General features: G+C 42.0%; 3 protein-coding genes across 4 annotated transcripts; 2 read left to right on the top strand and 1 right to left on the bottom strand.

Moving 5' to 3' along the window:
- The first annotated feature begins 12,339 nt into the window (after nt 1–12,339).
- sp5l (Sp5 transcription factor-like) lies at nt 12,340–14,891 on the top strand. The gene is made up of 2 exons (XM_031844845.1): nt 12,340–12,728; nt 13,095–14,891. Exons 1-2 carry the CDS (start codon nt 12,675–12,677, stop codon nt 14,130–14,132), a joined length of 1,092 nt encoding a protein of 363 aa, XP_031700705.1. The 5' UTR covers nt 12,340–12,674; the 3' UTR covers nt 14,133–14,891.
- A 996-nt stretch (nt 14,892–15,887) lies between these two features.
- On the bottom strand, nt 15,888–46,940 carry arhgef25a (Rho guanine nucleotide exchange factor (GEF) 25a). Of its 2 annotated transcripts, none has more exons than XM_031844842.1 (16): nt 46,443–46,940; nt 28,986–29,293; nt 28,322–28,432; nt 24,650–24,774; nt 24,124–24,190; nt 23,309–23,412; nt 23,032–23,101; nt 21,519–21,608; nt 20,817–20,909; nt 20,416–20,466; nt 20,227–20,304; nt 19,910–20,101; nt 19,503–19,683; nt 18,971–19,200; nt 18,608–18,742; nt 15,888–17,858 (listed from the first exon to the last, which is right to left on the bottom strand). In XM_031844842.1, the coding sequence occupies exons 1-16, from the start codon at nt 46,546–46,548 to the stop codon at nt 17,733–17,735; spliced, it is 2,067 nt and encodes a 688-aa protein (XP_031700702.1). In that variant the 5' UTR covers nt 46,549–46,940; the 3' UTR covers nt 15,888–17,732. The 2 variants fall into 2 exon arrangements, with proteins under 2 accessions (XP_031700702.1, XP_031700703.1); XM_031844843.1 differs by having other exon boundaries at nt 15,888–17,855.
- A 19,644-nt stretch (nt 46,941–66,584) lies between these two features.
- On the top strand, nt 66,585–71,933 carry ankrd33aa (ankyrin repeat domain 33Aa). The gene is made up of 5 exons (XM_031845343.1): nt 66,585–66,656; nt 68,125–68,442; nt 68,570–68,699; nt 68,792–68,932; nt 69,690–71,933. Exons 2-5 carry the CDS (start codon nt 68,185–68,187, stop codon nt 70,511–70,513), a joined length of 1,353 nt encoding a protein of 450 aa, XP_031701203.1. The 5' UTR covers nt 66,585–66,656; nt 68,125–68,184; the 3' UTR covers nt 70,514–71,933.
- Nucleotides 71,934–72,089: the final 156 nt, after the last annotated feature.

Below are 72,089 nucleotides of genomic sequence, written 5' to 3'. Positions count from 1 at the left end.
TCATACCATCATTGATGACAGTGAACATGAATGCTGCTCAGATATTATTGCAAAGTACAGTAACGCCTTGTACACCAATGAGATCAGCCTCTATAATGTATTATGCCACTATTCTTCATTTTCCTCTCCATCACCTTAACCTTGCACCCATCCATACTTATTCAGCATCAAAGGGCCCCCGTGGCACCAGCTGGGTGGCCACTAGCTTCTCATTTCCTCTCATGGTCTCCAGCCATTCAGCGGTGGCGTGCTCCGTCAGGGCTGAGCGGACCCCAGGGAGTCCACCAGAAGCCTGCGCTCGGCACTCACCGCCACTTCCTGCTCATTTTGAGAGAGCCCTCAGAATGGAGCACCATTGTCCTGGCTGTTATCTGATGGCCCCACTCAACAGGCAGACAAAGCCAAGAGCCTGCCCCCGCCCCATGCACCTCACTGTTAAGGATCTACTGATTTTTTTTATTTTTTTTTTATTTAAACATGTCAATAGCTCAAGAAAGAATCTCTGCAAACACTGATAGATGCATAAAAGCACAACACATTTTCTGGCCATTTAAACAAAATTCATAGCCTGCTAGATCACACCGATATGATCGGAGTAGTGATGTGGATGAACATGATCAAGGCAAGCCAAGGTAGACTTCAATTTCTCTTAAAAAGAAGTAAATCCACGAACATTAATAAATGAAGATTTTTTTTTCTGCTTGGAGTCTTGTCAAATGTATTATGATTACACATCTCTGATCTGAACCATCCCGACCTCTTAGGTCGTCTGGGACTGGTCTACTTTCTGTTCCCAGAGTCAGAACTAAACATGGAGAAGCAGCGTTCAGTTTCTCTGCTCCACATATCTGGAACAAAGTCCCAGAAAGCTGCAGGTCTGCTGAGACCCTCAGCTCTTCAAATCAAGATTGAAGACGTTTCTGTTTGCTGCGGCCTTTACTTGAACCAGATTCAAGGATATTAATCAATTTCCTGCATTTCTGTATTTTATTTCTTACACATGCTTTTTTAGTGTTTTAATGACTGTTCTTAATTGCTTTTGAATCTCCTTTTCTTTTGCCTTATGTTTTGATGCTTTCAATGGTTTTATGTGAAGCACTTTGAATTGCCTTGTTGTTGAATTGTGCTATACAAATAAACTTGCCTCGCCTTACAGGGCAAACAAAAATACATTAAATTAAGAAAAGCTTAAACAGCTGGATGTCAAGTTTAGATGTAGAGATGTTGTACGATGACGTGCAGGTTCATCTTAATTGTTGAGAAAACAGAAGAGACTTTATACGTTTTTGTAGAAGTCCTTCTGCAGCGGGTTGACAGGACGCAAGACAGTCCAACATGACACATGACACAGGCTTGTCAGCTCACTGGCCAGATGTTCCCAAAACAGGCCTCAAAAGCTTTGTTGTGTACTTTTAGAAATAAATTTCACATTTGGTTGGAAGCATACATTGATGTCAAGCACTGTATCCAGATGCATATCATTTACACAAGATTAATTTGGGTCCTAGTTTAAGGTTGTGGTTTTGTAACATTTGCTTTGACAGATGCTTTGTGTAAATAATATATGAGAGGAAACACATTGCCAGGGTGAACTAGTTGATGAGTGAAGCTTAAAAGACACTGTCCTCCAATCTCACAAATCTGACAATAAAGCTTAAATCCATTCCGGGACATAAATGTGGTCGGTAAATATGCAAGGTTTTTTTCAAGCAAACTTTTTGACATTGTATTAAAAGCACATTAAATCTCAATAACTTGAGCCTTGTGTGATCGTTGTGCTCATTTAGTTCAGCAAGGTCAAGTTTCATCCTCTGCAAACAAACTGCAAGGAGTCAAATGTGAACACTGGAAACGCCAGAGCTGCCAGTTGTATGATTTTTCAAACACCTGGATAACAAAAACTCTTACTGTGACAGGCCTTACAGTATAGATAGGAGCAATAATGTTTTGTGGGAGCTTTATTACTCAAGAGATTTCCTTAAAAATATACAGGAAATGCTGCTGAGCAGTTTTGTATCAGTGTGAGGTACTCTGATTTCATCAAGACCTGTAAAATTTCTGTTGAGTCAATTATATTTCCAGAGCCAAAAATCACAAATTCAACTCAAAGGGTTTACTCTCTACCATCGAATCAAAGAGAAAAATAAATGAAAAAAAAGGAAGAAACCTCAGGAAGAGAAAAGGTCAAATGTATTTTGTCAACCAAAGAGTTACTACAGTTCAGTTACATATGGCTCTTTTCATGTATAAAAAAATACCATAATATAATCCTAATAATCAATTATTGCTTTCTTGATTTCCATTGTTTATTTTCCTTTACATAAAAGAAACAAACCTGCAGACTTATCCAGTGTGATGCTTTGATATCATGCATGTCATTTGTAGTTAAGTGTGACCTTGACCTGCTTATTTCAACAAAGTTTTATACAAATGTATTATTTAGACTAAATACAGATCAGGCAAGTGCACCTGGTCTACTTATCGACCAATACATGTGTACATTTTGCAACCATGCAGAAGACAAGAAATAAAGAAACAGGAGCGACTGAAATGGTTACAGCATGTAGTAGATCCAATATGGAAGCAGTGTCCTCTTGTGGGGGGACACGGTAAAAGAAAATGCACCACATTATTTCCCTCTAAATCCAGGACCAGCTTTGTCTCGTTCAGCCGTTTTTTGTTGTTTTTTTTGCTCTGCCATTTTCTTTTCTGTGTGAGACTCTGCCTCCCACACACACAGAGGCAAAGGAGTTCCTATAGAGACACCATTGTGTGTGCTGTATCAAAGGGAGATTTGTTAAAGGAGCTTTGGTGTGCTGTGATATCACCCACATCAGTCAGGGCTGCCCGTGCAGATGCCTGTGACCGGGGGGGGGGATGAGGGAGGGCTGGACTCACCTGCTCCGATTTCATAGACCCCTGACCCGACCTGAAAGACTGTAATATCAGAGGGGAAGATATCACAACTAGCAGAAGTCACATTTCAGCTGACTTTAAGCAAATAATAGAGCAATCACATCCTTCCTTAAAATTCACATGGAAATTGTAAATATTTACCTTCTGTAGGGACGTGATCCTGAATGATCCCGTAACAGAAAGTAGTCGGTATCTTTCAGTTACTTGTGTTGCTTCGTCAACAGCCCTCTCTAGTGGGGAGGCATCAAACTGTATTCTAACACAGCACGTGAATCAGATTTAGTTATAATGTGGGTGACACATGGAGAGAGGAGTGGATCAAATCTGTAGAAGTGATTGATTAAATTCACATTCAAGTTACACATTGGCAAAGTGAAGCAATAATATTCTCCTTGAGTTACATTGCACTTTATTTTACAGCAGAGAGGTGACAAAAACTATTGGTCACAAATTTATTGCAGCAATATCTAAGAGAGGAGGTGAAAAAAAGTGAAAAGTGTAAAGACATTTCACTTTACAATATTAACAGAGTCCAGAATCTAACAGTCGTTGGGTGCATTTAATACAAGTGCTACTGTATTAAAGGTGAATAGTGACTGGCACGTTGTTAAAGTCATCAATACACAAATGCCTGGTCAAAATGATGATGCACAAAGTTATTTTGATGCATTCACACTGTTGGTTGCTTTTCTTAATGTGTTTTTTTTTTTCAGAGAAATATCAGTGGCAGGAGAACTTAAATACTGATAAATAACGTAGTAAAATGAATTGAGAGAGAGAGAGGGGAGGGAATTCAATGTTTTCAAGAAATGCTTTGGAGAGTAGTTAACGCAACACATAAGCACATGCCTGTTTTACCTGCACAATGAAACAGCACAGCACAGGACAGGAGGATGTACAAGTAAACACACCACATGAGAAAAGGAAAGCTCATAAAACAACTGATGAACACGAACTCAAACTGATTCATCCATCTAGATCTCCCCTACTTTTTCCTCTCTTCTTTTTTGAAGATCAAGCAATGGCAAAAAGTTGAATAATTCTGCCTCTTTGATCTGCACACACAAGTGAGAGTTCATTTCCATTTTTGATTTTTTCTTTTTTTTCCTCCTTTCTGTAAGAGTGCCAGCATCAAGATTTACCTTGGTGTGCAAATGTGCTGGAATAGGTTAAAAGGAAATCTCGCTGCTCTCTCAAAGCACAAGTGCAGATGTTATGAAGTTAATTAAAAATTTAGCAATTCGTTTCTCCCGTCCCAATTTAGGCAGCATCAAATAGAAGAAAACAGACGGAAAAATGACTTATGAGAGAAGTCCGTGCTGTCTGTCTTTTTACAAGCATGGCAGCGTCAACAAGGAGGAACACTTCTCTAATGTAAAATTCAGGATGATATACCAATCCTCTACGCCTTCTTTTTGCCATTCTTTACACAGGATGTATCATTAATGACTATATTCAATCTTGTAAATGTATATTTTACACACAGAAATCAATTCATCAAATGTTAAATTATGATTATAATCCATCATTTCTACTCTTTGAATTATCTCATTTATATTTCTCCAAATCAGTAACTTTGGCCTATGATGTTACTGAAAGATCAGAGGTGAGTCCAGTCAGTCAGGATCTGGTTTCCAAAAGACATTTCACACAGCCTGCCTCATTTGGAAGACAACAGGGATAAGCACATTTTAATAAACCCCCTTTCACCAATCTTCCCAACGAGTAACCCGGATTTATCCATGTTTACTAAAATTGCATCAGTATGTTGACATAGGCCCCGTATCTTCCACCAACTCTGCAATCTCCTCCCAAATAATAGTGCCATGCACAGAAAGGATGTCAAGTCTCAAGGTGCTGCCCACCCCTCTCCACTCCCCCTGTGTGGATGATGCTCCAGGAGGGTAGAGGGAGGGGGGGGGAGTAGTTTCTGCGCAGGTGTTGCAACTGCATTCGTACATAATTCCTCTCTGTGTGAGCAGTGCTCAGTGTTAGCCTCTCTGTGCTGCTTCCCCCCAGTGGGACCCCTCCTCCACTGAGTGATATTACAAGCGGCAGCCGTGCGCCTCTGATCTACATGCGCTGGGCTCCCTCCTGGTCCTGGGTGAATAGCGCTTGACTTGTTCAATTTGTTTAGAAGCCGCGTTCGACGCTTTGAAGCCACGCATTTTAGCATAAATCATAACCTGTCTCCTTGCTCACAACTGCTTTGAAATGCAACATCTGCTTTTGAATCCCCTGCTTTACAATTAGTTAGGCAACATCAATAGATTGACTCCCTATCATTTTTCTTGATAATGAACTGCTTTGTACATGTGCAAGGGCATTAGTGGTGGGCCCATTTGATTTTTCAAGGCCAAGGTCCTGAGACGGATCAATCTTCATCATCCTCACCGTGCGTGATGCGTGAGGCGGTGTGAACTTCCTGAAGTGCTCAGCATGTTCTGACTACAATCAGACACACGTGTTAAATTGGGTTACCCTCCATGGTAACCTACTTAGGAAGTGTCATGGTTGTGGGGCATGTTACCGGGCCGTGTTGTTTACTCTTTCATCACACTCTTCAGGTTCCCTGTTTGTTGGTTTGTTTTGCAAAGCACAGCCTTCTGTTCAGCTGTGGGAAAAGTGCGGAATCAAAGTCCCGGAGAGCAGCCTGACGTTGACACTGATAAGCTTGGCCTGTCACTATCCATTTGTCTGAATGACATTGATGCTCAGGTTGGATCTCTGGAGGAAGCCATACACACACAGAACCTAGGTGCATATGCTACCGTTGCGTGCCGTAGAAAGAAAAGTCTATGCAAGTTTGCTTGATGAAGTTTGTACAGTTCTAAAGTTAATGTATTGAATGAAAGGAAGTATACACAATATTGGCAGAAGTTGTGGTTAGTTGCTCAATATACTGTACCGAAGTTCAAACTCTCAAGAACTGATCCATCAGTTAGAAACCTCTCATCAAGTGCATTAAGAATTCTTTTTGCAGGTTGAAGGGGAAAATAACAATCCCAAAGATTTTATTTTCAAAGGCAAGCATTTGATCAGTAGTCATCAATTAAATTTACTGAGGTGCAAATTACACCACACGGATTAGATGAAAGAGCCTCTGTGTCATTTTCTCCCCTCCTTCTCAAAGCTTGGCTTGGCTCACAGTACACACAAACAGCAGGCTGATCCCTGGCACAGCGGTGACAGGGTGACACTTCCCCTCACATTACGCAGGCTGAGCTGACGGAGGGGCTTAACAGATAGTGGCATCACAAGCGTACGTTTACAAATAAATCTACTGCTCTGGCTGTGCGGCACTCCTCTGCACATGTAGCCCTTGTATCTCTGCTCCTGCTTTGAATTTCCGATTTCAGCAGGAGCCTTGCCATAAGATCCAGTTACCGTACTGATGTGAGTCCCTCTTCCCAGATGGCATGTTGGGGCTTCATGGGTAATATTTATGAAATGGGATCCACAGCGTTTTATCTTTGGTTTCTTGTCTTAATGCCACTAGGCCTTGTGCACACACAACAATAATATTCTGCACAGTAATTTTCTCCTGTGATGTTAAACATGAGCATACAGAACATTAGCGAATCCATTCTTTTGATAACTCGTGTGATTTTATTCCTATTTCCTTCTGGAGTCAGTCCCATCTGACTACAGTAGTTTAGATCAGACGTTAGTATCACTGTGACAGGTGCTCCCATCTCCCACAGCCGCTGAACAAGGCTATAAGATCAATTGGCAGGGGTCCCTGCATGCTACAATACCCACATTGAATTGATGGCTCTAAATGATATTGTCAAGTGTTCCAGCTAATTATTTACCTCTGTTCATCTTTGTCTTAATGCGTATGGAGACGCTTCATGATTGATAATCCCATTGTTTCTTTTTTTTTCCTTTTGTCTCTGCGTTTGCTTTTATATTATTCATTTTATGTGGCATTGTACAGACAGGCAATTGTAGGGAATTCATCTTTTAAAGGGAGTTTACAAAGCAAACCCTATGAATAAACAATCCTTTTCTTTCCTGGTAAATTAGTTATCATTAATTTTAAATGTTGTGTTGGGGATATGTATTAACATAAACGTATCGGGCTCAGCAAGGGTGTGACAGTGGATACTTTAGTACCAACAGGAAATTCAGATAGGATGTGAGACAACTGACAGACACACTGTCAGTGTGTTTTATTAAACAGCAATCAACATTATTATAGCCAAGTATGTTAAAGAGTGTAAGGACTTTGAATCTGTCTAGATACAAATATAGACATAAAACCAAACAAAGACAACAAAGCTAAGCAGTCACACAAATAAGTATTATGTACAGGTATAATAAAATACAGACACATACATACACAACAAATATGGAGATAACATTGTTGAAAAATGTATAAACATATAATATATATAACATAGACTGGAATAGGGGTATGAATCCCCTCATGTCACTGTCGGCAAGAAAAGCAAAATAGTATATCTCCCAAAAATGTTGAACTACTCCTTTAGCAGTAAGTGACTCCATTTAGTTCTCTGTAACAGTGTGCTGTAAACCATACTTGAGGCTTTACTAGTGTCACGTATTATCTCTTGATTGACTACACATCTTTTTATGCCACAAGTCTCTTTTTCAGATCAAACGCCATATTTGATAGGATGAAACCTTCAAAGCTTGTCATTTCCTGTCGAGATGATGAAATGATTATGAAGCGCTGTGAAAGTGACATTTGGCAGATGGACTGTATCCATCTTTATCACTACAGAGTTCCTGCACGACTTCACTTTGATAAAACATGAAACACAGCCTATGCTCAGATTTCCAGTCTGTGACAAGTGTTTCAGCTTCAGCACTGATATATAGATATAAGTGAGTTTATTGTGAGTCTATTAAACACAAATTCATGCTAGTTTTGTGGTTTCTTTTTGTGACACGGGCAACACGACATTTTGTTGGCTAAAATCTGTTTCATGATCAAACTTATTGACTTAACTGCCATACTCAAGATTTAAGTAGATTAGGCGACATGATATATAGTGTAAAGGGCATCTCAGTTAATTTGATGTAGCATTGCCACTAAAGGTGAAGAAGGCAGCGATTTCTTCAACCCATTTCTTTTATGTGCTTCCCCTCCATCTTCCCTGGATTCCTCTCTCTCTCCCCTTCCGTCTTTCGTCTCTGGGAGTATGGGTGCATGTCAAGTGATTGTTGAATTGAAATATTGATGTGGAGTATCAAAGCGTGGCGTAGCACTCCTGTGTTTCCAGAACTAACCACGAAGCGCTTTGATCAGATACTCCTGTGATCTGACTTCTGAAGTTGTTAAGAGTGCTGGAAAACAAAATGCAAACAAACTTCAAGTGCTCTTGGTATTGATAAAAGTTTTCTTTGACAAGTGGAGATGCGTGCTGTCTGCCCAAGACTGGAGATTTTGGGGTTTTCGTACATGCTAATGGACAAGAGATGAGGGAATTATTGTAGATTTCTACGTCTCACACACCTAGCAATGTAAACTGTAGTACAGGGGTGGGAATCATCACGGAATCCTGCTGCGATATCAAGATGCTCCTGTAGTAACACAAAAACATTGCAATTCTGGGATTTGTTGCTTAATTTTTGTTAGATTCGGATTAAGCGTGTTAAAATGTACCAGTTTATTTAGCTTGCAAATAAAAAAAGCTAAAAAAAACATGAAACCTTAAATGGAATAATTTAAAGCAACTAGAAAAGCTACTATGCTTACAATCCAAAATGTATCAATTAATTATTGATTTATGTTCAAAGTTTTTTGGGGAGATTTTGTTTTTTTCCAAGAAAAAATAAATATGTTTTGAATAACTGACTGATTTTAATTGAGGTAGTCTTACAGGACTCATTTATAATTGCATTATACCTGTGTGATTAGTAGCAAAATAAGTTTATTTTATCCATCACCCTCTTAGAAACAAACAATGTTAACCAAATAATATTTGTTGAAAGATACTAGAAGTCATTTTTAGGTCAGTTGAGTTTTAGTTAAAATTTCTGAATGGGCTGACATGAAGCAAGGCGGGTGCAAGTGGGCTTTTACAGTTTTCCGTCTCCACAATGTTCACTGATGGAGGAGGACATATATCTGCACAGATGACGAGGCACAACTGAAAAAATGTGACTGAAGTGAAAAGTTTCAACATCGCGTCATGATCCATGTGATTTGCAAATTCTCCGATGCACCACCGAGCTAGACGCATAAGATGAGGTAAACCTTATCAATATGCCTGATTCTAAACAGCAACCCCTCTGCCACTCCCTCTCAAACACTCATAAACAGACCCGTACACTTCGAACTCAATAGGAAACAGGAAAGAGACTCCTGAATGAGGTATCAGATTGTAGCACTGTAAAGTCCAGCTGTTGGTGTTGCTCCTCATCCCAATGAAGCTAAGTGTCATGGTAATCACACCCCATCTTGTCCTGTCTTGGATTTGAATGGTTAAAGAGGGAAGCACTACAGTTAGCAGCAGTGTTTTACATGCTGTCTGTCTCGTCCATTAGGCCACATTTGTCACATGAGAGCCATTGAGTCAGCACCATGCTGTAAAATTGCCTTTTTGACATGGCCACCAGTACAAAAGCCGCTCTCCTCTGTGGCTGCCCTATTCGAGTGCAGATGGTCAAGACAGCTGGGACAATTCAGTGATCTGAGACTTTTAAACTGCCCCGCAGGCATGATAAAAACAGCTTGAGTAGCCACTTGCATATTCTACGTTCTGAGTTTAAGAGTAAGATTTTGTCTGCAACAAAAACAGCACCATTTGTCTTTTACAATGAGCAAAAGGACTAAAAACTCTCCAGGATCAAGAGATTTCAGGTCATTACACGATGACTAAAAGCCCTGTTGAGTTTTAACGTGTGTTCTGTTTTTCTTGGATGTATTTTCTGTTTAGAAATCGGTGCTGGAGAGCGTCTGCATCGCCTTGTTGGGATTTAGCCTGCGTTCGTTTTGAAGTTGAATCCGCTGGTATAGCCACCCAGTCGGAGCAGCCATGCAATGTATGACGGAGCGGACCTGATTACCAGCAATCTCACCAGCTGTTTAATGAACACAGGGACCTCTTTCTCTGGAATGAGTTTTCCCTTGAAAACTGTGGAAGCCGTATCCAGGTCTATTTAAATGAGGTAACATGGGGAAGGTAAGCACCACCACATGAGCATTGTTTTCACAGTTCAAAGTGAGGAGAGGGTACTTTGCACTTCAAAGCCACTCATCTGGGAGGCAGTACAGTGGGGGTGGGGTGGTGTGGGGGAGAGGGGACAGGAAATAAGAATCAGGGTAATTAACAACTTCTGCTCCGTAATAAACCAGAGACATAACAGTATACCTCTGCCTCCAAGACACACTCCTATTTCCAAGTCCTCCACTCTCTTTTCCTTTACTACTGCTTTCTTTCATCCTAAATGTTCACTTTAATTATTAATTAGACTATTTAGCTCAATGCTGTTGGAGTTACATCGCACATATTAATCCTACAAAAGCAATGCATTTTATATATTTCAACTTATTTTCACTGCAGTATGGGCCTGCATATGTTCAACCTTTCTGAAATGATTTTTGTTACATTTGTATATCAAGTCAGAAGCATTAGAACATTTGGACAATTATAATTTACCAAGAGGCATCTCTTGCTTTTGCTTAATCTAATGGGCTAATTATTTTAGTTGAACATCCTGCAGTTATTTGTATGGATAAATGTTATTGTCATGTTTTAATTCCAACACATTTACTCTGCTTTGCCCTCACCTAAAATAAACACAATCTGTGGGATCTATTAGTACGCTGCAGCTGAAGTCTGCACGTCATTGTGAGTCTGGAGAAATCTTTTGTTTCAAGCTGAGGTGTCTCTGTCAAGGACACAATGAAGTTGCACTCTGTCTGCTCTGCTTTCATACCAATAACTTCAGAAAGGTCTAAACCCAATGCTACAGTTTAGTGATTATCTTTACTGCCTTGATATGTTGTTTTTTTTTAAAGCTGTAAATTCTAACAATTACAACCAAGTGGAATACAGGAACTGTTTCATTTCTGTTCAAATTTTATTATAAAGTATTCGTTAATTTATTTCTAATTTTAGCTGGCTCCTGCTTGAGGTATGTTTGTTTAAGGATCACAGAGGAATCCAGAAAGTGGGAGCAGTAGATAAGTGAGGAACTAGGCATTTACATGAGAAACAGGTTCCCAGCCTGGATTTAAACTCTTAACATTGTAATGGTGAGCAGACTTACAGAATGAGATTAAGCCTCAATCTGCATTTAATGGAGCAGATCTGAAGCGGCCTCTACTTGAACTCTGAAATGTGAGAATGTCACACAGGGCAGCCTATTTGACATGTCACCCACTGGTGAGAACTCCGAGGCTTTGATTGAGATTTATCAATTAGCTTTGTGAGGGAAAATACTGTTACTGTCTTCATAGTGTGAGTGAGCCTCACGCCATGCCGGGACGGAGAGCTGCCTGCTGCAGCATTAAGAAACAAAGGATTTGTGTCATCTGGAGGAAACGAACAATCAAACAATGAAATAAATTCCCTCCAAACTACAGTCTAGAGTATTTATTCACCACTGTACAAAAAAGGTTTTATGCTCATCTACTAAAACATCACTTAAGAAGAATTATGCACATTAACTTTATAGCTTCACATTGTAAAATTTGACTTGAAGTGCATGTGTGATGGATTTTTAGCAGAAATTTCATTTAAAAAAAAATCAATCTCTCTGACCTAAAGTGTCCATACTTTGTTGCATTAAATCATGCAAAATGTATGACAACAAGGAAATCTACTTTTCTGTAAGTATAAATTCATTATTTGTTGACTTGATATCATATAGTTTGGCCACCTTTTGTAATTCAAAACTGCATCACTGATTTGCCAAAAATATAAAATCCCTGTATTTACTGTCTTCACTTGAAATCCCACAGCAGAGTTGAAGCAGTATGCAAATACCCCCAGAGTGAAAAATATTTTTGACTAAGCTGGCTATATTAATCTTAGATCTTTTAACAGACTAAGCATTTTGTTCTTGTGCAAAATGCGGCCCTAAATGTAGAAGTTGAAATTTGCTGAAACACTAATTGTGAACACTTTGAAATGTTTCTCAAATCATAAAGTTGTGTGGGTTTATTTGAAACTTAAAGAAGTCGGATGAAATGGCACGAGATGTCCAAAGAGGTAGATACTCTCAAATGTAGATATTACAGGAAACATCTTTTTTTTTTTCAGAACAATTGGAGGAGGAGTCAGCTCTTGGGGTCAGCATTTGGTTGAAATTGAGTGAAATTATGAGAAGCCCACCCCTTCACCTAACAACCATCCGAGACCCGAATGTTTCCTCCCACACGTCGCCTCTCTATTGACTCGCTCTCCTGCATCATATTGGAGACCCCGTTGAGAGGATCTTTTCTCTCTATAAAGAGAAGATGCAGCTCAGGCGCCTTTGAGATGATCGCAAGGATTTACTGCGCGCCACTCTGCTTCTAACTTCGGACGGTCATCCTCGGCTGCTTCAACACTAAATGATCTGGACCGCTACCACACTAGAAGTATTGACGTAGTGGACTGAGGGACATTTGAATGACGCGGGATTTCCCAGTGTACTCTGCCAAAGTGTCTCAGTCATCCGAGACCCGAATGTGAGCATCTCTTTTCTTCTGCGCTCCGAGCTGCAGTTGAGACTTTGTACGTCTTCGCCTCTCGGCGCAGTTCGTGTTGCAGGTGCGTGGAGGAGCGCGAGGACAGATGGCTGCGCTGGCGATACAAAGGACTGACAACTTTTTACACACCTTTTTACAGGTTTGTTGTATATTTATCTTTCTGACGCATTGCACGTGGAGTGTATTTATCTGCTTTTCTGGCAGTGAAAACTCCGCAACTTGTGCGTAATGAATGAATATGCTTTACGTGCTTAAAACTGTGTGAACATAATCATACTTGTTTAAGTCTTTTAAAAAAACATAACAGATAATAGAAAAAGAGGCAAGTTAGAATAAACAATATCAAGACAAAGGTACATTTTAAACTCTTTGGGTTACATATATTTTACATTATATTTTTATATAATGTCATTTTTTAAAATTATTATTAAAAGGAATGTAGATTTAAAACTTTTAGTTGTCCAATAAGTGACTTATGATGTATGTTTTGTGTATCACCACTCAGGACCGGACGCCCAGCTCGTCTCCAGAGGGAGCACCCAACGCCCTCTCCTTCCTGGCCACCACCTGTAGCCAGGCCTGGCAGGTTGGAGGCGCTATGGGCTCCGAAGGCTCCCAGTTCCCCTACGAAAGCACCGTCAGCTCCACATCAGGAATGTTCCAGCTCTGGAGCAACGACATTGCGCCCAGCACAGCCCTCAGCACACACCAGATGACCTTCACAGTGCCTAAGGTGCAGTTCCCGGGACACATGCAGCCTGGTCTGGGTCACCATCATCATCATCACCCCCATCATCACCACCACCATGAGCTGCCTCTCACCCCTCCAGCTGAACCTCCCTCTTACTCCTTCGAACTCTCCCCTGTCAAAGTGCTGTCTTCGCAGTCGCAGGCCACCGGCCCCTATTATCCTCAGCACAACAGTATGGGACAAAACTTCCCCAGCTTCATCCAGAACTCCTCAGCCAGGCACCACCTGGCTGGAGGCCATGTGGACGAAGGACAGCAGTGGTGGAGCCTACCCCAAACCAACGCCCCCACCACCAACCATCCCTTCTCCCTAGGCAGACAGCTGGTTTTGGGCCACCAGCCCCAGATAGCTGCTCTTCTCCAAGGCACCTCCAAGGGTCTGCTGAGCTCCACACGCCGCTGCCGCCGCTGCAAATGCCCCAACTGTCAGGCGAATGGTGGGGGGTTAGAGTTCGGAAAGAAGAGACTGCACATCTGCCACATTCCAGAGTGTGGCAAAGTGTACAAGAAGACCTCTCACCTCAAGGCACATCTGCGCTGGCATGCCGGGGAGAGGCCCTTCATCTGCAACTGGCTCTTTTGTGGTAAAAGCTTCACCCGTTCAGACGAGCTACAGCGGCACCTCCGCACACACACCGGAGAGAAGCGCTTTGGGTGCCAGCAATGCGGCAAGAGGTTCATGAGGAGTGACCACCTCTCCAAACACGTCAAGACCCACCAGACCAGGAAGAGCCGGTCTGGGCAGCCTTCACAGAGCACGGACCCTCTGCTCACCAATATTAAGAGAGAGTAATCTCTGCGATCCATCATTCAAAAATAATAATCAACAATGAACAGACTGTGTGACTTACACTTACTGCCATAGGTTTGCACTCAAGGGTGAGCATCAAGCTGCCCAGAAATCTCCTCTTCTCAAAGCCCTACTTTTGACTTCAAGTAGTACAATAAAAAATACATTTGAAGACCAGTTTTAATCCAAGTAATTGTGTGCTGGTTGAGGCACCTTTCAAGAATACTTGAAGCCCTTTTCAGTGATATTGTGAGAGTTTTGCTGAATTCCGTGTAATGCCACACAACCAGATTCCCCCTGAAACAAAACAAATGTTATGCCTTTAACAATTTAAGATTCAAATGAATTTTAAAGTCATACAATTTCAACTGATGTGAAAAATCAAAACATTTTCAGCATTCATTTTGTAAATATTTTGAGAAGGATGTAACAGAATTGAGAGAAATCCCGCAAGGTTTATCTTAATATGTTGTCCATATTATGTTCAAAATAAATGTATGCCTTAGTACATACAGCTAAGGGTTGCTGTTAATTAGATTTATTCCAAAACACCCTCATTTGTCAGCTTTAAGGATCTTTTTTGAAATGTAAGTCTTTGATCTACAGATTTATCTTGTCTAAGCAGTCATGTGAAGCACCGTTGCTCCAGATCAGCAAACATTTTAAATGTTTCAATTCTTTGTAAATTATGTACAAATATCATTAACAATTTTATTGAGGTTATGGCCGCATGTAAATTTGAATAAACATTGTCCTTGCTGAAACAATTTCCCTGCTTCTAATAATGTTATTTTCTTACATCTTGGCAACTGATTGTGAAGTAAATATCTAGGATCGACTGTGAGAGACAATGGTTTTAACCCTCTTAGCTCATTCAGTGTGAATGTCTAATGCCCCGGAGCTCCTTAAGATCCAACATTTTATTGAAATGATAATTTGATTGCTTTCAGAATACAAATGCTGCTCATTGTGTTGTTGGCGCGAAGGAAGACGCTCATAAAGAAGCCCTAACATGGAGGGCTGTTCAAAGATTTTTCACACCTCAAAGTAAATACTCAATCTATTGATGGGGCTGTTTGTCTCGCCTGCTGCAATCAAGTTCACAGTCATGTGGCTTTTAATTAGTGTTTTCTTTCTCTCAATGGGGAAGATTGAGTCAACAGATGCAACAGAGGGCACTGGAGAGGAATTCCCTGTGAATGGGACCCCTGTTGCTGAGACCCCCTCAGTGGTGACAGGAACTCCCTTTGATTTTGCACCCTTGTGAAAGTTTATACCCCTCCCCCCACCCCCTCCGTCCCCAGCCTCCATATATCACAGCCGTGTTACGATCGGCCCTGCTTTACTGCCCAGAATGGGGCTTTATTCAAAGGCCAGCCAACCAGATGTCTGCTCATCCAGGGGTTTCTTCTCTTTGTTTTTAATCCTGTTTGAACTTTCGGCGAGGGGGGATGCCACAGCAAGCAAAGGGCTTTGCCTTTGTCTTCTTCAGAGGCTCCCGAAAAGTGGAGTCTGAGGACTTCCATTGGGTCTACAGCAAAAAATAATGCTGAAGTTGCATTATTAATTAAATTCATAAGAAATGAGCACACTGTGATAATGTAAAAGGATGACAGCATTAGTCGTCATGAGGGGTTACATAGAACTTACAGTATTAAAAAAAAATCCTCTATACAGCAGAGATAAGTCTCTGTAGACATTAAATGTACATCTATTTTAATCAACAGATTAAGTAGAGAAAAACAAAACACTGCACAGTTTCAAAAAGACACTTTTTATTTGATATTATACAACAGTTTCTAGTCAGTCGTACATGGCATTAACCAACCCTCTCCTGGTTTTATGTCCTTGCTTTTGGTTCTCTGTAGTGGTATTATTTTGTATTAAAGAAACACTGTCTGATCAGTCGTTCCCATGAAAACACACCAGTTCACATCAACTGCAGATGGATTCTGTGAGATGGCTCCACTCACATCTCAGTTTATTTCGTGTAATTAATGGTGTTTCGGACAGATTATTGAGCAGCTTTAGCTTCATTGTGAGCACTGAAATATGAGGCCTATAGATCTTTGGTGCAGCTGTATGATCTAACTAAACTGAAAGTGAAAGCATGTGGGGACCTCTACTGACCACAGAGCAGAACTGACCTGATATTGACAGGACAGCCGTCTCCATCTACTCCTCTCTCCTCTTTTTGTCACTTAGATATTAAACATCAAGATAGTAACACAAATATCTATGATTGTTTTGTAAGTTGTGGCAAACTGAAATTAGTAAGAGCGTGAAACGTTTGAGTGGTGAGCTGCTTTTTTGGCACTGTTGTCTGAGGAAGAGGGAGCATGCAGATTCATCAGCATCACTCTGTTGATCAAGCAACATATCACCCTTCATTTTAACCAACTGAAACGGTAACACTGCTTGGCATATCTGGGCCGTTACTTCATCTTACAAGTGGAAATGTATGATTGCCTTTATGGTATGCACTGTACAGTATTTAGTCCATGAGGGCAAAAGCTAAAAGCTATTATAGAAATGGTGCACAGCCATGACATGACAACAGTGGACTAATAAAATGATTCGTATTATTTTAAACCAATGCACATTTAAGGACATGTGCCCCCAAACCACAAGCACTCTTCGGCCTGTAAAGAAAGTCAACCACCAAGGAGATGTTGCATGCAACACTTTGGGGTCAGCACAGCAGTCCCTTTGAACGCGCCTACTGTATCTCGCAACTCCTCTGGAGTTGCCCAAAGAGCTGAAGTATTCAGAAGTGACGTCATACTTGCAGAGAACCTCCAGGGGGCTCCCTCACACCTTTTTTTTGTCCAGATCAAACAAGGGCCGGTCAAACAGAATGAGAGAGCGCACAGGGGCTCCCAACACTGTGGCAAGAAAGAAAGTTCTTCACTTTCATTTGAAATTCAAGTGAGCAAAGTCCTCGCGGCTTTTTCACATCAAGTGTTCTGCCTTTTCCATTCTTGTCGACACAAACAGCAAACTCAGTTGTCAGCAGGGGAATGACAAATTGTACTAGTCTTCACAACGGGGAATCAGGAAAACAAAACTTGATCAAGGAAATTTACCAGAGGACACAAGAGGTGCCACGGCCACTACTTGCACACTCTCATGCACTCAAACACATTCACCCATCTTTGCATAAAGATACATTCAGGCACACGCGTAACTCCAGTGACCGCCCCAATTAGGAATGGATATGTCTTAAAACATATTCCCCTTGCCCTTTGAAAAAGAGAAGAGTATGGTGTACAAACTCTCAAAAAGCGCTGAGTGTCCTTTAAGTTTTTTTACTCTGAACCCAGAAACATCTCACTGGGTGCTGTTCATGTACGTTCGAGGTGGCCAAGGTTAGTCACCTCCCACTGAATGGCCCTCTAAAAACAGGTGCAAAGTCATGTTATAGTTGCAGCCCATAATTCCTTCATATGTTCCTTCAGGTTCCTTAAGTATCCTCCAGAAATCATCACTGAACCAGGTGAGGGTTCAGCCTGGCATTAACAGACAGTAGACAAGTCTTCTTGTCTCCACAGCTGCGGCGTTAGCTGCTGTCCTCTTGACCGAGGAGACAGATGGCAACAGAGTTCAAAGATCATCCTCTGCTAGCTGAGCCAGATTGCTCGGGCGTCGTCCAGCTAAGGGGCCCGACAGTGAAGCCTGGTTTCCAGCATCGGCAGCCTGACCCCTTCGGCAGCCCTCTCCTGCTCTCTGCTGGGGATGGAGGGAACATTCATCACACAGATATAAAGTACTTCCATGTACTGCACTCACATATCTACTAATAAATAATATATATATATTCTTTTTAAATTTAACACCAAACAGTAACAGTATTAATAAAACCTTGGAATTATTTTAAAGCCACAGTCTAAAAAGAACTGGCCAAGGTTCCATCTATTCATCCCATCACAAGTATGGGGAACGATTATCTGGCTTTGATCTGGCATCTCCCTCTGACTTCCTCGTCAGCCTGAGGGGAGCAAGGGCAGAAAGGCCTGAAATGGTAAATGGCATATTTTGTGCAATACACTGAGCTGTGAGAATTTCCCTTCTTTGTATGCAACTAACTGAAACAAGTACATTGTTATCCATTTCCTTCAGAAAAGAAAATATTTTATTGATTCCTTTTTCATCCAATAGGGGGAGAAATAACTCTTTTAATGACTCGACAAATCCCTTCACTGTATGTGTCTAAATAAATGGTTACCATTTACTGAAGTCTTTCATCTTTTAATTACCCTTAATGAGCACATTGTAATAATTGTTAGACATTGTACAATGGCCCATTATTTCCCGGGGGTGATCTTCCTGTGGCTTGTTTTGTCATTCATTTTCCCAACGCTGTGATGAATAATTACTTGTCACCACGTCCAGCTATGTGCAAAATAATGACATTTTAAATGTAACATTGAGGCTGCTACATAGACGGCTTAGTCTCTAAATGCATGCATATACTCTACCTGTGCGCTTTGCGTGGTAGGTGTGTACAGCCCGTTTGACACAGCTTGACAGTTTTGTTGATCAGTGAAGCCCAGTTGGACATGTGACGGAGAAACAGTGTGGGAGTCAGCAGGGCATGGCTGGACCACAGTGGGCTGCAGATGCAAACAACAGGTAGGTCACTCACCAACACCGTAGTGCATGCACACAATACCATTTGCGGTTTTTGTTATCCCATTTGTGCAACAGACCAGTACCGTGGCCAAAAAAGATAAGCAGGCCTGCCAATGTCTTATAAATAGAAATACTGTGTTTGAGTGGATTGTTATTGCAGAACAATGTCCCATTATAGGGCAGAGAAAGAGACAGTTAAAGAAACCTACGTCCCGCAGTGAGTATGCCTCGCTGGCTCCTCTGCCCTGGCCTTGGCTGGGCAGGTAGAGCGAGGGCAGGGAGGTGTTGTGAGAGTGAAGGGAGGGCAGCTTATGACGGTCAATAGAGGCAGAAGAGTGTGGCCGCAGGGCACTGGCAGCAGACAAAGGGGGCCTCATGCTGCGGCCCAGGCTATTAGACTTGCTCTCTCGTCGCTGGTACTCAATAGGTGACTGTAAGGCTGAAAGACAAAGGAACAAAGACAGTTCTAATAAAACTCTGTACCTGGTTCTTGAATGAACTTCTCCTATGAAGACACATTTTGCATATTACAACTGTGTTATACTATAATGTTGTTCATTATCTATTTATACATCAGCCTCCACTTCTGGATACCGTTAGTTTTGTCCGTGTTGAACAAATAATTCAGTAAAGGATGCCTGTCAGAAAGGCCAAGACTGCATGGTCAAACAAACAAATCATCTCATCAAAAAAATGTTTTGTAGATCAGGGGTGATGTGGCATAGTTCAGCCGGGACTGACCATTGAGGAAGTTGCGCTGGCCGTCCAAGATCTGAACCACATCATTGACCCAGGCCCTGCAGATCTCAGAGGAGGAGGCCAGCAACTGGAAGCGTACCACACTTCCATCAGGGTTGCGTGCTGTCACCACAAAGCGGGCGTCATCACCGTCCAAACTGGGCTCCACCCCTAGGCAGCTCAGCTGGAACATATCGCATCTGATTAGCATTTGTAGGAGTCCATCCGGCCGGGTTGCTTGTTAAATGCGAGCCTCTAACAAGTCCCTGCTCTGGGATTATGTAACGTGTGGTGTGAATCTGTTGTGTAACTCATAGCCTGGGAGTAAAATGTACTTTCTAATTTTGTGGTATTTCATTTTGCTAAAACATCCTGTGTAGCTGATCTGAATTCTCTGAGGCTCAGCCCACCTTGATGCTGTTCTTAAAGATGTATCCAGGGAGCGAGAAACCTTTCTTCCTGTCGATTGGCTCGCTGAAGATGACCAGCTGCTCGAACAGGAAGATCCGTCGTTCCTTGGCTCGGGACAAGAAACCACTGTCCTGCTCGGTCACAGTAAAGGTGTCTTGCTGGAGCAGCTTTCCCTGGGCTGTGATCTTCCCCTGGTACCACAGCAAAGATAAACACAATAAACCGAGGAAGTGGTTACGGTTTGATTTTCTTGGGTTGAATAGTTGGCATGAGAAATAGGTTGAAGATTTTGAAGGTCTAAATTCCTGAGACGTACCTCGAAGCCTTGTAGTCTGCCCACATTCATCATGTCATTGCAACGTTTTGGCACAAAGCACATCACTTCTACTGCTTTCTGTTTAAAAGACCAATGTGAGTTTGTTACAAAGAATACCAATAAAAAAGTAGTGCTTTGCACACACAAATCATCACTTTAAACCTTATATTTATGAATCAGGACACCCACCTCCAGCTCCTCTGTGTCCATCCCAGCTTTGGTGTAATACTTCAGGAAGTCCTGCTCAAATAAACACAGCATGTTCACCAGAGTATTCTGAGAGTTTACTGCTCAGAGTAAGGCGAGGACATCTGGAGGAGTGTTTATGGGTGTTGAACCCATCTTTCATTTGAATGCCAAAGGGCAAAGTTTTATACCACGGATGTCATTTTATGATCATCTTCAAAGGCTTTCACATATTATTGTTTAAATCCTATGGTAATAATCGTATCATGTAATTTGTCTCTTCCTCTTTGACTGGAAAGTAGCCTGAACAGATGCCCCCGTTTTTTGTACAAAGCAGTGTGTGTGTGTGTGTGTGTGTGTGTGTGTGTGTGTGATCAACAGCAAAGCAGTGCCCTGCTTTTCACCTTGAGCAGCAGCTGGTACTTCATGATCCTCTGGACAGGTTTGATCAGCAGGTCGTTGAGCTGCAGCCTGTGGCCCAGCTGCTGCCGCAACTCCTGTCAGCGGAGACGGACACAACAACACGAAACCAGTCAACATGACAGCCACAGCACAAAACACAGCAGCTAATGACCAATATCATCCCTCTAAAACAGTTTATCACAGGGATCATAACATTTGTCTATTAGTGTTGTATTTATTGTCAATGAAAAGGAACTGATTCAAATTTGAATAATAAATAGCATCTGAAAAGACACCCACATGGCCATGTATAATATACTGTACAGGGACACTTAGACATCCATGCATGCTGAAGGGCTTACTAACTACAGGCCTGAGTGGCAGGTGACTGTTCTATCATTAGTATGCAAGTGTTTGTCCTGTATCAATAAGTAGTTCAACATAAACATAGAAAAAAATACTTTCATAATTAAATAATTATTTAAGTCAATCAGGTAAAAGCCCAAATATTTGCTGGCTGCAGCATGCCTGATAATTTGCTTGTTTTCATCTTTGAACATGTAATATTTTTAGCTTTTGGCAATTTGAAGATGTAACTTTTGACTCCAGGAACTTGTGATGGACATTTTTCCCTATTCTCTGACATTCATAGACTGAAAATAAACTAAATATTGATCGCTCAATCAAAAAAAAGAGGTACTCACCTCAAAGTAAGTCTCAATATACTCCGATACGATATGTTCCGACTTGGGCTTGTTCTGACAGTACACAACGTACATATGCAGACGCCTCTCCTACAATCCAAACAAACATCTCATTGAAAAACCATTCCGTTGAACTTTTGGTACAAATTAGTCACACAATGAAAAATTCACAGATAAATGAAAAACATCAACAATCAACGTCTGTGTCCCCGAGCAGAGCAATGATGATTTGTCTCAGACTGCGGGTCCTTTGAAGCTGACCCTGTCTGGTTAGCGCTTACTCTTCTGTGACTAATTGGCATGGGAGCGCAGATGTGGCTGAGAGTCTTAATGGAGTTTCATGTAGATGAGCTTCAGGTTATATATAATTCACCCAGGTTACACTCAGGGAAACCTGAGCCTTGCAGAGACTGCCGATATAAGGCTGTACCTAGCAACAAGCTGCATGGCTCTGTAACCTAGAGACCAGTGAGCTGCTTCACCTGAATATGGACATCGTGTAACACAGCAGAATAGGGCTGCATGTGAAATATGAGCTCATCCGACGACCAGCTTTCAGTATACTAGTGTGGCTGCATGTTTACAGGTGTTTATATGTTGCATGTGCGTGAGTGAGCACACACCCATGTTGCATATTGGTGACACAGCCCTTGTTAAAAGCAGATTGGGCTGTCTGCTTTTCATTAGGGCCATGTTCCCAGTCTGCTTGTTTTCACTATGCGTAGATTTAGTTACAAGTTTCTTTATTCCCCCACAGGCTTTTTAAGTTAATCATCCAATGGGCTGAGCCTTATCGGATTGTTTGAAGAGCTTCAGACAGAGAGAGTGAATATAGCAAAAGAGAGACACTTAGAGAGACATTTAACTTCATCATCTTCCGACAAGAAGCAAAAGACAAGTTGGTCAAATTACCCATCATGTCTGCTTATTCTGCGTGTGTCACCACTTAATATACATAAATCTAATTTTGCTCCCTGTATAAGCCGTGTGACCCCTATCCCGGCTCAGGCTCTATTCTATTCTAAGAACAATATACTTAACAGTGAATCTTTCTGTGCATGCAGCGCTTCACTACATTCTTGAGCCAGGGTATGTAGGAAGACGTCGGTCGCAGTTTTGGGTGGAAAAAAGCCTTCATATCAAAGAGCGAAAGCTGAGGTTTTGTTATTCCTCGTCTCATTCATGTTGTTTTTTTCGAGCTGTTTTTTCCCTGCTGTTTCCTGACCAGTTCAGCCCAGACTGAAAATCGGCCAGTGTGTCGTTTGTGTGTATGTGAGGGGTTGCCGTGTGCGCTGTTGTAAAAACACAGCCTGGACTGAGACGTATCAGTTACAGGGAAGTGGAAGAAGAGACGCTGGCAGTTAGTTGAGAGAGAGAGGGAGAGCATAAGATAAACAGGAGCTCTGCATGTTTTCTTAGCTCTATTTACCCTCACGCCAAACAGCACAAGGAAGCAGACCCAGACACTTCCACTGACGTGTGTGTGTGTGTGTGTGTGTGTCTACATACTCACATGTTTAATGAAGAGCTGAGCCAGCCTCTCTGGCTCTGCTATACACTTCTCCAGTTCTCCCAGGAAGTAGCTACAGAGAGAAAACATACACACACACAAGCGCAATCATCCCCAAAACGGAAGATCAGATTTGTCTCCTGACCCATTGTTCCTTTGTCCTCCACTCAGGCCACAATCACAATACTCTGCAAATCAGTTTGTCTTTCACTTTGAATGCAGCCGCAAACACATTTTTTTCAAATCAAATGTAGTTTATCTTAAAAGATCAGGGACTTACTCTTTATGCCATTCAAATATTTGGTGAATGTTCCCAAAAACAATCTTGTCTTTTCCCTTCATGTCCTCCGGTATACCTTTGGAGTGCATTGTGGCCATGTAGCCCTGCAATGGAAATAACAGAACTGCTGATGTCTGTTCACAACAACAATAACCAACACCTGGCTCTGAGTAACACCAGTAAATACACCTAGATTGTTATCACACAGCAGCTGATACTGAGTTTTTATTAACTTTCAGATGGCAAGAATTCTTCTCTGAACCAAAATAACTCCATCTATTAAAGACACCTGTAAGATGGTTTGCCTTGCAACATAATACCCTTCAAGCTAATAATTCACAAAATCTGCTTAAAACTGGAGACAGCGGGATGGAGGAAAGTGGAGGAATTGTGATGAGGATTTAGGGCCGTCTCTGACAGACTGGGTGAATGACAAACTCTGAGCTCCAGATCACATGCTTTTTTTTACGTTTTTACTTTTAGTACATACTGCAGCTGCCCTTACAGAGTATGTACTGTTACATGCGGTATGCATTCAATTGGGACTTCTTTGTCATAACATTGCAAATTGAACTTTGACCCTCTTGCTCATATATCTGCTGTGCAGAGGATTGTGGGTCAAAATGGCCAGAAACGCACTGTGACCGGATGCAGTAGGACATTTATAGGATATTTATATTTTGGCATACTGTATTTCACATACTATGTATTGGGACATAATAGTATGGTAGTATAGGTATTGGGATGCACAGTAAATTCCCTCTTCTCTGTCAGGGCAGATTGTGTGTTCTTAGCTGGCAGACTTTGAGGTTTACCTCCACTATGAGCCCCAAGTCCACCACGTAGTACTTCTCTGTCTCAATGAGCTCCTTCAGTACATACCTGTAAAGATACAAAAAAGGCAGATTAGTGTTAGTTATGCTACCAAATGTATTTTGCACGCTGCTAAAATCTTGGAAACACTTTCTTTTAATGCGTCCCAGTCTCCTAATAATTTTCCCAATAAGGACAGGACATTGTAATTTTGTAGAAAGTTTCCTGGAAAAGTCAAAGAGAAAATGGAGACAGTTTTCAACTGGTTGATTTTCCATTAAATATATTCAGTTAATTAGTGTAACCTATATACTTACCTGTAGTACCCATGTACCTATATACCCATGTACCTATATACTTTTAAGTGCAACAGATCAACTGAACACGCAAATATGCTTAATTTTATTGGGAAAGTTTGCACTCACCTAGTTAAAAAAATATATAAAGATGACTAGCATAGGACTGCCATGACGGTTATCATGGGAGATAAATGATGCGTTTGGTTCTTTACATTGACAAAAAACATACATGCTTTTCTCTAAGGCACTCCTCCTCTCCTCTTCAGTGTCAGCCGCAGCTGACCATTGGCTGGAGGTGTCGTCCATCAAGACGGAGCCGCTGTCATCTTGCAAAACACTGGTGGACTGAGTGTCCTGAGGAGACAGAGACAGACGGATAGAGAAACTGTTTATCAAAGATCCATTGGCAGTAATGGGGATCAAAAAAAGAAAGCAAAGGGAGTGAAGAGCGAGAGAGAGATGATAATGATGCAGGTTCCCAAGGCGACCAGAAAGAGCAGAGAGACACGAGGAGCAGAGATTGAAGGATAAGAAGATCAGATTCAGATTGTCACCGTTAATGGTCCGTGCTGTGCACAGCAGCCACAGATTGATGGAGAGAAAGAGATTAAAAGATAGACAGTTGGAGGAGCAACAGGCTCGATGACAAACAAAGCTGTGAAGGTTCTTGATGGACTACAATTACTGATCGCCCACTGGCAGTTACATTTCTGATTTACGAGTGAATTAATAAGTTATATATTTCCTATTTTGCCACCTGAGGATTTAAACCAATATGTAAATACATCACACTGTCTTTTTTTTCTATTTCTGCATCTACTAAAACCGATAGAAATGCATGCAGGATAAACCCAAGGTTACTGTGATCTAATAGATTGTTCATGCGTTATATACTGGACATGGCCTCCTATTCATGCTTTTTCCTGGAATTGATATAATTTCCTGTGGGGGTCCTGGTGCAAATATAGAGTCATTGTGCACGTGGAAACAAAGCCTGCGAAGATTAAAATCATCACTAAGTCAATAGATACACAAGACCAACATGTTTGTGTGGCCTATTTCTCACACTTATGCCACATATGGTTGTACAATGACTCACAGGCATCCCTCTGTTCAATTGTATGCGTACAAAAGCTTTTCCCTCTATTTTTAGCCATGCTGCTCAGCGGTTTCTTTTTATGCTAGTCACTCTCTGCTGACTGTGTAAACTTATAGGAGCAGCCGTCTGTCCTCACCTAGATCCCCATGTCCAAATATCCGAGTCAAGCAAAACCTCCCCACCTTAAACACATACACAGACATACAGCTAATCCCCTGGCAGGCGGCTGCCCCATGGAGAAATAAATAGGCTACATTGATCGGATAGATAGACGTATAAGGAAATGGATAAAGCTATGGAACTTTCTCTGTTTCCCCTCTGGTCTAGTTCAATTTGTTCACCTGCCATGTCCATGATGAACTAGTTGGCGTCTACAAGTTGTGAGCTTTCTGTTCTGTCACAGTGATGTGTGAGAGAGAGAAAAAGATTGAAAGAGACAAAGCGTAGCTAAGTAGAGAGGCATGGGTGTAGGGAGAGACAGAGAGGCTCCATAAAGACCCTCGCTGCCCAGCGAGGAGCGTTCCAGCCTGGCTGACAGGTCTCCCTGGCTCCCTAATCACATCCAGATGTGCTGCGGCAAAGCCCAAAGGAAAAATTCACCCCGTCTCTCTCTGTTACAAGTTTTGTTTTTCTACTCAGAAGCTCAGGACGAAGACTGACAACAGTTTTAATATAAACTGAGGTCATGCTTTTGTGTTGGATCTTCAAAAAAAAAAAACCTATCCTAACAATTCCATCAATCAAGAACAGGGTTGTAACAAATACTTTTTGTGTGGATATAGGTCATAACATCTTAAGCTTCAAGTTACAAGTAAGAAAAAGTTCAGTTAAATGTCAGATATTGTATCGTGTTGTATAATAGCAGGATGCTTTTGCTGTTTTTCTTGTTGTCCAAGAGCAAAATGTTTGGTCACAAAAATATTTCTTTGTTTTATAATTGTTTATCTATCTGTATCTATTTAAATATTTTACATCTATAACTAAGGTCATTGCCACTTTATGGACTTAGAAACCGCTTACTGTTGGAACACGTAAAATGCTGCAAATCCGCAGTATTAAAGTGATATTAAATGGATTGACTTTAAGAAATGCTACTCTTCATGGCTTTACATGTGATGTTTTTCATCATACCCAGAAATAATGGCTGATGCTTGAAGCTGGTATGTTTTTTTACTTTTCCAGCAGTGGCATCAGCAATTTCTCTCTTTTTGGGATGGAGCAGACACCGCAAATACTTAGACATGCAAGTACAAATCAAAGGTATGGTCCTGAGCCCAGGAGGAACACAGTTACATAGTCGTAAGTGCTGAAAAGTGCAATTTGTTTGCATTGGTGCTAATCACAAGGGATTGGGTTTTTAAGACACCTCACAATAACACTATTCGCATTCGTAGGTTGAGATGGAAGACTGGTACAAACTGTTCCTCAGGACAAGCTATTTATTAAATATTGTGATCTGCAGTTCTGGCTTCCTTTTTGACACCACATTTTGTTTAACTGCTGACAATCAACAGAACGTTCCATTGACCAACAAAACATTTCACCAAAAACTATGTTCTGCTGTGGTTGTGAGATAGAGACGTTGGTGTGTAGAAAAGAGGAAAAACAGCAGCAATGCATATAACACTGGACATGAGGCCATTGAAGGTGAAATACAGAGACAGAAACCACAGCTCAGAGATAACTACATTAATCTCTCTACTTCTCCATCTCTCTCTCTCTCTCTACACCTCCATCTCTCTCTCTAAACACCAAGCACTAACCTCATCCCCCTGATATAATCACATCAATGTCTTTTGATGTGTTGTTGAGACAAAAATTAGGATTTAAATGCCATGGTGTTGATTCACCACCAAGAGTCATTCCACAATGCTCAAATATTCAGATGTCATTATTGTTTTACTTTGTATTGATAGGGCTCAGGCTCTAGTGATTCCTGCAATATTACTGCTGCTCTAGCGAATCCCAGTTTCTGCCATGCTTCCAACACAAAAGGGACCCTCTGAACACTTGACTTAAGACGCTCCTTTGCCGCGAGCAACTGACTCCAACTGAGTGTTGATGGAGAACTGCAAGCGTATGTGCACACACACAGCGTTCTTTGTCAGCTCATAGAAGTGGAGTCATCTTTCATCACATCTGCCGTTTTGTGCTCTCTTATTTATCTCCAGGCATGTCCTTTTGTAACATGTTGAATGTGAGTCATGCATCACACAGGTCGCGGTCAAGCTCTGCCCTCTGGTGCATCGATCTACTCTGAGAGGGCCTTGTATTCACTTAGACTCCCTTACATGTGTGGGGTGTCCATATGCATGGGTCTATATAGTATCTATATATTTGCATATGTGGTTGTGTGTGTGTGTGTGTGTGTGTGTGTGTATGTGGTTGCAGAAAGCAGCACTCCTGTGTCCATCTTTGAGTTTGTTTAGCCTGATAGTTGAACTCCGCCCTGCAGCAGCAGAGTTAGTCATTTTCAGATCTGGCTGGAAGGCCATGGAGACAAACAGTACTCCCCGCCAGTCACCTCCCCGCCAGGCTGGATCCTCACTGAAAATATTACTGCCACTAACTACAGTAAATTGTCAGCTAAAATGAATTGTAAGTGGATTTACTCCTCAAAGTTTCAATCTTATCATAGCTAATCATTGATTCTATAAAGCTGGGGGTACAATCAAGTATTCTGGTAACCTGTCGAAAAATGACTACTTGTATTAAAGCCAGTAACATCAGCTCTACTAGATGTTATGTGACAAAAACAATATGTGGTGACGGATACAACGGGTTAGGTGACAGGTGACAGACCTGGGTGTTTGGCAGTGACGTGCAGCCAATCAGCGAGTCAGTTAAGTAGCTGGGGGACTGCAGCGTAGCCGGTGACAGGTCCTCAGGGCTTGCCAGGCCATCTTTCCACTCCTGGAACAAACACACACACACACACACACACACATCCACAGTGTCAGAATAACACAATATCAACATGATGCAAAATGTCTGTAGCATGCTCATGCATTCGGGCACACAGGCAGTTGCACAACTGCAAAATAGAGCACATGAATCATAGAACATGGCGCCATGAGTTCCTGAGGGATAAGCCAGCAGTGCTGCTGTTTATGTAACAGCATCGCCACCTGCCATGATACTTAGTCCTTCATGGCTCAGCTCTACATTAAACCTGTGTCTCCACTAATAGTCTTGAGCTACCTAGTGTAAACAAGACACTGTCAAGATGTTGGCTTTAGCTTGTATTTGTACAAGACCGAAGCTTTGCATGTTTACTTCAGAGCCAGTTTATACCAAGGCTTTGAGATAAGACGGTGTGGGAATAAATGAGTTTACTCATGAGGTGGTTCATCTCAAACATGTAAAAGGGAACTTGAAGCACAAAGCTGGCATGCAAGACCTTGTTTCATGTGACCAAGAACAAAAAAAAAAAGATGCATCCTTGTTACAACTTTTCACTTCTCACCAGTTCTCTGTGGGTGACAGGCAGGATGATGAAAGTCTCATCAGGCCTCGGGGGGCTGCCCAGATCCTGGCTGTGGCTGTGGGACGGAAGAGGCGGAGGCTTTCCCTCAAGTTTGCGGACCTGGCGCTCCCCTTTGGCGCTGGCCCCGACGCTGAGTTTGCGGACAGGGTTTGTGAGCCACTTCTTCAGCGTGCTCACAGAGCGTCTGGAGCCCGGGGAGCTCGGGGCCGAGCTGCCTGATGCCTGTGGGGGTAGTGATGCCACGGAGGTGGAGATGCTGCCCTCACTGCCTGCTGCTGAGTATGAGTCTGGAGAAAAGAGACAGGGAGAGAAATAGAGCAGAAGGTTATTGGTGAAACAATGAGTGTCTGAGGAGACAGTGGAGGTTAGAGAACTGATATGTAAGAGTTTAATGGGTCAAAGGGCAGAGTACAGTCTGACTCTCTTCATTCAGACCTCCACAGTCAATAAATCAATTAATATATGTGCAAAAACAGCATTTTGTTTAAGGCAATAGAACCCGTGACTGACAATTAAATGAAAGCAGATGCGCTGCTCAGTGGGAGTCGACAACACAGGAGAGAAGAAGTTAAGGGAGATATAAAACAAAGGGTGGATATATAAATAGCCTTCCTCTTCAAACACAGCTGTGCAGCTGTGAGCTGCAACATAAAAGATGCACTATTATGTTTATGTCACGCGGACCATGTTTTGTATGCTTGAGCTGTGCATCCAATCACATGACCAGCACACTCTGATGCAAGGCAGACAGATGAGGTCAGAGTGGTGAATGTGAAAAATACTCCAAACCAGTTACAGAACGGCTGCTGCACAGGGATGTCAGGAGGACATGGGAAGTGAGCTGGGGGGCGAGCTGGGACCGGACATCCACTTTAAGCCTTTGTAGAAGGGGAGATCCTTGCTTGGGACAGTTTGTTTTTTCTGTCTTGTCCCCCATTCCCATCCTGCCTCATCCACCCTACCCTACCGCCCTTCCTCAGTCCTGAGATAGCTCTTCCTCTCAACTGTGTGTCTTGAGTGTTTTATCTGTTGTGTGCAAACGCAGTTCGGTCATGCCTCCCCATTCATCGTCTTGGCCTCGACCTGACCTCTGACCCTCGATCAACACTCTTTTACAGATGGAGAAACAGTCTCTCTTGCTAAGACTATCTGCCAAGGCTTAATATTGTTCGAATACAGCTGCTATTTCACGCCAATTGTCAACTGAATGTGACAAAGCTGGAAACTAAATGACTTTTAATTTTTAAAAAAAAAGCACTTTTCCTAAAGCTTGAATTGAGTTTGTGAATTTTTCATGCATTTGTTCATTAAAAGACAACACTGACCTCATTTCAGTGTTCCTTATATGAGCCACAGAGGACAATCTTATCACAAATCTCAGCAGTAAGACTCAGACCCAGACTGCAGGAGCAACATTGACACAGCATGGCCCATTTTGTGAGTGTATCGTCTTCAAAGGCGAAACCAAAATAAATTTACAATTGCCCTCAGTTTACATACTTAAAGAGATTGAGCTTGTCCACGATTTATTCATTATTGCTTTCCCTAAGAAATGCGATAGTAGCCACTGTACCGATCAATGAAAATGAGCTGTCTAAAAACTGTCCCCAATTCTCCAGTGCACAAACCTCAGTCAAAATGTTTGAGAGATGGCTAACTTCAGAGCAAAACAACTCCAACCCATGACATTACAATGCCAGTCCACACATATCTAGGTAAAACACATTGTTTATGGATCTGGCGAAAAAACTCTAATTTATCTGTATGTGTATTTTCACCACATAAACAGCATTTAATAATAATAATAATAATAATAATAATAATAATAATACATTTTATTTAAAAAGCGCTTTTCATAAAACTCAAAGACACTTTACATTAAAATCATCATATATAAAAGCAATACACTAAAAACATAAAATACACAATAGTGGTCACACAATAAAAGCAGTTTTGAACAGGTGGGTTTGGATCTGTGATTTGAATATGGAAAGGTCAGTGCAGTCTCGGATGTGTTTGGGGAGAGAGTTCCAGAGGGAGGGGGCAGATATGGAGAAGGCTCTGTCACCCCATGTCCAGTGCTTGGTCCTGAGTGGAAGAGACAGGAGGTTGGCATCAGAGGAGCGGAGCCGGCCCCCTCCTACCTCAGTGAGGTAGGAGGGGGCCTGATTGTGGAGGGCTTTATGCGTGATGAGAAGGATTTTGTATTGGATCCGTTGTGGGACGGGGAGCCAGTGGAGGTTCTGGAGAACAGGGGTGATGTGGTCGCGGGAGCGGGTGTGGGTGAGCAGGCGAGCAGCAGAGTTCTGGATGTACTGGAGTTTATTTAGGATTTTGGATGATGTGCCGTGGAGAATGCTGTTGCAGTAGTCAATTCTTGAGGTGATGAAGGCGTGGATCAGAGTTTCAGCAGCAGATGAGGAGAGTGATGGGCGGAGACGGGCTATGTTTTTTAAGTGGAAAAAGGCAGTTCTGGTGATTTGTTTGACGTGGTGTTCAAAGGAGAGGTTGCTGTCAAACATGACTCCGAGGTTGCGGATGTGTGGGGAGGGAGACAGAGTGGAGTTGTCGATGGTGAGGCAGAAGTTGTGACTGGTTTTGGTGAGGGATTTGGGACCGATGATGATCATGTCAGATTTATCACAGTTCAGTTTGAGGAAGTTGGTTTGCATCCATGATTTAATGTCAGTGAGGCAGCTGGTGAGAGTGGAGTGAGTAGCAGTGGTAATGGCCTTTGTGGAGATGTAGAGCTGTACATCATCGGCGTAGCAGTGAAAGTGAAGACCATGTTGACGGATGATGTTACCAAGAGGGAGCAAGTACAGGATGAACAGAAGAGGACCAAGCACCGAACCCTGGGGGACGCCTTGAGACAGAGGAGCAGTGGAGGAGGTGCAGTTGTTGATACTGATGAACTGTTGTCTGTTTGTGAGATATGATTTAATCCAGGAGAGAGCAGTTCCGGTGATGTTGAGAGAGGATTCGAGGCGGGAGAGAAGGATGTTGTGGTTGATGGTGTCAAAAGCTGCAGTGAGGTCGAGGAGGATGAGAATGTTGAGGTGACCAGCGTCGGAGGAGAGGAGGAGGTCGTTGGTGACTTTGAGGAGGGCTGTTTCAGTGCTGTGCTGTGAACGGAAACCGGATTGAAATGGCTCGAACAGATCGTTGGAGATTTCCTCTGTAATCTTCCTCCTCTCTACATACATGTTACAGGCATCATGCATCATGCGTATGTGTGTGTGTGTGTGTGTGTGTGTGTGTGTGTGTGTGTGTGTGTGAGTGTGTGTGTGTATGATCCCAGGGTGGCCAATTTCCCTATCCTTCCACACCCCCATCCACATGAAAGGCTTAAGACAGTAAAAGGAGATCTGAGCCTGGCAGAATGGAGGATTGAACAGAGGGAAGAGGCAAGGAGCAGAGAGGGGTACAAAGAAGGGAGACGACTAAACCCTGCGGGGAATAGACAGAAACTCTAAACAAACTCTGGACGGGTCCATCGACAGTAAGACAACATAATAAAGAACAGCAGTCTGAGTTCAAGCCTCTGCCTGTTGTGAAGTGTCTTAGCTGTAGAAGACAATAAAATAACAAAAACATCAAAAAGCTATTGTATTTGTGGCTGGAGCTGTAAAAGCCTGAGGCAAAGCATACGCCATCTCTGAGGGTCCCCAGCTTGAGAGAACAGAGAGGATGTGAAAATGACTCTGATGTGATAACCCCAACCCCCAGGTCCTCTGACCTCTAACAAAGACCAGGCCTCGAGGATTGTGTTTTCCAGTGTCGTTCCCTGCTCAGCTTCAGTCAGGCAGGCTTTAGGAGTCACAGTGCAGAGACACAACCGCAGTAACACAGCATCCAACCAGCTCCAGACATCGGCTGAGATAGCTCATCACAACAACAAAAAAATGGGGGAAGAGAGACTGACACCCTCTCTGTGCCTGGAAGCAATTAAAAGTGAGTGGAGACAGCGGTGCAGCTCCATGATTTGACGTCAGAATGACACAGTGGCTCTGTCAAATGTACAGATTTACAACGTGCAGAGTGTACATAATTTATCGGTTTTATAATGAAGATCACTACATCTGCATCTGTCACCATGGCAACTCTGCAGTTCCCCTACTAATCGTCGTGCGTGTGGGTTAGGTTCCCTGTTGACCCTGGAAAGCTGAATCTCAGTATGAAACCTTAGGCCACTACAGGGACATCATTAACAGCTTTTTTTTTTATTTTCACAGTAGCAGCAAGGAAACTGTGAAACGCAAAGGGAGATGATGAGCTTCCCCTCAGAGCCGCATGCCTCCGCTCTCCCTACACATTTCAAGATGAGAGGAGTCCTCTGTGTGCCACCAACACAGAGGAAATTGGGATAAAAAAAGATTGAAAAAAAAAATCCTTCCCTTTGTCTTGCTGGATGCTGATAGTGCCCACTGACATTCATCTTCATAACGGCGTAGCGAAAACAAGATTACCCAGTCTGATTTTGTTAATGCAACTTGACTATTGTTTATGTGCTAGTGATAATTAACAGGTGAAGGCACAGGGCAGCAGGGTTGCATTAAGCTGGCCTGATCTGTGGTGATCAGTTAAAGCTGGGCTTTCACCAGCCGCTCACTCGCTGTCTGACAGGCTGAGTGGAGCCCGGGTGGAAGGCTTGCCCAAAAAGTTGCTGTACCATGTAACTTTAGAGCCGAGTGGGTTTCTGCTGCAAAGCAGCTCCAGACATTCTCTTGATGCTGTTCACTCACAATAGTGAAGTTTGACAGAACTCATCGACTGAGAGGACAACTTTAAAGACTCTAATGTAGGTAGTCTACGCTTCATTTATCCATTACCACTTTTTCTTGCACTAAATCAAGCTTTTGACTTCATGTCTGGTCTAATCATTTTAGGGCTTCCACTAACGATTATTTTCAGTATCAATAAATCTGCTGATTGTCGTCTTGATTAAGCGATACGTTGTTTGGTATAAAACGTCAGATAACTGCCTCGAAATCACCAGGGGGCGAGGTGATTTCATCAAAATGTCTTGTTCTGTCCAACCACTCCAAAATATTCAATTTACTGACATGAGAAAGCATAAATGGTCAAATTTAAAAAGCACGAACCAATAAATATTTCGCATATTTGCCTTTCAGACAGTGAATGGGCGGCTGGTGAAAGCCCAGCATTGAATAAAACAATTAATTGATTGTCAAAAAATAGTTCATCTGACTTTTTCATGAGGTTTGCAGTGAACCATGGCTGCTCAGTAAAGTTTTGAATACAATTGTAGCTGGATTGATTTATCCAGTGATTACCTGAATCATTCAGACTTTCATGTGGGAAGGGAAAACATCAGATGCAATATTCTTGTGAAGGTCACAAAGGTTTGATTTGGATTTGATCGAATATAAGATTAATTTACGAGCAATTTAATGTTTGAAACAGAAAACTAAGGGGCAAAGAAAAATAAGGACAAAGCAACCTCCAGTTTGTAGGTAGATGATGTGGATGGATGTGCTTTAAGTGTTGGTCCCCGTGAAGAAGTTTGGTCCAACTTCCCTTTATTGATCAGTTGATAAGTGAGTGCTGCTGAGCCAACAAATCAGGCTGAAAGCGTTGGCTGTAATGGAGCAAACTTGTTCACAGCTGCTCCACTCTGGAGCTCTCTGTCAATCCTACAGCCTCTTGGGACTGTATGGGCAATTTAGGCATCACTGGACTCCACCAATACAGACAGACATGCAGGTGCCCACACACTTGCCGGTGCACAAAAATGGTAGATGCACATTTTCTCCAGGGTAGCTGTCCAGATGTGTAACTGCAGTCTGTTCACTTGTGATGTGAGCTTCCAGTGTCACGTCTGTCTCAGTAAACAAAACAAAGCAAATCAGAGACAGGCGACCTGCTGGTCACCACGGTGTCAAGCATGTTAAATGTCCAGCTTCGCTGCCAATCAATGCCAGCACCTCAAAGATCACACGGGTTATGAGAGTGCAGCAGTCAACACACAGGCACCAGTCACCTGCCTCGGTCATCACTAACAACTCAACAGAACATCATGCTTATCTTCTTTATTCTCTTTTCACTCGTTCATTGCCTTCCCCATCTTATGCACTTCAGCCCAGCCCCTGCTTGTATATTACATTTCACCTACTCAGAGGAAATGGACACTCTTCCCATCAACTAGCAGGACCTGGGCTGCACCCAGGCACTCAGATGTGCAGACTGATAGACCTGTGAGACAATGAGGCACTTAATACCAGATGCGTATGACCGGAAACCCTTTGACTGTCCTCTGATGAACTTTTGCAGAAACAACAAGGCAACATTTAAGATCTCATTGTATACTTGTCAGCAGTGATTTTCGCAATGAAAAGAGAATTTTTGGATCTTTTGTCTCTTTCACTTTTTTTCTCATTATATTTCATCCTGTTGGCCATGTGTATTTTGTTTGTACTGCTGCTGATTAATAAATCCTGGCACTTGGATGTTCTCTCTTTATACTGTCCTCGCTCTTCCTTTCTTCATCTTGACTCCTTCCCCTTTACAACATGCCCCCACTTTTTGTTTTACTCTGCCGCCTCTTCTGCACTCTAGCCCACTCTTCCCCTCTCTGCACTGCAGGTTTTTTTTCAGCTGTGTGTCCTGGGATCAGCACACACAGCTCCCTTCTCTGATGCGAGGCCCTGCTCTGCACCAAAGCTGCTGACACCAGCACAAGCTCGACATGCAGAACCCCCTGGCAGAGAAGACAGTGACATAGGAGTAAAGGAAAAAGTACTGAGAAAATCTCTCTTCTCTTCCCTAGTGGTGATTACGTACGGTACGACTTAAGCTACTAAACCTTCAACATTAGAAATCCTCTGAAATGATCAGGCGGTGAATATTAACGTGTATGTAAATGAGCAGCAGAAAGAGGGAGACGCTGAGATGGGCTGATGTGGAGAGCAGGGATTATTCATGATTTAGTCAAGCAGCAAATGAAGTTTAAGCACATATGCCAGATATAAACTAAAACCCTCAGTGACTGAAGAGAGGGATTAGGGCACATGTTGCCTTACAAATATATACTTGAGAGCATATAAGCAATCTAGGAACATGGACATGTATGCAGAAGCACAACCATTGTCATTATTGTGTGTGTGTGTGTATTTGCGTGCAAGGAGAGACACATTTACAGTCAGACAGACACGTGAACAGAGATTTCCTGTCCTCCTACTGACCTAGTTTATGCACACACACACACACACACACTGCTGTGATTCCAGGAGCACGGAAGAAAATACGCAGCAGACACAGTCAAGTGACACACAAATAAGCCATCAGGGTCGATCTTCTGTGGCATCACAGTAAAGCACCATATCAATAGAATGACTAGATGACGTTGGTATTAATCCTGTTGTCTATGGAACATTGTGAAAGAGTGATTCAGACACTTCGCCTGATGAGACCTTTTTAAACTGTAACACGTCACAGCTGCTGTTTCCATCTCAACCAAGGTTTCAGTCAATCCCCCAGAACCTACATGCATCTGAAGCTTACTTTTTTTACAGAAAAGGATGCAGTGGCAGTCGCACCACAGACACTTTTTCCTCTGCTTGTGGCAGTCTGAAACTGCAACCGTGTTTGTGGTTGTTTGGCCTGAAAACTCTATTCAGAGAGAGATTTGCCAAGTTCCTGGCACCATCTGCCTTTATTTCTCTTAATGTCAACTCTAGGGAAGCTTCTTCAGGTTCCAGTGTGGTCCATTTCACTCTCAGAACACATCAGGAGAATATAAACACAAATCATGATTCATTTAGAGATTTGATAACCAGGAACAAAGGAGTGATTAAAAGGTTGGTATGATATGGGATATGTTACATCGTCAAAATATACAGTGCTAAGAAAATTACATACAGGTATATATATATTCTTCTGTAACTCTTTGTGCTGTCAAGTAGACTGGATAACAGATGATACTGAACCCACTTTATATCTACAATGCATAATTGTACGCAACACTTCCCATCGTTCACTGATTGACAGTGGTAGAAGAAATAGGCCTACTCCAACGGTTTTGTAAAAGTAGCAGTACCAGTAAAAATCATGCCTTCAAAAGTTTACTGAAGTTAAATTACAAAAGGTGCTAAATTTGAAACTCAGAGTAAATCTATTGCTTCCGCGCGGCTCTCAACATGGTGACGGCTGAGCTAGTGGCTTGCAGCTAACTGTGCTAAAAGCGCTAACATTGGCAACAGTGCTAAACGAGCGGATTTGACCTGTTTGTTTACCTGAGGGGGAGTGCAAGGGATATCGCAAAATTGAAATCCAATACCAAGTAATATAGGGACATAATCTCCGATAGATACAGATTATAAGTAGTTTAGGCCTATACTTTCATGCTGCTTTACACTGTAAATTGCTTAATCAGATGCACACCTTTTAAAAATAAATAACAAATATACTTTTTTAAATCATTGTAAATTCAATCTGCAAACATAATAATTGTACTTTTTTAAATCAAACAAAGTGCAAACATTTATTTAAATGCAAATAAAAGCACAAAAATACCATCAACCATCATTCACAGCTGTGAAATAGCTCGTTTTGTTTTGTTCCGCCATCATCTGTCGTCTGGAGTAACTAGTCAGGGTGCTCGCTGAAGCGTGTGTTGTGTGAATACACAACACAACAGCTGTGAGAAGCAAACAATGCAACGTAACGTTGCACAGACAGTCCTACTCTGATGAAATACAAATTGGTGCAGAAGAGAGAAACTGATCCCTGTTTGTATTGATCCTATTGACGCTAGAATCGCTTTCATTAGAGTGGCCGAATATATTTCTTCTTTTATTTAGCATTCATATCTGCAGTACACCTTCCAGCCACACGAAGGACCCTGAATGTTCATGTTGTTCCAGAATGGCAGTAAAATGATCAGAAATGTTAATTACATGATATATAGATCAGGCCTATTGTGAATTGGGTCACAATGGTTTGTTATTTTTTCAAAAGTGGCAAACACTGTCAGAGAGAACCTTTAAAGTACCAAAAGTGAAAGTACTCATTGTGCAGAATGGCTCATTAGAATTATTGATGCATTAACGTGGACATCATTTTAATGTTGCAGCTTGTGAAGGTGGAGCTATCACATCATAGCACTTGCATGACCTTGCAGCGTCTACAGGGCACTCTGTTCTAGTGTGGGTTTCGCACGCGTGTGTGTTTAATAATCATAGTGGTGATCTACACTACCCTTTCAGCCTCTTTAGCAGCAGGCAGCACCAGTGCACACCCACTGGGTACTGTTCATCATTACTATGATTATCTGGACACACACGTAGACTCTAAAAGACGGAAAGGGAGAGGGTGGCTCACACTTATATTTAGAGATAAACAAGGCTGCCATAATGCCCGAGGTGGCTGTCAACGCAAGGCAAATTAGAAGCGATTGAGATTCCATACGGCAGCTGTGGCAGTGCCAGTCAGGATGCCTACGAGGAGAGCAGGAGACAGAGTTGTGGTGCCTGCTGGGACATGGGAGCCTCTCCTCTGGGCCCCAGTCTGCCTCACAGCTCTAGTCCTCTCACCTCTTGCTGTTTTTCAGTTGCTGCATGTAGAAAAGGTCACTTCTCTCTGTACCTAAACGAGTCAGATGTGAATTGAGGGTCGTTAGAAATCCCTGAACTGAATTCTGCAAATATGGCTTCACATATAATTGTGTCTTTAGCATAGTACACATTCAGACACTGTTTATGCGAGCTAAGCATTAAAGGGTCACATGTTGAAACCACAATGACACAAGAAGTCGAGCTCTAATGCTGATCTGGCACACTGTGGATGTAGATGTGCTGTTACAGTTAATCTCAGTCAGACTTGATGGGCTTTGCAGACACACATTCTCATTCCTTTCCATGGCTCGAGACCTCTCCCCCCTCTAATCACCATAGCAACAAAACCCAAAAGGGAGACAGAGTGGGAGACAGCCACACAAAAGATTGTGGCCATCATGAACTCAACCTACACATGTGGGCACACACACACGTACACATGCCTGTCTGTGGCAAACACACACGCACACAAAGTGTAATAATTAGCAATAGATTTGCATCACTATTTATACAGTATTAAATGTTTTCATGCCTTATTTATAAAACAATGCTGTGCACACAAAGGATGCCTTTGAAAAGCTAATTCCAAATTGAAGAAAACCATCTGCACCTGTCAGTTTTTGTCTGTTTCAGATCAAATCCTGCATTTGGATGAAGAGCGTTCCATTTGGCCATTAAGAGGGTGTCTTATGAATACACAAAATCCATTCAAGTGTGACAGGAAGACCTGGTGCTCGGGTCCACCTGTAAATCTGTGGGCTAAGTCCACGGATTGAACAGTGTTGATTACTTTATGGAACATTGATTCTGAATAAGACAATCTAATGTGTGAAAGTGAAGCAAAGCTATAGAAACATTAGATAGTTTACAGTGAAGATGCTGACAGAAAGCATAAGGAGAGAGAGGAGGGTTACCTGTAGGCTTCTGTCTTAACCACTAGGCCAACCTAGACCAAAACATCAAGTATGAGATGAAATAGACTAGCTGCTGGCTATCTCTGAACTAGAGCGTGAGAGTGTCGATGGTACCTGCTGACAAAGGACAGAAGGTCAGATCAATTCTTGTTTGCTGACAACATAGTGGAGCCGGCAGCAACCAGAGGAGAAGTTTACCAAAGACTGACGGGAAATGTGTTCTTTAATCACTGAAATTCCCATTTAAAAACGTCTTGTCCTTTTTACATTCTTCCACGAGACACAGGTTGCCTGCTGGAGTGAACAGAGCAAAGAAGTTAGAGAAGTTCGGTTTTAGTCTTGATTTACCAAGAATTCATTTTGCGATTGAGTAATACTTAAGATACTTGATAATTAGACACGTTTGAGCAACTAATTAACTTGTACAACTAACGTCTGGTCACAGAGAGACACATGGGAGAATTCAGGTCAGAACACAACAGCAAGTCTCTTTAACATACTTAACATAACAGTCAATTTGATTAAGAACAAGGTAGCCATGAAGACACAACAAGCAGCTGTTTTCAGGATCAGTAAATCTACAATCAGCATCCTCATCTCCTCTAAATTGTAGTCAAAACTCAAGCCCACTTATTCAAGAAAACTCCACATCGCTTTCAATATTGTCACTTTCCATTGTTTGCTCTGCTTTGTGCACTGTTTTGGAAAGTTTCTCAGCGGGGCCTCTATCAAACGTTCTCTGGGGAGGACTGCAGAGGAGAGCAGCCAGAATCAGAGTACTTCTCTCCTCTGACAGCCTGAGGGGTCACCGAGGCAATCGTTGTACTTCACGTGTTGCTAAGACTTACAGTAAGCATGCTTCAATCTGGATGAAAAGATGTTCAGAGTAGAAAGTGAACTAGATTTTTCCCCACTGTACTCAATCTCACTTCAGAAAAGCACAGTTAACTTTGAACGAACATTAGAGGGAGTAGCAGTAATAACAGTTGTAATAGTGTATGAACAAATGTCATGGCACCCCTGAAGACTTGCAGACATATAAAGAGCCATATGGGCTGAAAGTGGGGGCAGAATCGCATGGGGGAAGCAGCTCTTCCCCCCCTCTGCGCTGTAGGAGAATTCTTTCTAAACAAGGTATGGAATGCACTCCTGTGTTTCCTAATTTGTTCCCTCATTCTTCTCCTCTGCACGTTTACAAACAGAGACCAGAGGAAGAGGGGGAAAAAGAAGGAAAGAAAGTGGGAGATAGAGGAGGAGAGGGGCATGGGAGACCTGGAAATATGTCAGGGCAAGGCCGTTAGAGCGAAAAAAGAAAAAGAGATGGTGAAATGAAAGGGGGGGAAGACATAATTAATAACTGGCAGACTGGCTGTATGCCGACAAGTCAGAGAGAGAGAGAGACAGAGCTGGGGGAGAGAGTGAAGAGAAGAGGAGGAGAATGAGAGAAATGAAAATGCCCCAGGAATGATCCTAATGCTTCACTTGGTGTTCACATTCCAAGCCAGCAAATCATGCAACATTCAGCCCAAAATTCAGTAATTTCTTCATCTAGCTGGGAGACTGGGAGCACTGGTTTGATATACAAGTCACCTTTCTGTCCTTTCTCTCAGTCCATTTCTCTCCCTCTCTCATTTTACCTTTTGCATGTGTGAGAGAGAAACAATATGGAGGAGATTAGTTGCACAGCAGAGAGGAGACAGGGGGTTGGGTGGGAGGGCAAGAGGCGAGGACGAAGATGAGGGTGGGCTGGAGTGCAAAGTTTAAAAATATCTCAGACTGCCGAACACAAGGCTGGGCCACAGCAGGCCAGCAGCATACCTTCAATTTCAGCTATTTTTGTTGCTTTTTCCATAATGTCTGCAGTCTGCCTTATAAGCTGATGACAAAGACGGTTCTCCAGCTGAGACATAAAAAGACACGCCGGTTCTGTCACGGCAATTTTCCCTCGCGTTTGCCAACAGGGCTGCTTTCTGTCAAGAGCTCACTCGACTTGTTATCAAAATGATGCATGGGTCTCAGGGGTCTCAGGGAAACCTGGGGATCAAATCCCTACATCTGAGCGAGACACAGAGCCCTACCACCTCCAGGGGCTGTACCGTCATCACCCACTCGGGTCTATGAAGGAGGGCGAGGGGACAAAATATGTTCCTACAGTGATCAAGTATTATATTTTACATTGCCTAGAAACTGCAGCCAGAGTTGAAGCTTAACATTACCAAGTAGCTGAAAAGTACAAGGGGTGTTCAAAACAACAGGAGCACTTCAAAAGTTATGCAGTTTAATACAAAGAAATGATTACTCGATAAATCAAAGAAATAAGTAGCAGAATCGATGATAAAAATAATTATTAGCTGTAGCCCTAATTTAAGATAGCAAATTCATCACAGGTCTAAAGGATTAAATAGAGGTTTGTTACTTTGATTATGACTTCAGATAAAATGATGTAGCATGTTGCCATTGATGCAGATACATGTATTTCTGTTTGCATGTGTGGGTCTATGCAGTGGATGAACACAAGCAATGGGGAAAAAAACGTTTGTGAGGCAGTTGTTCTTTTTTTACGCTTTTCCATGTATTTCTCTGTCTCTGCCATTCAACCAAATATACAGTACTTGTGTGTGTGTGTGTGTGTGTGTGTGTGTGTGTGTGTGTGTGTGTGTGTGTGTGTCATTGCTGGGGGGGATCCTTGTCCTATCTCATTGCATGCATGAGTCAACACCAGCCCCAAACATTCACAAATAAACACACTCACAGGTGCACAGGGAACACATATCGATGTACAATGCACGTGCAAAGCGGCATGTAGCCTTTTACTTTAACAGGAACATAAGAGAAAGATACAGAGAAAGAAAGTGGTATAAGGAGAAAAAGATATCTATGGAAGGAGAGATGGATATTTTGGGTCCACAATAGAAATGTTTCTTTAGTTGCTATACCACGGTTACAGCTGCAGTCAAGTCATTCGGAACATAAACTCCCAGACAGAGGTGAAGCTGCTTACTGGGGGAAATAGAGCAGGTCAGGGCCATGTTGATAAAAAAACACATAATCAGATGACTGGAGAGATCTGTAAATGTATGAGAAAACAATGACAGAGTGAAAAAAGGCTTGGATAAGTTACTGTTGGTAACCAGCTATTCAGAGCCTTCTTGTAAAGCTAAAACTCTCTGGAGTTTTTATTTCCCCCCGGATTTCTATTCCCTGGGAAACCAGAAATATTTTGCATTTACAGTACATTTACAATACACTTTGTACAGAAAATTACATTCAAAGTGTATCTTTATGTTTTGACATTGTATTATTGTAATTTTGTTTTCAAATCCAGCGCATTTCCGATCTATTCAGGTGTTTCTCATTGAAACTCCTTCATGTCTTTCAAATGCATTTTAAAACTGTTCCAAGTGTATGCCAAACCACTTCGAAATGCAATTCAGAAATGTATTGTCTGATTCAGTTGTATATTTTCCTTATAAGCTGCTTAAAAATTAGATATATTATCAATATATTTTCCATGACACATTCAGGTTGTATGCTTTTTTTAGACCACATTTCAGAGATAGAAATACTCATTTTCAAAGGCCTTCTGAAGAACCTGCCTTGTTTCAGCGTGATCTTACCTCCATTTGTTTCCTCTGTCGATGTCAGATTGACGTACGGGTGCATCCTTAATACCATTAAGTGTGTGGGAGGCTGTGCTGCAGCAAAGATGTGATGTAGAAATGATAAAGTTGACTTAGACTGCAGTGTTTAACATTACCATGTACGTATAAGGACAACATTGTCAGCATCATTGGGAGTTTCTACACACTTTCTATGTGAATTCCTTCCTTCATTTGAAACTTGCTATTTGATCCTCAAAAAGCGACGCACATTTATTAAATGCCTTGATGTATTATGACATTTAAGATATTAGATAATACTTGCTTTATTCCACATTTCCTTCACACATTACACACATTTCTCAAAGCACAAATCAGATCTGATTTTGACGAATCAACAGGTTGTATTTCCTCACGCTGGCCAGTGGAGTCAATTGCCTGAAGACACACCATCTATTTTGAAATGGTTTGTCAACAGTATTTGCTGGGAAGCAGCCCTCACTATTGGCCCTCTGGCAGCCAATCCTCGAATGTGCCTTGCAGCGCAGTGCTAACATCAGAGCTAAAATGATACCTGCATTTCTCTTTCATTATCTTTCATTCTGGACTTCTCTATCACGTTGAGTGCTGCTCAGATCACTAACCCTCCCCTTCCCCCTGCACTCATGTTCTTATGTAATAAACCTGCAGCACACACATTGCAACAACAAACCGCTACACACATTCACACATTATTATGCTTAGCTACGGACTCTATACTGCTCTTCCTGTTTCATTACACATTCATTAGGAAGTGAAAAAAACAAATATGTTGGCATGGTAGTCTTTATAAGGCCACAGAAAGCCATTGATTTGCCTGTTTTTCTGACGCACTGCAGTCCCTTTCTCTGCATTCAAGTGAATTGGCTAGAAGTGATGGTCATCGTGGGCAAGTCATTAAATCTGAGTGACAGCAGCTGGAATTACTTCAAGTTTAGTCATTTATTCGCTGAGATCTTCATGTGAGTGTGTTGATCTGAGTGTGCATGTGAATGGAGGCGCATGCCAGATACACATATGGTAGGGCAAAATGGCATGCTGAACTGTGTCATCATTCAGCCAACAAGCAGGTGTTATTATGCCTAAGTAGGGAATGAATCATGCAGTAAACTATCATTTCCTATTGTGTCAGGGGAGTGGCTTTTTTTTAGAATCAATGAATGGTGTAGATGCATCGTAAACAGTTTTGTCTGATACCATAGAATAAGACAGTCTGTCAATGAGATGGAAATGACTATAGAGAGGAAAGACTTTGTTTGTTGTTGATGCTAGAGTCACATTAGACATCTGGCAGCCCTCACCAAGCAGTGTATTTTGACACTGATAATCTCCGCAGAAAAAGCAGTCAGCTAGTGTTTTTCTTTTTTTTTTTAAATAACTGCCCTAGAGTCAAAAATAGACATTATTTGATACTGTGAAGTGCTTGACGTGCAGGAACATTGTCTTGTGCTGAGGACCTTGGCTAGTGGTCAAACCTGCATTGTTCAGTGTTTTTCCTATAAACACCACAACAGAACTTACAGGGTCCTAGATGTCAGTTTAGTTTGACACATAAAATGAGTTCAAAAAGTCAATGTATCGAATAAAAAGTCAGAGAAGAGATCAGATAATAAAGAAGAGAAAGTACTATAGACATAAATCCGCCATAGCTGACCCTTTTCCCCTGACACCGTGTTAATTATAGAACTGCTTTACAGTACTGGAGAGGACTGTATGTGAGCTCCTAGTGGGACCAAACCAGTGGTAGCAACATATAAATGTACTTTACATGCTCTATGAGGAGGTTTTATAGAGCTCATAGCTTCACATAAATAGTTAAGAGTCTAAGAGACTAATGTAGTTGTATAATGTGGTTTCTCCAGAGAGCTCTCATATTCCTCCTGCTCAGATTGTAAAATCAGATCAAGAGGTTTTCTGCTTCTCAGTGTGAAATGTAAAACTTCTCATCTTGACATGTTGGATCCAAAACAACCAAATGATACATTAAATCCAAAGACGACTGGATTGTTGGAATAATGCTCTTACTGTAGGTTTATTGAGATTTTCTTTTAATAGCCTGAAATGTTTCATTCTTTCAATCCCCCACATGTTTAGACATCATGAGCTAAGCATGTGTGTGTATTTGCTATAAGAACATGGTAGAGGTGCAGTGGGGAGCTACAGGCTATGGAAAGGGAGAATATCCATTACATAAGAGATTAAACCGAAGGAATCTGAGGTATGTATCCAACAACGCTGGCCAATAATATGAAAAGACCCCCCACCCCATGTGCACGGCCTCAGCGGGTGGGTCCACTGTTTATCCTTTTGATGTAGGCTTGTAAAAAGGTAACAAACACACAGCGTGGTACTGCAGCACAAACACAATCTCATATTGTGCTATTGGTCTCTGTTGTTGGTTTAACTTTGCTTCCGAGCCACTGTGGCAAGAGGCCGTGTGTGTGTGTGTGTGCGTGCGTGTGTGTGTGTGTGTGTGTGTGTGTGTGTGTGTGTGTGTGTGTGTGCGTGCGCGCGCGCAAGACAGTGACAGGGACGGAGAAAAAAGATTTGATTTCTAATATGTTCCTGATCTCAGATAGATGTTACAATGGGTCTTGACTTTTGTATAAACTCCAGCCATGTTGTAATAACATATAATGCCACCGGCTGCTTTTACTATTCTTACGGGCTGCTGCTAAAAGATAGATAAGACAGAGAAGATAGAGAGGGGAGGTCACTGCTGTTTTGTTCAGCCCCCCTCTTGGGTTTCATCCATCCATGTGCTGCACATACCTGACTGACACACACTCATCATAATGAGGATGGTCACTATCCAAATCTCTCTCACACACACACACACACACACACACACTCTCTCTTGCTCTCTATTTTTAATGGAAGAATGTATGATGCATGTCCTCTTTCCTTTTCCTCACTGTGTAGTCTTCTTCCTCTGCTCTGATGTGTATGTGACACACATCTGTTGCTTTAGCTGGAGGCGGAGAGAGCAGGGCGAGAGGATTGAAGCTTACACTGAAACCATTGGCATACGCTCGCAGGAATGGAGGGAGAGATAAGGGAGAGGTGGGTGGACATGTAAGAAAATGGTGAGGAAAAGAGTAGCGAGTGAATGTAGCGGTATTAACAGCAGAGGAGTCACTTCAGTTCAGTATGATCAACAAAAACACACGGAAAAAAACTCAAAGAAAAACAGACCCACAGACACGTTTTTAAAGTACAGCATCAGCTTAAAAAGGGCAAAGAAACTTAGACGGATAATGACAAACATTTTGTACGAGTCGGTTGCATTTGTAAGTGTGTGACACTGACCTCTGACTCGGGCATAGCAGCAGCCACACTTGACCAGGACTTTACGGAACAAGTGTTGGCAGCCACAGCCTCGGTGGTGGCGATGGTGATGGTGGCCCCCTTTCATGCTGTTGAACCATGAGCAGAGGTGGGCATGGCCCGGCACTCTCTCTCTCCCCCCCCCCCCCCCCTGTCTCTTAAGTGTTCCTCTCTCACCCTCACAAGTAGAGGTTTACTCCTCAAAGTGTAAATCCCCAAAGTTGTCAGTCGATGTTCCTCCTCAGTTGAACGCAGACAGACTTAAAGTCCACATCCAGACCGAGAAGAAGAGAAAGAGTCCACAAAAGCAGCAGCCAAGAAGAAATCCACACTCACAGGGCTTTTCAGATGGTGATAAACAGCCAAGGAAACATTCCAGCAAGCTTATCGTTATGTTGGACGTGCTTCCCTTCCCTCTGTCTCTCTTTTTCTCTCTGTTTTCTTTTTGGAGCTGAGCTCTTGCCTCTGTGAACTGCCTGGTCAAATGACAGGCTGGGAGACTGCTTCAGAGAGGGAGAGAGAGAGAGCGAGGGAGAGAGAGAGAGAGAGAGAGAGTAAGGGGAGGGGTGAGAAGGGTGGAGTCTGCAGCTCTAGTTGCTGCTATTCCAGGATAAGGTTCCCACTCCCCTTATTTTCTCTCTTATTGTCTTCTGTTTTTTTTTTCTCCGCTGTTTTTTCTTCTGTCTCCCTGCGTATCCGCTGTCCCAAACTATCCAACTCCGAGACCAGACGCAATGCTTCACTCTCTAGTGGAAATCTCTCCTGGAAATAGTAACTCTGTCAGGATACATAATGCTATTTACAGAGAGGCCATGTTGGGTTGAAGGTGTCATGTATTTTCCAGTAAGGCGTCTATAAGTGTGTTCAACTGACAGTTTAAGTGTGAATGTTCACTTCATGGATCGTAGAGGGCTTTCCTGACTAGGACGCAGCTTCAATATTGACTTGTGTGTTAATTTATGATCACAGGGCCAGCAAAGCAAGCGGTTTTCTTTTTCTTTTTGTTTCCATGGAGCGAGCAGGCAGGCTCAAATTTCCCAATGCTGGCGTGTTGGCATTATTGTGTGTGTATGTGTGCGTGTGTATTTAGCCATCACATGACACATTTAGCCGTCATTTAGCCTGACAGTTCATTATGGTATATAGTGGGCAAACGTATAGACTTAAGAGATCCCAGGTTTACTGGGAGATAAAATCTTCAATCACGATATGTAACTTCAAATCGCAATATCAATATACAGTATATCATAATATAGTCAATTTTATGGAAATTACATTTTTGAAACATGTATAGCTAAAACAACAGTATGGTAATATCAGTTTTGGGCTTGGAACATACATCTGAAAAAATCAAAGGACTTTATCATATTGATGTAAGAACTCTGTAAATCCATTACTACAACAACGTAGGCCTGCTCTTATACAACTATGGTCAATGTGGCATGTTTAACTGTACCAGTAAAAAAAGAAGGTTTCTGACAAATTTCTCCAGCTGTACTCCCATCAGATACAGCAAATAAGCATGTGTTTCTAAGAGGTTTTACTCATCAGTGCCGGATGTCCACTGTAGGACTTACGGTTTCTTGATTTTACTCTTTTACCTTTTCTTTTTCTACAGAACATAATGTATTTGCGTGTGTGTGTGTGTGTGTGTGTGTGTGTGTGTGATATAGTGCTGCAGGATTAGGACCAAAATGATAATCACAAGTATTTTGATTCAATCATGATCAATATTGAAATCACGATTATTTATTGATTTTAGGGACAACATATTTTTATTGCACTTTCACATTTTATGAATAGAGCACTGCTTTCACTTCCATGTTGTGCTATTGTCCAGTTATTTGCAGCAAAATAAGATGGGTCCTTATTCACGGTGCATCTCCAAAATTAAACAAATTAACAAATCATTCCATCAAAATAAGTCGAACAATAAGGTTCTTCTTCACCTGAATTCAGTACATTTTTGTTTTGCCCGTCTGCTCTCTGTCAAGCGAGTAATATACAGAATATTATTCTTCTACTCTGGACTGCAGGCATTTAGGAAAGTTTTTCACGGGCTGCCGCTGTGGGGTGAGTGGCAGCGGCATGACGGCTCCCCAAAAGGAAACCAAAACATCTTGCTTATCCCTTGGTGGCTGGCCGTTAGTTTAGGAAATGCTTAATTTGATATGCAGGAGAATTTTCTAAGTGGAGCAGGCTTTTTAAACGTCACTATCACAGTCGGCCATGTTCATTTAATTGTGGGAAGCCAAAATCGTGTTCATGATTAATATTCAATTAATTGTGAAGCACATCTGTGTGCGTGTGTGTCTAAAACTGAATGAAAGCTCAGGTTGACAGACAGAGGGACATGAGTGTGTATATCTTATGAAGGGGTTGTGTGAGTCAAGGTAAAAACACAGGACTGTATCTGTGCCCACACACCCACACACACACACACACACACACACACACACACACAATCTGTCTTCTTCATAAAGCTTTTCATCATCCAGGTCATGATTATGTTGAAGCTGGAAGCTGCTGAAGTTGTGTAATTGTTAACACAGCAATATACCATTTAGATGTGTCCTTTACATCAGAGCACATTAATCTCAATCAACACTACATGACCTATTAGCCTTTCTTACAGATGAGTCTGTTGACTTGTCAGCGTGGGACACAACTCAAGACACAACCCACAGAGGCAGGAAGATGAAAGAGGTTGGTGATGATGCAACTCTGAAATACTGCACATTCTGAGACCCAACCCAATATTTTCTGACCAAGACACATCCTTTCTTCAGCCTGAAGCCGCTGAGTTCATGACTCACGTTTGTGATCTCATCTCACTTTTGCAGCACTCATCACGCCATGCTGCTTTCACACAAGTTACAATCCGACTGCGTGGAAATCACCACCTGGTTACTGCAACAAAGACGAGCACCCACTCAGGTTCCTCTTTGGTGGCATCGGCGGAAACAAGAGAAGGCCGAGTATCAGCTGGCACTTAACCAACGTGCATGCATATGCACGAGCACGTCCCTGAGGTGCACTGTCACGTACTTCAACGGTAGGCAGTGCTGTCTGTCCATTATCCATCTCCACAGTGACAAGGTGGTGGCAGATTGCTGTCAGGATGTTTCTGTCATCTCCAGGAGAGTAAACAGAGAAGCCTGGCTGCCTCACCCATTACCCACAAAAGTAAGGTACACACACAATCAGTTGCATTCGACTTTACTCTCTCACCATCACTCACAAACACACAGGGCTGAATAATGCAACTATACCATGTAAAAGAAAAAGGTTTTCACAAATGAGAGGAACCCGACAGTGATAGATATATCATCTATTCGAAGGTTCAGACAGCACACTGGGTTTCCACATGCAACACTTGCACTCTGCATAGATATAGATAGATCACAATCCCCCGCTTCCTCCTCCCGGCCTCCCTCCATCTCTCCCTTTCTTTTGCTTACAAAGGATGCTTTAAGCGACTGTGAGTGCAGGGGCAATTCACCAGAGGAATATTGAACAGCACTGCTGAATGTCTCCACTTGTCTGATGCCGATATGGCTGCCAAACACTGTCCAGGAAATAGGAGCACAATTCAAAAAGGGTTGAGAAACAATGGATTTGACAGCAGAACAGAGGGTTTAAAAGCAGCAAGACAAGAATCGGAGGGCAAAGCATTACAAATTGAGTGAACGCTGCCTGCGCTTTACGCAAACGTCGACTACACAGCGGAGAGATGATGAAGAATACACTGCTCTTGAGATGCATTCAAAATTCATGAAGTGAATGCAGGGAAATCTTTCCATGTGCTCTTAAGTTGAAGGATGCCAGAGTGTGTTTCTACAAGGCACCCAGTAGGGGGCATTTGTACTTGTTGCATAAGGTTGAATGGTTGGTTCACTGACTTGGCAGAGCCTCTTCAAAGCACCACAGACGTGAACATTTTGTTTTACTCTACTTTCATAGATCAATATTTTTTTGCAATAACAGCAACACAAATGTTTGGAATATGACATATTCCACAGATAAACACAAAAATGTACATGTAGTATATACTGAATGCTCCCTTTCTCAGTATGAAATTAAACCTTTGAATATGTGAACACCCAAATTGGCCCAGGAGACATGTACAAAGCCCTGAATGTTATCAAAAATATTGAAAAAATGTTCCTCCCCTGGCTTGCAGAGGGGAGCGGGGGATGTGAGGTGAGGCGTGCATTAACATCCATTCATCTCTCTCCTTTTATCTTTGCTTCCTCACTCCTTCCTTCCTTCTCTCTCTCTCTCCATCTCCCACACGGGACGCACTAAAGATGATTCATCCGCACACGTATGCTTGTGCAGACTGGGAGAGAGAGACCCAGACTGCTACAGTGATATAGGATGAATAAAATCCATACATGTACGATCATACCGGACTGGATTTAAAAGCTTGCTAAAGATTAGCTCGCTAGTAGATGGATGTGTGTGTGTTTTTGTCTGAGACGAGCCAGCCAAACAGGGAGAATGCATCGTCTTTCCACTCGGTTCCAGTCAGTCACATTTAGGAGGCGTGTTCAGAGAGGAATCCTGCGTATGATTTATGAAACAGCTAGTCAGCTCATGTAAATGAACACAATGCATGTCCTGTTTTTCTGTAATGACATTTCTGGAATACAGATATTGCATACACAATACATCCTGGACAGTAAACTCATTCATAACGTACACTATTAATACACACACACTTAAACTGCAGAAGGAACAGGCAAATACACCATTTATTACATAAGCATGGAATAACTACAGCAAGTCTTAGTTCAGCTTTTTCGCAGTTAGTTCCCCAACCCCCCTCTGACATTAGCCTCTCCTCAACCCATCAGCCAGTTGAAATCCTGCCAAAATATGCTTCCCTTAGATTTTCCTTCCTCCCTCTCCCTTGCTTTTTCCTCCCTTAGTTCCTCTCTCTTTCTTCCTCCTGTCGTCTCTCAGCTGAGCGCCAATTAAGGCAAACTGGCATTCTGGACAAGTCGGTGTGAGGGGGAGGTTTTTGCCTTTTGGCCGAGGTCCCATCATGGAGCAGAAGTACAGAGTACTGAAACTGTCCTGTTCTCTTCTGTGCTGCTGGTCTGCAGAGAGCTGCTGTTTTTATCCAATTAGACTAAACAACACTGCTGGCACTGGCATACACCAGGGAGACTCACAAGTGTGCATGCATTTGTGTGTGTGTGTGCACTTTACCATTAGTAGCACCAGTGGTGGTACTAATGCTACTGTCTTCCTCAGTTGCTCTGCTTCCAGTGCAGCTTGTTTTAAGTAGAGCTTTTATCCAATCAGATTTCACCTCTGTGTCCCTAGATAAGAAGAGAGGCCCGGGGCCTGCAGACTCACAAGTGAATCCATGTGCAGTTTAAGTGAATGGGGACGATATTGTTGATTGTCATAGTCTTCAACCAATCAGATCCTTAGTTTGACATGTTGGGCGTATTCTTTGACGTGCCAGAGTCTTCTAGCTGGCCTACAAGTACGTCAGCATTAACGGGCAGCTCAGTTTTCAGGTGCAGCTCTGCAGTGAGGTGCAGCGCGCGCTGTTATTGGTCAGTGGGCGAGCACTCGACTATTGTGAAACAAAACTTAAAGTAGCCATCAGAGGCTTAGTCGGCGTAGTGAGACTTCAAATTGAAAGATATGGAAGAAATTATGACATTTTTTGCATTTTGCTTGGTGTAGAGTTTTTTTGTTTGTTTTGTTTTTTTAAAACTCAATGGCTGAAGGAGGAGAAACGGATTTGTGAGTTGGGATTTAAACGTGGCATTAAACTCTTTGTCAACAAAGAAAGGAGGATGGAGTTTGTCTTTAAGTGCACAGCATTTGGTAAGTCAACTGCATTTGTTTTTTTACATCTAATATCTGAATGGCCCCTTGAGTGTGTAGCAGAATGCGTGTTCCGCTGCAGGTCTGCTGGATTGATTTGACATGTTTTGTTGTCATATGAATATATGTGACTGGTTCTTGTGAGTTTGTTGTTGTCATTGTGTTAATTATATACAGTAGATTTGGACGATATGCATTGCCCGTTAATTACGAAGCATACCGTCATGCGCTGAGATATTGTTTGTTCAGCTAGTTTAGCGTAGCCTCCCAGAAGTGTGGTGCCTCAGCTGTCTTTTTTTTTGATTTTGTTTTGTTCTGGGTTCAGAGGTCACAAAGCCCGTTGTCTCCTACGTGAGCGCAGTCCGAAAACATTACATTTCCCACAATTTAAGCTTCTGCATTTTCCAAATGCACTAGTACTATTCAAACGTATTGTTCGGTTCGTAAGCCTCGTGCTGAACGGTTTAATATGAATACGTGTATTGTTACACCCCTAGAAACAAATAACTGTAGCTTGCGCGTCATGATGAGATTATTAGGTGGTGTTTCAGCTGCAGGACAGCACTGAAGGCCCAGGTATAAAATGCACGGCTCGCCACTGAGTACCACACAGTAACTCACCATGCAGTGAGCAGGAGCTCTGCACTACACAAAGGGGAGGTGAACCACACGAGGAGAATTGGGTCTCAAAATATTCCCGATACTCACGTACCACCCACAATTACAAGCATACACACAGAGACACACTTTGTACATTCACACAGACACATACTCCTTTCCCCTTCCAGCTCCTCTTTTTACAGCAAACCACGGTGATGGTACTTAATCTGAAGCTTGTCAGAGTTCTGCTTCCCTACCTGACCCCCAGCCTGCCTCCCTCTCTTTATCTCCATGAACCTTGTTCTAGAAGCAGCAATGCTAGCACTGACATTCTGGAACTGCTGCTCACCGTGTTCAAGGCCTGAGCCAAAACACCACCCACAGGAGAAACTGTTAATTAAAGAAAAGCAAACCCAGGGACCACACATGGAGAGACACTGCTGCTGCTCTATCTATGATTAATAATTACCGAGACCAGAGGTTTTTCTGTCAAGGGAAAGAGATTTTCTGTAGGAAAAAGAGAATTAGAGATGGTGTTTCTGCTACATTGAAATACAGTCTGAATCATGCTGTAAATCCCTTAAAAACTGATAAAATTGCAAATCAGCTTTCCTGAAATTTGTTGTAAGCGTATGTGGCACATATGGGAGCACAATAATGTATATAGATACATGTATGTGTGCACATGCATGTGCCTGTAACACTGTGTTTATGCCCCCTTCCTTACTGGTCAGTCCGTAGTCCAAATGACAGCTGTGCTGCAGAGCAGTGACCTGTGAGGTGACCTAAGCCTTCCAGCTAGCCCTGCCTGACCCACTTTGAAACACAACATGAACTTCTACAATTTAACCATACAAAATACACACATTCAATTCTTTTAACCCACTTATTCATGTAAAAGGACATGCTTCACATGTTTTAGTTTTTCATATCACAGAGGGCAGGCCACACATGTTTTGCTTATGATAAACCTGTGGTCCTCAACCCTTTAAAGATGCATCAATGTGAAAGGGGTTGCTTGTAGTGATGAACCTGCTGAGAATTATCACCCAAATCTGCAGTTCCTTCAACTGTCCAGTCTGTCAAGACCACTCTCAAAGTGTCGTTTTAGGGCACAACCGGCAGATGTATTCAGCAAAGAGCTCTAAAAAACCCCACACAGCTGCTCAGCACCAAACAGCACACAGACAAGGTTAGAGACTAGTGACTAAAGTACCAGATATTTCCCTCAGGAGTTGGTAGAGACCAGGAACAGAGCTAAAACAGAGTGAATATTGTTCTCATATCTGCTAATTGTTCACAAACACGACTCCAAATGATTGATAAAAAGTCAAAAAGTCAGTTGTTGTGACTCAACAGAAAGCCTACACATATACGTGAGGTGAATGGCCATTATTTCACAAGAGTCCTTTTCAGAAACGGTCAGATCTTTAGGTCAAAGGTGCAGATAACAGAATCAGGCCTGTTCTCTGTGCAATGTTTACAACAACATCAGGGGTACATTGCAAAACAGAAATGGAATATCAAGCTGTCTTGGCATCCCAAGGGAACACACACAGTACTCTGAGAGCTTTTCAAATACGTATGACAACTGTTTGACAACATGGTCATGTCTAATAATTTATAGGCTATTATACACATGGGAAACATGCAGGTAGGACTAATTATATTTTGTGATTCAGATTCTATGAAGTCATCCGACAGAGTACATCTATTTTGCATTACAATAGAAGACATGTGAGATATTATAATCATGTAAATAAACACAATTACACCATCCACCGGTGTGAGGTAATGCCGTCTAGTTTCTGGCCCTTATACACAATATGATGCAGCTTCAGGTTGATCTCTGCCCATTTAAGGTCACACACACACACCGTTCAGTCCCAGGGTCCTCTGGGATCAGCACTCCTCTTTGGATGGCACACTCTCCCAGCCTCTCAAGAAACCCGATATGGACAAGGACAAGCATTTTCCACATAGTTTAACTCACATCCACTCGTGAATATGGTGAATGATAAATGAGGATTTAATTTGCACTGCAATGACGTGCTCATAACCATGAGCATGTTTTCATGGGTATTGCTTTTCGTCAGGAGACAGAAAAAGTGGCTTTTGACTTTTTAAAGTAGGAGTTACAAATTCATGTTTTGATCTGTAGTATTTCAAATCCATTTAACATTTCAGGATGTTATTTGTAGAAAAGAATGTAACTGTAATAGTAAAAAACACTAATTGTGTGCATTGACTGTAAAGACTGTAGCACAGAGAGTATGATGTAAGTGTTCCTCATTATTTTCCTACAAATGCTCATATTTATTTCTGTATCTCAATTCAATGGCATAACTTTTCTGACACCCATAATAAGTATGTGTTGATTGGAGTGCATAGTGTATGTGTCTCTTCACATGACCAGTGTGTGCAAATGTGTCAAATACGACACGTATTATTCCTACTGGTTCAGTGCAGTTTCCTGTTGATGTAGCTTCATGCATTTTACCTTGAAAAAGAGAACATCGTAAAAAAATTTGGACAAACATAGCCATCCATCACTGATCGGTGTTATGAAACAGACGCTGTAGACACATTGTCTGGGGGGAGTGAGAGTATGAACTACATGGCTGCTGGGAGTCTGAAGAGCCAAGAGACAGACTTGAGAGAAATGTGATCAGCGGCTCTGTGTGCTTGGAGGGGAAGCCAGGTTTAAAATACCACAGCTAACTTCATGGCTTTAAGGAAAAATAAAAGATTGTAAAACAAAAGGGATAAGAGAGGGGAAACATGATGATCAGGGGAAAATAAAAGGCCAAACTGTAAAAGTTGAACTCTCGAGAGGGGGGAAGAAGAGCAAAGTAGTTGTGAAATGGGGAAAGGGGATCTGAATTCATGGAGGTTGGCACTGTTCTGTGATTCTTAAAAAGCCACTAGCAGGCATGTTGTGTCTAACATATAACAGATGGCCCATATACCCCCATGAAGCACGGTCTGCAAAGAAAGCAGGGGCCTCTCCTCTTTTCCATTCTCTTTCACTGCAACAGCTCGGGATGGAAACAACACCGTGGCCTCTGTCAGTCAAACCACAGCTAAATGTAATCACATGTCTCACATGTTCCACATGTTTAAGACGGACTTTAAATAACTATCATCTTATTTAAATAAATAATAATAAAACAATCTATTTAAATGGAAAGTGTGTAAAATTTCTTCTGGAGAAAAAGTTAATTTAGAGTGTATAAAAATGTCCACCTCATTAATGTTTTGATGTTCTAGGTTACCAAGCCTGCCGATTGGCTCGTTAGAATTTTGATTGTAAATAGTGTATCGGGTATATAATATATTGCAATGTAAAATTACAATCAGTATCAGTAATTCATATTGATACACTATGATATTTACAAAGAATGTTTCATGTAAAAAACTCATTTCAAAAGCTATTATTTTCAAATGCTTGAAATTAAATCTGTTCTTTTGGACGATGAAATTATGAACCATGATATTTCATTCTGGGAATTTGGTCATGGTTCGATTAAACGGACAGCCAATGAATTTAAATAGTTCTCGTCCAGCCTTAATCTGTGCTACGACAACGTCTGTATCTTGTTGATGTGGTTCAGATCTTTTTCTGCCTTGTGTTTCTTTGATTTTTCCATCCAATTTCCCATCCGGAGGAAATTGGGCTATGCAAAAACAGTTGAGCAAAGGAGCTTGTCAGTGAATGGAATAAACAATCTTCGGTCGCTATCCTTCCACATGGCCCTGAATAATGCATTTCTTTACTTTTTGGCTTTTCTGAGCGCTGTGCTGTGCATGAAAATAATATTTTGGAAAAACTTCAACAGCACACCCCATCTGAGTAAGACCATTACAGACAGCCATCACTAACAGCTTCCTCTGGCCTCACTCACGCCCCTTCTGTATGCCATATACTCCACAGTTTGATGCTCCAGCCACATGGTACTCGCCACCAAACCCCCCATATATACACACACACACTCCCTCTAACCCAAACCCAGATCCAGCTACAAAGATCCTTTTGTTCAATTCCACTCAAGGAGAATAGAAATGTACGCAACCCTTTCCCAGCAAAATCCAGTGCAACCAACAGGGTTGGGGCAGGATGGGAAAGGGAGTTCAGCTGAACATGTTTCCGTGCCCCATCTGGAAAGTGTTGCATGTGTATACACACAAGAACTCTTTTTCTCTCAAACATACTTATTTATGGCACATTACAGCAAAGCAATTTAGTGCTATCAGTGGTAATAGAGGGTGGAGTTTAATAAGAGTAAACTACCAACCCTCGAGTGACTCCAATCTGATACTTTCCCTGAAGTTATTACCGCCTAATGACCACCATCAAATATGGCTGACGGGACTCAGGCTTATTTTTTATCCTGAATGCGCATATGGTTAGCATGCAAGGGCAGGCTGAGCTGAAACTGAAGCAGCTCACGTGGAACGTACACACCAATAGATTCAAGGTTGTTTATTTATCAATAAATCATCACTGCATACATGTTAACACTAACACTGACTGCAGCAAGGAGTTTCCATGAGTGATTAAGTGGCTGAGCAGGCTCTGTTTCAGACCTCGTCACTGCACAGAAATCTGCGACGTTTCACACAAAGAATCAAAGTCGAGTCTGGAAGTTTGTGTTTCGGTGAGTCTCTAAGCTGACTGGTTTGGTGAGGGCCAATGTTTGGACTAGCATTATTGGGTTTGAGGTCACAAACTGGTCTGTCACGCTCAGTGCAGCCCTTTCGGGTCTTACCTGTTCTTTCTCTCTGCTCTGGGTTTTCTGTAGTAGTGGCCTGCTGCTCCCACTCCAGCCCCTCTGGCTCCCACTGGCCCTGCACAGGCCCCTTCTCCTCCTCGCTTGATGGGAGGTCCGCCTCAACCCCCTCTGAGAGCTACACACAGAGATGCCTTTGTCAGCGGTGGAGCCCTCTCAAGGAGGAAGTGATGGTAAGATTGTACAGAGTGCTTATGGTCACATAACCACAAAACATTAAACCAGTGGCTGTGTTTTTCCACGATTCCCTGCATCTTTTTCATCCCTTTCTCCATTACACACTGAGCAAGAATGCAATAGAAGTTGTTGAGGTCCAACTTCTGCCACAGAGCTTGGATAAGAACTGTTTGTCAGACAGCAGTTTCAATCTATTTAAAAACTCAGCAGCACCGGAGTGGAGGTTAATAGAGGCAGTTATCAGTCCTCTGCGGGGATGGAGGGAGATTATAATCACTGTTATGTTTTTTACCACTCTCTGCCAGGGAGGAAATTATTCATCAAGATAAACCTTTTTTTAAAGAGAAGGCAGAGTTTCAAAAAGAAACCCATTTAGATATTTTAGTGCACTCTGACCTCTGTATGTTTGAGTTTCCAGATGCTGTGTCAAAACCTACACGCTGTAGTTTAATCAAGTTCATTAAATGCAAACATCAGACTCGTAGAACTGCATTTGAGGAGGATGATAATAGCAATTATATTTATATTTTAGAATGAAAATTGATTCGGCTGCCACAGTTTCCTTCAACCAACAAGAAAACACATTATTTCACTTCACTTGTAATGTGAAAACCCTTTTCTGTTTTAATGGCAGATTAAGGGAAGGATTGCTGGACATTTGCTGGATTGCAGTAAGGCACTAGACCTGCATGAGTTTGTTTATGGTCAGATGGTTTAATCACCACCACTCTGCTTCCTGTTCCTCTGAAACATCCAAGATTCCTCCTAAGCACTGAACAGAGACAAGCAATCCTTTCATCCCCCTCTCTCTCTCTCTCTCTCTCGCTCCTCTTTCTCTGCTTGTTCGTCTTGACATTTTAGGTTTATGATCAAATTATAGAGATGACACAAAATAAACTTGGTATGAAATGATATTGGCCAGAGATAAGCTGGACGTCATGCTCTGCAAGCCCTGAAAAAAAAAAAACCATACGTGTCTTCTTTTTGACTCATTATGCTTTCATATCAACAGCCAGTAAACACACAGCGGGATCCACAACTCACCCACTGTTGATTGGGCATGGCCACGGAAGTAAGCACGTCAGCCATGGCTCCCAACATCTGGTCAGTGCGTCCCTGATTCTTTGGTAGAGCCTTCATTCTCCCCAAATGGCAAACAAAAAACTGTCCTCAAATTATTCCCTGCTGTTGTGACCCTTTGGCTCTCTAGGTCTTCTATCTCTCTTGTTCCCCTGTTTTCTGCTCCTTCAGCTCTTGTCTGAGGGCACAATGTGGAGCTGCAGCCGCCGCAGCCCGCCTTGTTCTAGCCTGATACACAGGAAACCTCATGCATATGAATAATTGATCCTGGAAGAGGGAGGCATGTTTCCGTCTGGACAGGAGCCTCAGAGCTCTTTCTTCCTTAGCCCTCTCTCAACTCCCCCAATTCAGACACAGGTAAGCTGACTGGAGGTGTCTCGAACTCTGGCTTAGTCCAGTGAAAATATCCACCTTGTGCTCTAAATATATGCTTCCCCTGGAAACTCAGATTGAAGATTTTCTTGGGCCTTCTTCAGCAGAGTGAACTGTCCTCTTCTTTGCCGTCGCTCTAAATGAGGAGTCCAGACAGTGTGGAGGTATTTCTCTGTGAGATTAGTCTTCTTCTGTCCTTCTGTCCAAATGCTGAAACGGTGAACCATGACTTCCAAACTCAGCACATCACCCACCCTGAAATCCTCCTTTCTTGTTCTTCATTGGCTATAGAGGATCACCACCCCCATTCCCAAAACCTCTCCTCCTTCCATCATTCTTTCTCGTCTTACATTTTTTCCTCCTTGACCTCACTACCTAATTTTTTTCCCCAATCTTAAACTATCTCAATCTTTTCTATATATCTTTCTTCCAGTCTTTCTTTGAACTATCCTGGCACCCTGCAGTCGCTCTTCATCTTTACCCAAGTCTCAGGCAGTGAGACATGGATTGTGTGAACTCTTGAGCAGCGGGGCAGCCCCAAATAAGGTATAAATACACACAGTCCATGAGTCCACTATTTAAGAGACTGTCACCAATTGCACACACGCACACGGACAAACTCATTACACAACTTCTTCAGCTGCTCAAGTACTGATCAGTCAAACCAGCAGTCGCGGCTGGTCAATAGAGGGCGCTAGGGTGCCGCCCCCCCTTGAGCCACAAAAAATAAAAAATTTAAATAATAATAAATTATACAAATTGTCAATATTTGTGTTTTTGAAATATGTAATGCACCCAGTAATATGTGTAAAATATGATATCTGCGCAAAATATATGCTTTTCCTGCACGTCCTCTCCGCCTGTCTGCTCATCTCAGCAGCGCTGGGGCCCACAGGAGGCGAGTCTGTGAAGCAGTTTAGCCAATTGCTGATTAAAGATATAAATATGTGATATACAATTTAGCCAATCAGCGTCCTCAAATAGATTCAACCAGGGGCAGAATCGGTTTTGCCCCAAATTGCGCGTCCTCGTCACTAGTCTCTACAGGCCAGCGCGAGCACTACTCCTCCAAGACCCGTTTGAGAGGAGAACTTTGGCGGAGAAACTACAGCTGTAAGAGCTGATCCCAGATCAACCTGACCTGAAGGGTAGCAGTACATGCAAAACTTCTCTAGTAGCTGTACACCAGACAGGTTGGGCTAGCTGGATACAGTCATGCTAATAACTTATTTCGCTTTTTAAAACAACGGGGACAGATCCAGCAGGGACAGTTAGGGAGTGAGGGATGAGGAAGTAAGGAAACATGAGAACACCAGGGCACACATGGAGAACTCTGTCAAGCTACATATTAGGCAAAGTGAACATCTTGTCTTCTACATAGTTGTCCTCAGTCTCATCCGCTTAACTTGGTCATGGAGGCATCAACATTTAATTGAGATGGTAGATTAACAGTGAAAACTCATCATAGCTTAATTTAACATCAGTATTCATAATTACACTTCATGTTTACTTCTCCTGATCTTTACCTCCTATAACAAGGTCCATAGGGGCATCTCAATAAATAAACATGTTATTTTATATTCTATATGTATATACAGTATGTGTGTTTTATATTATACTGAATATTATTATATGATATATATATTATTATATTATACTGTGAGGGTGATACAAATAAGATGTCCTGACGTGTTTATCAAAGTGTTATTTACTGCTTTTTTTCCTGTTGGAATAAATGTTAAATATTGAACTGCAAAGTAGTAATGCGTGTTTGATACCTTAATTGTTTTGCATTAAATCATACTGGGATGTTTGCTGGAATTGATTGGATGTGGCACAGCCCTACCTAGAAAATGTTCCACCAGCCACTGCAAACCAGTAGTGTTTGTTTGTGGCTATACTTGAAAAATAATTTTATATAATTGAGTGAATAAATTCACAAACATGAGACAAATTGGAATATGTCACTTGGCAGATTGTATTATTGATATGCACACTGTGACTGCACAGTTATGAACAATATAACCAAGAAAGGAGTCAAGAGAGTTGGCGGCTTGATGAGGCAGTGCTTTGGCAGAATGGTATTTTGAGCTGCTGCAAAAAACAACAACAGGCAATTGAGTTCATAGTTTTTCACTTCTGGTTCCCTCATTTCAAAGTCAATGGGTTTTTTTGAATGGATTTTTGGTTAGAAGCCTGAAATCAATTTAACTTTGGGTTCTACATAAAAATAGGCACGTCAGTCACGCCAGCAGATTCTGTTGTCTGTCTCTTTTGGCATTTACCTTCCAGAAATTCCATGTTTTCTTCTGTGTCATATGCATTGTGACAAACAACAAACAGGATTCATGGGACCATTAGGTCCAGCAATTTCCTTTCTTTACAATCCAGACCCCCACGTAACTGTGGATGAATGTCTGGTTGCATTCCGTGGGCACTATCCCTTCAGACAATATATAGCAAACAAACCCGTACAAATAGGGTATCGAAATAAAGGCAGCATGTGATGCAAAGTCCAGCTATGCCTGGAATATGCAGGTGTACGTATACTGGGGAAGCACCTGAGGAGAACCAGGGCATGAAGGTGCACTAGACATGGTCGAAGGACTGAAAGGTCACTAAATCGCATGTGATCTTACACAAGGGTGAGGAACTGCTGAAATGCAAGCTTACCATGTTGGGGACAGAATGAAACAACAAGCCAGAACTTCTGTATGAAGCCATTCAAATACCAAACACATCTTTCTTTCCAATTTTACATCAATCTGTGAGATTTTATGGTGATTTGCATATTTTCTTATAGTCACGTAACAGGTACTCTTGATGTATAAAGGGGTTTGAGGGGGGATTTCATCTTAAGGGGTATTTAGGTAGTCAACAAACCGACACAAAGAACCTGACTTAAAGTTGGGTAATAATTCCAAATACAATCATTTTCTAGATGTTTAAACTGCTGGCATCAAATTGAATAACATGAGGGTTAAAAAACGTGGTTGCTAACAAGTGGCTAAATAAGACTACTAAACCGAACACTAGTCTGCCTTTATTTTAGTGGTGGGAATGTAAATTCATGCGGCCGTAGTTCATTTATAGTCTAATGTCAGCTTTTTACTTCTGGCCACAGTATTTACTTTTCAAATAACAATGAATAATAATAATAATAATGAAAGTACCATAAACGTTTGTTTGCCACAGAGCTTATTTTCTCCGCTAATCTAAAAGCCAATGGAAAAATCCCATTGTTTTTGTCGAGGGAACTATTGCAGAACCAATGTTAATTTCCGTGTTGGCCTACAAAAATATATCATCCCTGCAGAAAGCCGACACGCTGACATTGAACCTGGAGAAACATACAAAGTCTTGATCAGTAGATCAGTAGATTCTAAGACCATATTCGGCTTTAAATCACATGGAAACTAGCATCTTTTTTTTGCCTATAAACTCTGTGAATCCTTCTGAACTGTCTGAGACAGTTGAGTATTTCCAGATTGCTGCAGGAATATTTTTGGACAACCTATGTCTCAAAGTTTTAAGTTCCACTGAGCCCATGTGCAGCGATCCTCACGCTGTTCTGTTTTGGTCATACAGTCTAAGCCAAGGGTTATTGGGGTGGCTGCCATCTTGGTGTCTTCATTGGAATCTTGCTTTAATTATTCTGTGTCTCTTCCATCATTTGATTGTGTTTTTCTTCAAATTTATTGTTCTCGTTTTTTTTGAGGGTTACTCCCAAAACAGATTAAAAAAAATGTAGAAGATGAAAGCTAGCCCCGCAAGTCATGTAAAGACATCTCTTTGATGAAATGCATGTACACACTTCCCTCCACTGAATACAGCCAGTTTCTTTGCTTTCAGTCAAACAGAAGCTTGCCAAACACACACAGAAGAAATAGCCTCCCAGGATGCGGCAATTTTCAATTAACACACCTGAAGCAATCAGAAATCAACACACCTATTTGATATGATGTGAAGCATTTTGAATAAGTTTAAGTTTATTTGCACAGTGTAAAAATACACAAACAAAAATAACAAATAATATACAGTGCAGGGAGAGGCAGAAAAACCCTTGTCTCCACTTATGTGTTGTTTGGGGCTTCTAGAGGTTTTGCCAAGATACATATCACAAGATAATCTTTAAATTTAAATAACATCTAAAACACCCAGATAACAACAATAAATCACCTTTTTAATACCCCGTCATCTCACTACACTATCTAATGAAGACATAAAATGCCCATAAAAACTTTTACTGTGTTGCTTTCTGATATAAATGCTTAAACTCTTTAAGATTTCAAGAGAATAAAACTACAAGAAATGTTTCAAAAACATCTATGTCTGGTTAGTTTTTGTATTTCTTTGTTGAACCAGGAAAATAACAAATATTTTCAGTAATTGCTGACTATGGCATATCGCCTTGAAATATCGCTCCCCTCCATTTAGGGGCTCTATCATCTATCTGTGTGACCTACATTCTGAAAAAAATTCAAATAATATCTACACACTTATTAGGAGTGAGTGAAATAGTATAATGAAGAAGCCATGTTTTTTTGTTTCATTGACTGAACCCTAACCCAGCCCATAGCAGGTGTAATTCTGCCTAGTAGTTGTTGCTCATACCTTATTCACCCACCCTTGAGTCAAAGCACAAACACGCCACACTTCCACTTCTCATTGAAATCATTTCTGCCAAATGACCCAGAATCTCCTTCTTGTCGTACATGAACACGTTTAGCTCTGTTCCACCCTGCTTCCTTCCATTTATATGATCCCTGCAGACATTTAGACTCTTTAGAACAAGTATAGCTTAGGGGGGTTCTGTCTTTTAACCACATAGCTGGAAATAATATAGCAGATGCTCACAAAGTCTGAGCAAAGTGCTAATAGGACTGGTCTTGAAGAGACTGCCAACAGTCTAATATTAGCTGAGCACATGGCTGTCTTTAGAATCAGTCACTAAGCTGGCTAAACTTAGTTAATTGCTTCCCAAGCCTCTTTCCAAGTTCTATTGCTCTACCACTGACCTCTCCTGGGTACTTTGGTGTCTGGGGAAAAGTTGGACAGCCTTTTGCAGTGATGAGTGAATGACTCTGCTTGGAATTTGCAGAATAGGAGTAAAATAACTCTGACCCTAAAAGGAAAGTGTTAGTATATCAGGAGGTGGGAGTCAGAACAAAATGTTCTTTAACTTAACTCATACTCATCGGATTGGTAATAGTTTGTAAAAATCTGTTGGATTTTCTTTTGAGATAAACACAAACTGCTGATGTGTGCTACGTGTGCTGTGCTGCCCTCGTCTGGTAAAGCTGCTGGATCATTCTTGTGTATCAAACAGGATAAAGGAAAACACACACACACACACACACACACACAGCTACCCCACCCTGTTGTGCCAAACTAACATCCCTTTCCTCTGCATTTATCAACTTAATTTCTGTTTTGGCCTTTCACAAGCTATAAATCCTCACCCCCGAGCATGCCCTTTCTTCCTCTTCCTGAGTTTCATATCAGTAAGAAGTCAAGACCCACCTCAGGCTCCTGTGTCTAAACATAGCAACGTTTGAGTAATGGATCAGGTTAGTGTGATGCTATAGGTCTGATTTGGTGGTTCACAGCTGAATAGGCAGCTTCTAAAAAGTAATTGGTTGGGGCATTTGATGGGATTTAGTGAGATTATGTTGTTGGAGGTGTGTCCGCTTCAGATGGCTGGTATTAACAACATGTCTCTGTTAGTTAACTCCTCAGAGCAGATCAGCGACTATAATTCTCAGGATCAAAATGCTTTTGAATGACTCACAATTTGTCACAGTGGCTTTCCTCGGCCAACACAGGGCTCTACGATGATCGACAACTGATATTGAAATAGTGTTGCTCGTAACAGTGCTGGCATGAGGCATTTGACTTCTTAATGGTATGTTCCTTCACAAAGTGCAATGGGCAACATGTAAGTTCAGAGCAAACAAGATGTGCCTTGTTGTAAGTTGGTGGATATATTTGGAGGTGATATAGACAGCAGCTGGAACCTTCAGTGAGGATTCCTTTTATAAACTTCAGCTATCTAAACATCTTGATGAACTACATGAACAGGGCTCATGTCTCAGGGCAACACTGCATTACCCAGTTTGATCAGAAGAGGCCAGTGCACCCTGCTAACAGAGAGGAGCAGTTGCATAAGGCAGGCTACATTCACATGCACAAAGTCACAGATTGGTCCTACTCCAATTCCCTATCGGGTTAAATCTATTTACATGAACCTTTTAATGCCACGTGATTAAGTCTGCGATGCTGTGAATAAACCTGTTGACGCGATATTCCCGTCCACATATGGGGTTCGACCATCAAAACAAAAGGGTTGTGGTTACAGTTCAAACAGAAGGAATGTCAAACTGGTAAAAAAGTTAATTAAAGCGTCTTAATTTATCTTTTTATAACTGGAATATTGGGATATTCAAACTTGTGATATTTTTGTTGACACAAAGATACCTGAGTAACAAAGTTAGACAATTAGATGAAAATGTGGGTTCTGAAGCAGCAGATAATAAACATATGTTTTGCTGTGTTTTTTAAATGCCTTAAGCACGCAGATTTTGCAAATCAGTTGCTTCAAACTTTGGCGGCACGAGTTTGTGTGTTCAATGATCTGTGTTTGTGTGTAGGCCTCTTGTATATGAGCATTTGTTTGCACGCATCACAGAATGTCCATGTGTTTCCATGCATGTCTGTGTGTGTCATCCCTGTCATGGGAATAATTACCAGCAAGGCCCCCTGGCTCAAAGTAACAGCAGGGCTAGTTTGTTGTCCCTGCAAATGGATTTACATGAGAAAACAGGCCCAAAAGGCTGTCTCCACTCACACAGACACACTGAAATTATTCAGGCAGATTTAGGAGCCATAGCCTCCATGATTCAGTCACAGCACTTATTTGGACAGTTAAGAGAGGTTTTCTCTGACACAACAGACGGGCAGCCGAGAGCTGTGGATGGACAGATTCAGAGAGAGCTGAGGAGACAAGTGAGAGAGAGAGAGGCGAAAAAGTGAGCCGACTATAGCTCAACAGACTGTAAGGGGAGCAAGGTTGGCTGTTGTCTGTTTCTTTCTCTTAATCCTTAAATCTTCTGTAATCAGGATGAGAGGGAGAGAGCATGTTGCCTGACTTAGGACAGCAGAGTCTATGTTGGTACCTGGACAGATTGCAGGCTGGAGAGGCATCCTAACTGGCCAAGAGTCAGCAGGAAGAAGGGAAGTCCAATTAATGAGTATGGTTCAACCACTGAGAACTATTTTTTTTTTTTAAAGAAGAAAGAGAAGAGGACTTATCCGTGGATCCGTTAGGGTAAGAATTTGCATTTACTATTTGCTCCAAGAAATCTTTCACTTTGCTTTGGCTCAATTTGTTGCACATATTTTTACACTCCACAGCTCATATTTGGGATCCAGCGGAAGAAGCTTGATCAGATAACAAGGTGCTGCTCAGCAGGAAGTGTAAGGCACAATGGCAGAGTTAAAATAGGAGCATTCTATATTTGTGCAGAAGGAGGAAGAGAGAGAAAGGTTTATGGGATTGTAATCTTCATTCTTCTGCATGGCACAATGTGGAAATAGGACCATGTGTTTGTGGTATTAAAAGAAGGTGTGCAGTGCTATCTGGCATTAAGTGAGAGCTTATCCAAAATATGCTATTACTCTAGAACATTGTCAGCAGGTGCAAAACTGCTTCAGTGCAATCTGTGTTAATTTGTGCCTAATTTGGATATGATGTAGAGATGTGTGCAGGGCAGCTTGAAGACTGAAACCCTCAATCCCTCACTGGAGAGCAATCGAGATCTTTCTCATGCTCAAAACATTAAGAACGACTACGTCTATCCCAACCTAAGCCTGAGCCTTGAGAAACAATGTCATCCCTGGATTCAAAATATCCTTCATACAAACATAACATTTGTATTTTATAGATTTATACCAAAAAAAAAAAACACTGGATATCAAAGTGCAGTTCTAATGCTCAGCAGTGTGGCACGGGTAAGACACCATGACAGATGCTGTCACTCGCCTGGCCTCCCATTGCTTCCGGCGCCATATGGCCTTTCTCAACCCAGTACATTCCTCCTACTATGCCTTCATTCACATGACTTTTCACAGACCAAGCTTCTGCAGTTGTACAATGTTTCTTGACCATCAACCGTATACCTGTTATTTATTTGTAGATATATATATATGCACGTATTGCACATTTTTATACATTTGAGTATTCATTATTTTGAAGTATATAATAGGGAAAATATTACTCTGAGTTATAACTACTCACTCTATTCTTCTATTCTATAATGGGCTGAGCGAGTGAACGGGCATTGGCAAAAAGCATGTTGCACAGTCAGCTTACACATCTTGCAAACAGATCAGCCGCTCTAACAGGAGGGCGGAGGTGAGGTGAAGCTCATCATCCTCTTCTAGGCACTGTGCCTTATACACACGCTAACTTCGAAAGCTGCCAATGTATTGATGTCATTCGTGCGTTCAGACTTGCATTAGATGCTTATTTTGAGGGGAAGAAATCATACACAATCCTAGATGGCACTAATAGAAATGCGGAACCGATATGCCTTTTGCACACAAATATTTTGCAGTCACCAACGCCTTTCTCATTAGGATAAGCACACAGTTTTGACAGTACCTGAATTGGAACATGAGATGCATCAGTTCAAGTTGTTACAGTCTTTTAGATGTTTATATCAGCAGCATGTGGCCACCGAGCACAGCATGTGTTTGTGTCCACAATGACAACTATTCATGTTTTCCTATTCAAGATGGAGATGGTGAGCAGCAGACCTGACACCCAGGTGTGATCCCAGGCAGAAGGGGGACCAATGGCCACCTCAAAGTATGACCCCCACCTGGGCGCAGGTCCATCTGAGGACTCGGAGAACCTCCTGGATGATTCTGACTCAGGGAGTGTGCTCTCTGACGACTCGGTGCTTCCCGACTATGAAAGTGAGGAAAAACACAGAGAGCCGGCTAAAACGTTGTATGAGGCCTGCGCTCGGAATGATCCCACATCCATGCGCAGGATCCTGGAGAGAGGAGTCACTAAAGACGAGGCCAATGACCTGGACATCAATGGCAGGGTGAGTTGGATTTCATTTCTCTTTTTATAACAGTGACTTTGACACAAAGTCAGAAATATATATTTCTCCAACAAAAAGGGTTTGATAGTCATGAAGGCGCATTTATCTCTACATTGTTCCCCCTCAGAATGGACTGATGTTGGCTGTGGGCAAAGGATTCATAGACATAGTCACCATGCTGCACACATGTCCAATAATAGACATCAACCACCAAGACAATGATGGCAACACCGCCCTCATGATTGCTGCTCAGGCAGGTATGTCTCATGACATATACACCACATAACCTCAACATCTAGTCTCAATTCATCAATCTACCATATTGACATTATGTTTGTTTTTTCCCCAGGTTTTGTGACTATTTTAAACTATATCCTTAACTTCTACTCTGGCGTGGACACCGAAGTCAGGGATCCCCGTGGCTTCACAGCTCTCATAAAGGCAGGCCTACAGGGCCGAGAAGAGTGTGTGTCCGCCCTGTTAATGCATGGTACGTTCATGGTACATAAGACCTCCTGTAAACGTTGCAGGAGGAACATCTGGTGTGTGTGCACACATGGAAAATAGATTTATTCAGAGGCAATAAGCCCAGGTTCCTACATTGGTGCAGACCATCACCATATATTTAATGGCTTAGGGGAAAACTCAATTTACAGTAAGGATGAAAGTATGACAACTAATGTGTGCAGCCCAGGGAAATGTATACCAAAAACTATAGATGTTATACGCATGTGATTTAGAGGGTAAACCAGGATATGTGATCAGTAAACTAATCTGGTCTTTTTTTCTCTCCAACCACGTTCTACTCAAAGTTTCAATTATGTCAGTGACAGATCATTTTACAAGCAAACAGAGTCATGTTTAAAATAGAAATATATGTCTGGTACTCTTGGTTTTGTTTTAACGCCTTGATTATTCATTAAGCGTGTTATCATATTCCTCCAATAATGAGAAACTGAATTATTAGAACCAGATAGCTTTAGAGAAAATCCGCAGAACTCTGGCCTGATTTTAGTACATTGTTTTCACCGAATATCAATCTATATCCTATTTCACCATGCTGTGAAATGGCCTGATTCCCTTCTGGAAGTGTGCACATCTACTCAATAAACTGTCCTCCAAATGTGACCACATGGTGGGGTCATTTTACTGATTTCCTCACATCCCTCAGCATCCAATGATTTTTAACTTGTTTCCTTGTTTTTACCGGGTGTTTTTTGCTATTTTTCTCCCCTTTTCATGCACAGGTGCAGATATGAATGCACTGGATCTGGTCCAAGATAGAGGTCTAAAGGATTGGGTCCTTAGGACTGGAGGGTTTGAGACTCTTAACAGAATCCACCGCCTGCAGGCTCATTCTGTCGCTGAGCAGTTCTGTGACAGCTACATTCCTGAGTGGCCTGAGCTGAAGCAACTGGTAGCAAAGGCCACAGCCATCAAAACAAACAGTCAAAAGCTGCAGCAGTGCTTAAAAGACAGTCTTTCTTTCACCTTCCCTCATGACCCCCAAGACAATGGGGTCATGGACCATATGGTGCGGATGACAACAGGCATCCACAGCCCCCTGATAGCCACTGGTTGCCGTCCACTCTGTCCCTCCAGCCCCCCAGCGATTGGCAGGCGACGGTTTGCTGTCCCTGAGCTGCTTGAAAAGCACAGCAGCAAGGAGTTAGAGGAGAGCACCGTGTCCCACAGTAAAGGCTCCATCACCACCTCAGCTTCTCTGGGTGCTGTGTCAGCCAACTCTGTATCTCTGACCTCCTGCTGCCAGGACACAGAGCGCAGGGATAGCAGGTCAGGTGGCATGAAAAGCTTCATTCCCCGCAGCATGGCATACCGGAACAGCATCTTCCCCTCAGGATGTATTCCCAAGATTGAAGTAACAAAATCTGGGGAGCCCACTCCAAAGAAAGAGAAAAAGAAGAAAAGGCAGAAGGGCTACCTGGAGCCTCCTGTCTGGAAGTACAAGGAGGCCAAGGAGGAGAAAAAGAGAGAGAAGGAGCAGCAGGAAAAGGAAAAAGAACAAGAGAAAAAACAGAAGGGGTCCAAACATTCATCAAGCCAAAAATGAGGATCATTGATTGAAAATCGTTTTTCTCTTTTCCTCAGAAAATGTCACTGTGATGAAGTCATGCGTGAGGAATGAGCATATGTGATTACAGTGAGGCCTGTTTCAACAGAAAACTAAGAAATTGCAAAACAATTTTGGAAGTGAGCAATTAACGATTGATGGATTTGAACTTTGGAAAACTGAAAAATTGTGAACCAAATATTATTTGGTTTTGAAGACGTACGGTGACATGTCTTAGTATGACTGACTTCTTCCTTCGAGGATTGGTAGATTAACTCTCACTGACCACAAACACCTGCAATGACATTATTTCATTTGGAGAACACTGTACATTTGTGAGGATTTTACAAGTCTGTGTATTTTCAATGATGGAATTTAACTGCAAGACAACCAAAGCAATAGCAAATACTGTTTACACAGTACATGTGAGCAATGGCCTTCAGCAAATGAACGATTGCGATGTGAAACGGAGGGAAAAGAGACAACAAATCTTGAAACTATGTGCTTTGCTCCTCTACTCCACAAGCTCTAAGTGACAGTGGCTGCTTTTTACGACCAAGAAATGAAGATCTGTCAGCACACAACTACTATAAGATGTATAAACTATGGTTCTTGAGAGTAATGCTGTTGGAAAAGTTTCAGAAACAGGAAGTGAACTGTAGCTATCATACATTGTCCGATTGACATCAGAACTGCTCAGTCAGCTGACACAATTTCAATATACTTGAGTGTTTCCTGCAATCCCTCAAATACGACCACCAGGGCAAGTTAAAGTCCATTTTACAGCATTATATAAATGAAATCAGTCCCTATTATGAGATCTAGTCAACACTCTTATTTTTCAAGGGTTATTCAATCTTCACTGTATACAACATGTAGCATATACCGGATGCCTTTTATTATGAATTGAAATACTTCAAACTGTTAGGCTGTGGCATGTGAATGATGTTAGCAGTGAAGATGCAGAAAAAAAATATTTTTAAATTTTGTCAGATCATGATTATGAGCTTAATGTACCATGTTTGATTGGCTTTTAATTGGACAACATTAATGCTGATTGCAAAAATGTGTTGGCACCAACAGCAGACCTCACACGTGGAGAGTTACCTTTGCATATGTATGTATATGTATGCATGTATGTACTATTTGCACATAATGTTACTCAGGAAATCTTTTGTGATACGTCGGGCATTATACCTTAAAAATCCGTCAAGGCAAGAGAATCTCTTTTGGGGTCCAGCTTTCATTGGTGCATTTAAAAATAGTCTGTGTATAGACCAACTTGGTAATTGACCAAATCATAACTAACTTATGAAGCTTTAATTGCAATACCTGTTCTGATTACAGCTAAATATATTTAAATAATTTTTATTAAAATAATGTATTTAGATACTGTTCTTACGAACAAATAGAGCATCATTTCTGGGGTTATTGATTTTAAAGTGGAAGCAGGAGGCACAATAAACTCATGAAAACGTGTGTTTGTATGCAAGCTTGGAATAAATTTACTGACCTTTTTAAGTGAATTTGTTTTTCTGCACTCCACCTCAGATTCGGTGATCTAAAAGAACCACGA

The sequence above is a fragment of the Anarrhichthys ocellatus genome, unplaced genomic scaffold, assembly GCF_004355925.1.
Source record: "Anarrhichthys ocellatus isolate YVR2014 unplaced genomic scaffold, GSC_Weel_1.0 scaffold5, whole genome shotgun sequence".
Taxonomy (NCBI): Eukaryota; Metazoa; Chordata; class Actinopteri; order Perciformes; family Anarhichadidae; genus Anarrhichthys; species Anarrhichthys ocellatus.
Note: the sequence above shows the minus strand (reverse complement) of the source record. Positions and strands in the feature narration are given on the sequence as shown.

What these genes read in the sequence shown, in the direction of transcription:
- sp5l (XM_031844845.1), top strand. Translation starts at nt 12,675, where the DNA reads ATGGCTGCGCTGGCGATACAAAGGACTGACAACTTTTTACACACCTTT. An exon ending in TTTTACACACCTTTTTACAG is followed by an intron (nt 12,729 to 13,094) that starts GTTTGTTGTATA and finishes ATCACCACTCAG; the next exon opens with GACCGGACGCCCAGCTCGTC.
- arhgef25a (XM_031844842.1), bottom strand. Translation starts at nt 46,548, where the DNA reads ATGAAAGGGGGCCACCATCACCATCGCCACCACCGAGGCTGTGGCTGC. An exon ending in CTGCTATGCCCGAGTCAGAG is followed by an intron (nt 29,294 to 46,442) that starts GTCAGTGTCACA and finishes TCTTTTCTCCAG; the next exon opens with ACTCATACTCAGCAGCAGGC. An exon ending in AGTACCAGCTGCTGCTCAAG is followed by an intron (nt 20,467 to 20,816) that starts GTGAAAAGCAGG and finishes TTATTTGAGCAG; the next exon opens with GACTTCCTGAAGTATTACAC.
- ankrd33aa (XM_031845343.1), top strand. Translation starts at nt 68,185, where the DNA reads ATGGCCACCTCAAAGTATGACCCCCACCTGGGCGCAGGTCCATCTGAG. An exon ending in CATGATTGCTGCTCAGGCAG is followed by an intron (nt 68,700 to 68,791) that starts GTATGTCTCATG and finishes TTTTTTCCCCAG; the next exon opens with GTTTTGTGACTATTTTAAAC. An exon ending in GTCCGCCCTGTTAATGCATG is followed by an intron (nt 68,933 to 69,689) that starts GTACGTTCATGG and finishes TTTCATGCACAG; the next exon opens with GTGCAGATATGAATGCACTG.